This window comes from Gastrolobium bilobum, unplaced genomic scaffold (assembly GCF_033153095.1).
Source record: "Gastrolobium bilobum isolate Gb01-03AN ecotype WA unplaced genomic scaffold, APGP_CSIRO_Gbil_v1 utg8480, whole genome shotgun sequence".
In the NCBI taxonomy this organism is placed as follows: Eukaryota; Viridiplantae; Streptophyta; class Magnoliopsida; order Fabales; family Fabaceae; genus Gastrolobium; species Gastrolobium bilobum.
In genome coordinates, this window is record NW_026899605.1 from 182,459 (window position 1) to 248,303 (window position 65,845).

General features: G+C 32.4%; 5 protein-coding genes across 8 annotated transcripts; 3 read left to right on the top strand and 2 right to left on the bottom strand.

Moving 5' to 3' along the window:
* Nucleotides 1–1,391: 1,391 nt before the first annotated feature.
* LOC133291906 (cryptochrome DASH, chloroplastic/mitochondrial) lies at nucleotides 1,392–7,365 on the top strand. The gene is made up of 13 exons (XM_061490261.1): nucleotides 1,392–1,827; nucleotides 2,613–2,752; nucleotides 2,864–3,085; nucleotides 3,188–3,313; nucleotides 3,451–3,525; nucleotides 3,925–4,041; nucleotides 4,131–4,177; nucleotides 4,406–4,482; nucleotides 4,681–4,756; nucleotides 5,088–5,157; nucleotides 5,316–5,439; nucleotides 6,314–6,363; nucleotides 6,982–7,365. Exons 1-13 carry the CDS (start codon nucleotides 1,392–1,394, stop codon nucleotides 7,195–7,197), a joined length of 1,776 nt encoding a protein of 591 aa, XP_061346245.1. The 3' UTR covers nucleotides 7,198–7,365.
* A 1,450-nt stretch (nucleotides 7,366–8,815) lies between these two features.
* On the top strand, nucleotides 8,816–13,794 carry LOC133291885 (uncharacterized protein At2g24330-like). Its single transcript, XM_061490232.1, has 6 exons — nucleotides 8,816–9,049; nucleotides 9,481–9,754; nucleotides 10,252–10,396; nucleotides 11,993–12,102; nucleotides 12,532–12,958; nucleotides 13,126–13,794. The coding sequence occupies exons 2-6, from the start codon at nucleotides 9,494–9,496 to the stop codon at nucleotides 13,551–13,553; spliced, it is 1,371 nt and encodes a 456-aa protein (XP_061346216.1). The 5' UTR covers nucleotides 8,816–9,049; nucleotides 9,481–9,493; the 3' UTR covers nucleotides 13,554–13,794.
* A 4,496-nt stretch (nucleotides 13,795–18,290) lies between these two features.
* LOC133291876 (ubiquitin carboxyl-terminal hydrolase 26-like) lies at nucleotides 18,291–28,388 on the top strand. Of its 4 annotated transcripts, none has more exons than XM_061490217.1 (15): nucleotides 18,291–18,338; nucleotides 18,443–18,506; nucleotides 19,091–19,180; nucleotides 19,289–19,885; nucleotides 20,686–20,941; nucleotides 22,447–23,183; nucleotides 23,384–23,492; nucleotides 24,327–24,505; nucleotides 24,746–25,030; nucleotides 25,109–25,301; nucleotides 25,597–25,672; nucleotides 25,971–26,197; nucleotides 26,763–27,026; nucleotides 27,782–27,929; nucleotides 28,077–28,388. In XM_061490217.1, the coding sequence occupies exons 3-15, from the start codon at nucleotides 19,101–19,103 to the stop codon at nucleotides 28,169–28,171; spliced, it is 3,246 nt and encodes a 1,081-aa protein (XP_061346201.1). In that variant the 5' UTR covers nucleotides 18,291–18,338; nucleotides 18,443–18,506; nucleotides 19,091–19,100; the 3' UTR covers nucleotides 28,172–28,388. The 4 variants fall into 4 exon arrangements, with proteins under 4 accessions (XP_061346201.1, XP_061346199.1, XP_061346200.1 ...); XM_061490215.1 differs by having other exon boundaries at nucleotides 25,597–25,668; nucleotides 25,967–26,197; XM_061490216.1 differs by lacking the exons at nucleotides 18,291–18,338; nucleotides 18,443–18,506 and adding an exon at nucleotides 18,646–18,738 and having other exon boundaries at nucleotides 25,597–25,668; nucleotides 25,967–26,197.
* Nucleotides 28,389–37,618: 9,230 nt separating this feature from the next.
* LOC133291877 (protein arginine N-methyltransferase 1.5-like) lies at nucleotides 37,619–52,976 on the bottom strand. The gene is made up of 23 exons (XM_061490219.1): nucleotides 52,639–52,976; nucleotides 51,710–51,827; nucleotides 51,194–51,303; nucleotides 47,872–47,961; nucleotides 47,696–47,764; nucleotides 46,612–46,691; nucleotides 46,169–46,244; nucleotides 45,963–46,049; nucleotides 45,636–45,711; nucleotides 45,206–45,297; nucleotides 45,085–45,120; nucleotides 44,902–44,970; nucleotides 44,231–44,299; nucleotides 44,045–44,098; nucleotides 43,853–43,927; nucleotides 43,189–43,281; nucleotides 43,001–43,104; nucleotides 42,358–42,406; nucleotides 42,190–42,276; nucleotides 41,909–42,014; nucleotides 40,239–40,326; nucleotides 38,049–38,142; nucleotides 37,619–37,935 (listed from the first exon to the last, which is right to left on the bottom strand). Exons 1-23 carry the CDS (start codon nucleotides 52,774–52,776, stop codon nucleotides 37,852–37,854), a joined length of 1,944 nt encoding a protein of 647 aa, XP_061346203.1. The 5' UTR covers nucleotides 52,777–52,976; the 3' UTR covers nucleotides 37,619–37,851.
* A 4,145-nt stretch (nucleotides 52,977–57,121) lies between these two features.
* Nucleotides 57,122–59,177, bottom strand: LOC133291938 (uncharacterized). The gene is made up of 3 exons (XM_061490294.1): nucleotides 59,086–59,177; nucleotides 58,130–58,344; nucleotides 57,122–57,419 (listed from the first exon to the last, which is right to left on the bottom strand). Exons 1-3 carry the CDS (start codon nucleotides 59,173–59,175, stop codon nucleotides 57,122–57,124), a joined length of 603 nt encoding a protein of 200 aa, XP_061346278.1. The 5' UTR covers nucleotides 59,176–59,177.
* Nucleotides 59,178–65,845: the final 6,668 nt, after the last annotated feature.

The window sequence follows — 65,845 nt, forward strand, 5'->3', positions numbered from 1 at the left end:
CTTTATGCCTCCGATGTGAAACTGATGTGAAAATGATTATATCCGTTCTTCCCAAAGTGGTGTCTGGCAGGGTTCCCCGGGATACTAGTAGCAACTTTGGGAAGAGGTGTGCACACTAGGAAGATGTGAATTGATTATGGCCAAAGTGATTTGTTTGTGACTGGCAGGGTTTCCCGGGTCACAAGGTAGACTGGCAGGGTTCCCCGGGTCTACCATGGTTCTCTTCTCACTAAATAGACTAAATGGATTAAATAAATATTAATATAATTAATAACAAGTTGACATTTGATTCGAATTTTTGAGTTATATTATTTTATTGGATTATCATGAGTTACATTCTTTTTGTTTATTTATTTATTTATTTATTTTTGTACATCGGATTTGGATTACCAGCTTTGCTGACTTTTGTGTTTGTTTAACTGCAATGATCCTTCACGGGGGAGCAGATTTTCAGTGAAGCATGTTGCAAAGGATGGGGCTAGCTGTGGGCAGCGAGGATCACGACTCGGATATTATATTTCTAGCTAGTTTCTAAGTTTAGAAATTTTATGAGATTTAAATAAATGCATAAGACATATTTCCTTTATTTAAACTTTAGTCTTTGGTTTTATTTTTAATGTAATAAATTTAGCCTTGCACCTGTCCATAGTACAAGTGCGGCGGTAACACTTTCCAAATTTGATTATTTTGAACTTCCGTTGTTATTTACAAAAATTATTGAAATTATTTATGCTATTATAAATTGTTAGAATTTGGGGTGTTACACAATCCATTTTTTCAATCATATTTTATCACCAACCAAAAATAGACTCATGAAACTTAAACCATTTTTTCTGATAATATTTTGGCCTATCAAATATAAATATATATATATATATATATATATATATATATATATATATATATATATTTTAATTTTTTCAGAAAATCTACTTTCCCATAATATTTTCAATAATTATGATTCCCTCGTAAAATATATTTTTTCCTTTACCAAATCACCTGATAAGAGTAGGTACTCAAGACATGCACTCCATCAAACGATATTATTCTAGCTGTTATTCTTATATTTAACTGTTTTATATTACTATTTTTTGCTTTTCTGTTATGAAAGATTTTTTTTCCATCTTTTTTTTTTTTTTCCTTTTTCATCAACAGAATTACACGTATATTGAAAATAAAGTATACAAAGTTGAAAAATGAAATTACCACTTTCCTGACCAAAACAAAATAAGCTACCAATTTGATGTAGGAATAAGTACATCAATAGGATAGGATAGCAATTTGCCACGTCGAACCTAGTTTTGTTGTCCACGTGTCATACTTCTAACTGCATGATGTGTCTTTATCTGTCTTTTCCTTTCACCCTATGCAAAATCTATCTAACATTGTACATGGCCGTTTTCCTTAACACGACACTTCCATTCCTTTCTCCAAAAGCCACCATTAATTCATCCAAGTTCACATTAACGTTAATCTTATCAAACTCAACAACAAGAATTCTGCTCCCAAATCGCTTCCGAGCCATGAACTTGTGCGCCAAATCCCAACCCGTATCTGTCTCGTCCTCTTCATCAATATACCGGGTGCCAGAACAAGATGCTAACGACATGAACCTTGTGGCTGACCAGACATTTCGAAGGTACATGTCCAACAACAAGAGGAGTGGCAAAGGAACAGCCATTGTCTGGTTTAGGAACGATCTCAGAGTATTGGATAATGAGGCTCTCTATAAGGCATGGCTTTCCTCCGAAACTGTATTGCCTGTCTACTGTGTTGATCCTCGACTCTTTGCGACCACTTATCATTTTGGATTTCCAAAAACCGGTGGTATTGTTTGAATTCATATTCACCTTTCTCTTTTATGTCCTTTTTGAGCTTCCTGATATTGTTGGTGTTATGCATCCCCCACATAACTTCAGTGCATTTTTTGGGGAGTTTAAATAAAGTGGTAGCTCTTAGAATATAAGAAGGGAGTTGTTAGAGAGATATAATATAAGATTATGAGCCTTCACTTAATGGCTTAAACTTTTGGTGAATTGGCTCTTTACTTGTCGAGTGAGTTTGATCCTCACAGCTTCATTTTCTAGTGAAATTAAATCAGCAAAATGTAAAACTAAAAGAAATGGCCGCCTGCTCTTGCATGAGTAGTTTGTTAGAGAAATATAATATAAAATCATTGATAATTTGTAAAGAACCAATTCAACCCAAAAGCTTAAGCTGTTGGGTAAGGCTATATTAATGATTTTATATATATTACACGAGAGCCCACTGGGCTTGAAGGGTGGACGATGCACAGACCCACTTACCTGTGCGAAGAAAGAAATTCCATTAGAAAGAAAGTGGGGGACGATGAGGATCGAACCCGGTACACCGAGGCTCTGATACCATGTAAAGAACCAATTCAATCCAAAAGCTTAAGCTGTTGGGTGAGGCTACATTAATGGCTTTATATATCTCAACATTGTTCTTCACTTAATCGCTTGAGCTTTTGGATGAATTAGTTATTTAGTGAATGTTTAATTAGCATTTGGATTTTAAAAAGTCTTTTTGGTTTTATATTGTATAACTTCACTACCTCTTCTGTCTTCATTGTGGTATGGTTTATTTGGCAGCATTGAGAGCACAATTTCTGCTTGAATGCTTGGCTGATTTGAGGAAGAATTTGATGAAACGGGGACTTAATTTGCTTATTCAACATGGGAAACCTGAAGATGTTCTTCCTTCTCTGGCAAAAGCTTTTGAAGCTCATACAGTAAGTCTTTGAATTGAAAACCTGTTTGATAAACGAGTTCTAATTGATGGAATTTCAAGCTTTTCTGACAATTGAAGCTATAAGGTTTATTAATGAATATGACTTCGTCAGGTGTACGCGCAGAAAGAAACTTGCAGCGAGGAGCTGAATGTTGAAAGGTCAGTTATGAGAGGTCTTCAACAAGTGGTAATACCACCTAAGGAATCCAATGGTGTGACAATTTCAAACAATGTCCCCAAGTTACAATTTATTTGGGGTACCACCATGTACCACCTTGATGACCTCTCTTTTGATGCTACTTGTTTGCCAGATGTGTATACTCAATTTCGTAAGGTATGATATTTTCAATTGACATTTGTATGTAGATATATCTGATTAGAAGTGGTTTTCAATGCTACTTATACATGCAATTGCAAATGGGATCTAAACTTGCAGATTGTTGAAGCCAAATGTACCATACGCCCGTGCATCAAACTTCCAGCATCTCTTGGACCTCCTCCCCAAATTGAGGATTGGGGTTGCCTTCCTTCGTTGGAGCAGCTGGGACTTTGTTCACAGAATGTAGGTTTTATCATAACTATTTGTAGACATTCTTCAAGATTTCTACATGCTTTTACAAGAAACTTGACTCTTTTGAACTCAACTATGAAAAGATAATATATGTTGTTCTTTCCTTTATTTTCTTCCTCTTGATGTAGGTTAGCAAGGGGATGAAATTTGTGGGGGGTGAAACTGCAGCATTGAGCAGAGTATATGAATACTTTTGGAAAAAGGTCAGACTCAGAGGTTATCTCAAATTGACAATGTAGATCCAATTTATGTCAGGTCAATGTTGCTGCATTTGGCTATTCTGTAAATAATTGGTTAGTTGGAGATTGATCTTTTATTTGTTGGGGGAACTGAAGGTTCAGAAGTGATCTTTGATAATGAAAAATCTTCTATTTATGAATTGAGTGTATATCACATGCATCATGAAATGAAAGTGTTACCAACTTACCATATATATAACTTGATGTGATGGGTTTGCAATAGAAGAGGTTCAAATTAAGAATAAATTCATTACATTCAGGACTCTAGTAAGATTTTTAAGACCTAAAATATAGCATTTTCGAAAAAATAATGGCAGCCTTTGTTTGGTTATCTAATGCACTCTTTAGATTGAACATATGTAGGATTTGCTAAAGGTATACAAAGAGACCAGAAATGGGATGTTAGGGCCTGATTATTCTACTAAATTCTCACCATGGCTTGCCTCGGGAAGCTTGTCTCCTCGTTTCATACATGAAGAGGTTAAAGTTGGCAATGGTTTCTGTTTTGTGCATTACATGATATCTTAAAAATGAGACTGCTTTGACAAAGCTCAGATTGATCTTTATAGGTGAAGAGATATGAGAATGAAAGACTAGCAAATAATTCTACCTACTGGTAATACTTCATCTTTCTTATTTATATGTATCTATATCATATTTTTTGATGGCATAGCTTAAGGAAGAAAAAGAAATACAAGGAGAAAAGCTTAGTCCTGTGATCTATGACAACTTTTATATCTTCATGAAATTTCAGTAATATTAGACAGAGTTAAAAGAGAACAGGTTTGACGTCTTACTTACTCTCTTTTTGGTTTTTCTCTTGAACCCATCTTAATTTTTTCAGGGTTTTGTTCGAGTTGATATGGAGGGATTACTTTAGGTTTTTATCAATGAAATATGGGAATTCAATTTTCCATTTAGGTATGGATTGGTTGAAGTCTTTGATGCCTCTGGTATTTTATAGAGTTATGGTTTATAACTTCTGCTGTTTTTATTATGGTGTGTTATCCATAGATAGCAGTTGTGAAGTGCAAGTCAGAAAATGCATCTCTACAGAACTTTTTTTTGTTAAAATCAATTTGTTCAGATTACATTCTTATAATCAGTTTTTCTTTTCAGGTGGCCCAAGGAAAGTTCAGCACAATTGGAGCCAAGACAAGAATTTGTTTGAATCCTGGAGGGATGGTCGTACAGGGTACAGATTCTATCAGTGTGTTACAGAATTTTCTCGTTTAATTTGTTTTAATACAACTTTCAAGTACTTCTTCATAAATTATGATTATGAGTATTTTTAAATTCAAGTAAAATATAAAAAGAAGTTATAAAAGAAAATATTTAAGAAAAAAAGTTTAATATGATAAAAGAGCTATACATAATTTTAAACCTTTTTTCATCCCTCCACTTCTCTGTCGAGACATAGGCTATTCATTCATGTACTGAAAAGTCAGACCATCTACATGTGTATTTCCAAAGTAAATTGACATTTTCTTCAACTCTTTTTTTTTTTTTTTGGCACAAATCTTTAGGTATCCTTTGATAGATGCCAACATGATAGAACTATCAACTACAGGGTTTATGTCGAACCGGGGACGACAGGTGAACCAGAGTTCATGATTGTATTTCTACAGTATAATAATTTTTAGAAAGTGATACAATATGATTCATGAATCAAATTAGATAGTATTATATTTTTCTGAGATTTAGAACACACCTTTTGTAACTGAAGCAGGATCCTTGATTACCTTTTTTGACAGATTGTGTGTTCTTTTCTCGTTCGTGATATGGGCATAGATTGGCGTATGGGAGCAGAATGGTTTGAGACATGTCTTTTGGATTATGATCCATGTTCTAATTATGGAAACTGGACTTATGGATCAGGTAAATATATTTGGATAACTATGCTAATCAACTAATGCATGACTGTGCAAGAGTGCATGGAGAAGTAAGCCTGCATTTTCCAAATTATTTATCTTTATTTTTTAATTTAAAATTTTTTATTTTGATATCCAGTGTAATCCTGTAAGCCAGTGTGTGCCCTGGAAACTACCAGGCTGTAGTAGTACTGCAATGTGAAATAACTAATTCAGGCATTGCATAATTTGTTAACATGGCCAAGTTCATCAATAGTATTATTTGGGGGAACACCGACCAAAATGTCACTGTTCACCAAGTTTTTTACCTAAATGCCACGCAAACAGTGTTATTTTTCAATCTGCCACGGGGGTAAGTTCGCTACCAGGTACAGCGAACTCAGTTTGCTGACGTGTCACATTTCTAGTGGATAACAAGTACCAAGTTAAAAAAAAAAAAAAAAAGTCGGGAGTTCGCTACCCCGTGTAGCGAACTTTGTGTCCACTAGAAACGTGATACGTCAGCAAACCGAGTTCGCTACACCGGGTAGCGAACTTGCCTCCGTGTCAGATTGGGAAATAACACTGTTCGTGTGGTATTTAGGTAAAAAACTTGGTGAACTGTGGCATTTTGGTCACTGTTCCTTGTTTGGGCCACTCAGATTCTGTTGCTAGTTGGAGATTTGTTGTTTGTATTTGTGTATATTATTAATTAAGGAGTTATGATTGCCACAGAGAAAATAGAAGAAACGGATACATTAGACTGCTGTCAAATGTAGGTAGCTACCTGATGATTACTGAAAAGAAAACACACATTTCATAATATGCCATGCCCACATTACTGTTCAGTTCATAAATTTCTAAACAAATGAAGACTATAATCCTTGCTGTTTTTCTGTTAGGTGTTGGGAATGATCCCAGAGAAGACCGTTATTTCAGCATCCCAAAACAAGTAAGTGGCTATAACGAATTTCAATGTTTCAGAACGCAAGATTTAACCAAAGTGATCCTCACCTTCACTAGCAAATGATATAACTCTAAAAGTAGTGTGTACTGGGTGTTGTTGATTCCTGAAAGGCGTCTGATCTGGGTGCTTTGTCGGGTTTAAGGAGTTATAGTGTCATTATAATCTTACGTAGACTAACTTCTCTTAAATTTTATCTTGTTAATGTTGTTAGATGGTGGCTTATGAATGATTTAATATCTAATACACCTCTTCAAACTAGAGCTCTTTAGGTGATATTTAACTTAAATATAGAAATTGTGATCACTTGGTCATAAAGACTTTAATACCATGTCATATACTAATTCTCCTAAAATCTTAGTGAATGTTTATGAATGGTTTTACTTATATAACACAATCATAACAAACACTTGTAGCTTTAAGGTTGCTTCTTTCAGGTTGAGTGTACGATCTTCAAATTTGAAAGGCCCGCAATGGAGGGATACTTGATATGGTGTCACATAGTACATATTAAAAAAAGAAAAGAAAAAATCCAAGTGAAACATGGCTTTAGTAGTGTGAATTTAAAATTTGATATTGATGGGACGGTATCTTTCTTTTTTTTAGGCACAAACATATGACCCAGAAGGTGAATATGTTGCATACTGGTTGCCACAGTTACGAACACTCCCAAAAGATAAAAGGAACTTTCCTGGAAATTTATACATTCGTCAAATTGTGCCTCTCAAATTTGGAACAGCTACTAGACACAATAAGGAGGACAAGTCCCTTGGTGCAAGAAAAGCCAATTATAGAGGAAGTGAAAGATGGAACAGGAGATAAATTTGGAAAAGAGAAATGTCCTTGAATGATAGCATAGGGTTGTTGTCACTCCCTCGTTCTGTTCCCTTGGTCTTAGAGGCTTTGCCCCTTCAGTGTGTCATAAAGATGAAGTTTGATCCTGTTGAAATTTAGCCTTTCATATTTAAATTCATTCTCATTGATACTTGTTTCTGGTTACATTGTTTTCTTTTTTATATTCAGTATAGTTTAGATTGGTTTTAAAATTGATTCAATTCAATAAAAAATTTTAAACTTTACTTTTTTAAAATTTATTTGAATTTTTCAGTTTTCATTAAATTGGAAAGATTTATGAATATTCCTAATAACGACAATAATTAAATAATGGAAATGACATTACAATTATTGTACATATAAAAAATAAAAAACTTTTGTGTTAGAATGAATAAAAAACTTGTTTGTGTTAGTTGTTGTTAGTTGTCCTAAAAACTTCAAGATCATTTTATACATATATAAGTTATACTTTTAATTTTAATAATTATAATTCTATATAATTGAGTTTAGATGTAAATAAATTAATGACTGAGATTTCTTATAAGATTTCTTATTTTTACTAATCTGTTGAAAATATTTTGACCTGCAAATTTTAAGGAGGCTTAACTGAAATAAAATTTTATTTAGGGACGTAGTTAAAATCTGTAAGAAAAAACACATGTAAATGTGAAAATTTTAAAATGAGTAAATACCTTTTTTGGTCCTCAGTAAATTTTATTATGCCCGTTTCAGTCCCTAGCAAATAAAAATGTCCATCGTGGTTCCTAAAAAATTCAAAATAGATCTATTTAGTTGAAATCGTGGTTCTTCACAAATTCAAAAAAGACTCGTATTAGTCCCTAAAAGGACTAAAATGGATCCATTTTAAATTTTTTAGGGACCACGATCGGCCTTTTTATTTGCTAGGGACTAAAGCGGCATCGTAAAATTTGCTGAGGACCAAAAGATGTATTTACTCTTTTAAAATTGAAGCGACAATGTGATTATAAAATGGGAAATGTGATACATACTTATAATCATTTAGGCTTCTCGCTCTTAATATTTATTTGGTTACCATCAAATCAATAGCAGCAAAAAAAAAAAATTAAATTGATCGAACATGTAAGGAAAATTTGTAGAAAAAGAAAACCTGTATTATTTTTTTATGAGAAAATATATTCTTATCTTATAGGAGAGTATTTTTCTCTTCACATACATTGATTTTGGTATTACTTTTTTATTTTATTTTTCTATAGTAAATAAGTCTCACACGTAATTGTGTCTATTATCTCCAACATGAGATTAATAAAGTTTTTTTTTATGGGTTTTATAAGAGTTATGTTGTAGGAAAAGTGATTGTGTTATTTTATAGAGATTCGTTTTGCGTGCCGAAGTTTTTTTTTTTTTTACTGTGGGCCCCACAAAATGTTGTGTGTGTAGGAAAATTTTTGTGGTCATATAGATGATAAACCCTTTTTTTATATGTAACATTATACCATGCTATGTTATCAAAAAAAAAAAAAACATTATACCATGCTACAACAATGATTAAGGTATCGTGGGATTTCTCGGTTTCATTGGTTATAAACTTATAATTTATAAACCTCGCCTGTCATATATGGTTTTCTGATACCATTTCTTTGGGCGGTGAAAAATTGGTACGGGGATTGAGTGGCATTGAAGTATTTGTTCTAAGATTGCAATTTACAACCCTCGTGCTGCGTGTTTACATCGATCGTGTGTGAAAACTCTACAATTCCCTAATTTTGAATCCCGTTGCTTCCTTCTCCTCCAATCCAATCCAATCGTCTCTGATACTTGTGAGATCTTAAGTAACACATAAGATCAAGCAGAGGAGGAGGTATATTTCTCGGATTCACGTTCTTCCTTCGTTGATCTCATACTTTCATTTTCTTTTATTCAGCCTCATAACCTTTTTTTCGCAATATTCTTGACTTTTTTCTGATTATTCAATTTACGGAAGAAATTTCTTAATTGACATTATATACCATGAATTCTCCGAATATTATTGCTCTTGTTCAATCTTCATGCCCTCAATTGCACGTGTTACCTGTTAGTTGAGTGGATTAGTTACTGAATTGTTCTAGCCAAATGTGAAATTTGTGCACTTACAGCAATCTGTGTATACTGTGGTTAATAGTTATTGAATGCCCTAATTGTAACATATGTGTGTATGTATGTATGTATGTATGTATGCATACCACATGGAGATTTTGTTTTCTTGCGAGTGTGATTGATCTGCTATTTCATGACTTACACTTGCTTTGCCAGGAAACAAAGGGGGATGGCTGATGAAAAGGCAGTTGTGGAAGGTGAAAAGAAAGAGACAAGTCCTACTGCTGCTGCTGGTAATGGGAAGAAGAAGCGCAAGGGATTTATTTCCCGAATTTGGAATGGAATATTTAGGTTACACGGTGATGATTTTGAGAAGAGACTCCAATACATTTCTAAAGAGGAAGCTGCAGTTATTGCTAGAATGAGCAGGAGATCCCGATCCTGTAGGCGGATATCCCGGAATGTTATTGTACTTGCTGTTATGTTTGAGGTGAGGTATATTTTTAATATAATGGTCAATTATACTCCCACTGAACATTTTGTTGTTAATAATTCATTCCGTTCTACATTTCATTGTTAGATTGACATGTATTTCAGTTTATCATATTTTGTCCTTTAGACTTGATATTTTAGTGGTTTCTGGAGAAGCTTTCAGTTTTTCCTTTGCCAATGTGAATATTTAAAGGAATTAACATTTTAAACTCCACTACCGGCAAATTAATATTATCTTACTGTGAGTTTTTTTGGGTTACTGTTTAGGACCATAAGAGCTACTTATTTACACTTTCACGGGTGTAGGGACCCAATAATCAATCACAGTGGTTATTCAATTCAATTTATTAGTTCATTTTGGTTATTCGCTTTGACTGAATAACCAATTAAGCGGTTATTTGGTCTCTATCCATAAATAAGTTACTAAACTGTAACTCCCTTTTTTTAATTTTAATAAATTTTTCCATTTTTTCTTAAAATGGTTTCAACTTTCAGGTCATTGCTGTAGTTTATGCTATTCTGACGACAAGATCAATGGATATGAATTGGAAAATGAGGGCAATCCGGGTTTTGCCAATGTTTCTTTTGCCTGCATTAGCATCCGCTGGTTATTCAACATTTATCAGCTTCACAAGAATGTGTAAGTGTCATGAGCTTAACCCTTTACATACATATTTTGCAGAAGCAAGAGTACATTTTATTTCTTTCTTTAACAATCAAGGCTTCAGATGTATAGTTTTTTCTACTGTCATTGAGTTTACTTAGTTTACTTAAGTGTTGTAAAGAACCTTGGGATACACCACTCCAAAAGCTAGCTCAAAGGGTGGGAGTGCCCAAGGTCTTATAAACTTCGCATTAGTTGCCTATACAACCAATGTGGGACTATATATCTCAACACGCCCCCTCACACGAGAGCCCATTGGACTTGAAGAGTGGACAATGCACAGGCCCACCTACCTGTGCAAAGAAAGAAATTCCACTAGAAAGAAAGTGGGGGGCGGCGAGATTTGAACCCAAGACACGAGGCTCTGATACCATGTAAAGAACCTTGGGATACACCACCCCAAAAGTTAGCTCAAAGGGTGGGAGTGCCCAAGGCCTTATAAACTTCACATTAGTTGCCCATACAACCAATGTGGGACTATATATCTCAACAAGTGTTACTTAACCGACAATTGTCATCTATAACAATGTAATCCTAACTTTTATTTTGTAATTCTCTCGACCGATGCCGCCTTGTGGTCTGATACGAACCTTGGGAGAGCTTCTCCCCAAAAGTAGCTTGTGAAGTAGGAAAGCCCAAAATCTATATAAACCCCACACCAGAACCCTTTATTTTCGATGTGGGATTCCAAGTCCCATATCTTGCAACTGGATCGTAACATCCCAACACATTCCACAGCCCCGGTGCCCACTCGGGCTAGCATGGCGCTAGTTTTTTACTAGGGTGAACATTGCAATGTCAGCGTCACCAGTTGCGCCGCTCGATTGCAATTGGGAGACATAATGGAAACTATGATACCAGTTGATATGAACCTTGGGAGAGCCTCACTCCAAAAGCTAGCTTGTAAGGTAGGAGACATAGTGGAAGGCTCGTATACCAATTTATACGAACCTTGTGAGAGATATATAAACCCCACACCAGAACCCTTTATTTCTGATTTGGGACTCCATGTCCCATACCTTGCAATTGGATTATAACATAGTCCTATTTATGATACAAGTCCTATTTATGATACAGTTTACAATTGGAAAGAGTTCTGAGTTCATCGGTCTCATTAGAATTGCTGCCATTTTCTTTATGTTTTTTTTCCCAACAAGTTAGGATGGAAAAGCTTCAAAAGTGAGTTTTTCTGCCAATAACTGCATATCAACTTCTCTGAGCTAATGCCTTCAATAATTGTTAGAGCCAGCGGAAAAGTCTATGGTTTAGTACTCTCCTGGATGAATGATTTTTATGAAATAATTTCTCCATGCTGTCAAATTGATAGCTCCGGTGTATTCTGCACATGCTGAATTGTAGGTTGTAAAATTCATTTAAAGTTCCTAATTTCATGCATTCATGTTCAAACACCTGAATTGAAACTTGTATGTAGAGAAAAATGCTTGAAGGAGCAATATTGGATTCCAAATGCAGTTTTTGAACAGGCAACTAGAGTTTAGAATTTGATATACCAAATGAAAATAAAACTCCCATATTTGTTGGAATTTTAATTTATAATGTGTGATTTTATAGGCGATCGCAGGGACCAGAAAATTCTTGAAAATCTTCGAGCTGAAAGGCAAGCAAAAATTGATGAACTCAAAGAAAAGACAAATTATTACACTACTCAACAGCTCATTCAGGTGATTGTTTGAAGCCAGGCTTTTTACATGGTTTTCAATACACCTTTATTTGATGCTGCTTGGAGCAGACAAAATCATTTTGGGGACGCTGACTGCTAATTTTCAGTAATATCAAAATCTTGAGTTGAAAGACACAGTGCATTATTTAATTTTTCGGAATCCTATCAGAGTTTGATGACATAGCTCCTAATTCTCAATTATGTTGAAATTTTTTATACATGACATTCATATTCCAGTTCTTTGTTTTTTTGGAAGAGCAAAAAATGTGAACATATGAATTAAATCACATACTACTGGAATCAAAGTTCCTTTATTTCATTATGATATAAGCCCAGGTCTGTGCTTTATACTGCATTACTGAGAGCGGCATTTGATGGTATTTGTTGCCCGACTTTAATGTTATTGTGTATTATGTTATGATCTACTCAGAGATATGACCCAGACCCAGCTGCAAAGGCAGCTGCTGCAACTGTTTTGGCATCTAAGTTGGGTGCGGATTCTGGTTTGAAAGTGTACGTTGGAGATGAATCCAATCCCAGTGCTCCAATGGGGAAGAGCAATGATGTTGAACTTGTGCAGTCCACTGGACTCCGAAACCGGAAACAAGTTAACTCTAGATCCACTAGTCCAGGGACAAACGCACCAAATTTTGCTGATCAACAATTAGTTGGTTCAGCAGGAAATGATCAAACTCAGACTTCTGAGTATAATCAGCTTCTTGTTGTTGAACATCACCAACCTCAAAGTTCAACCACACAAGATGGAGGATGGATTGCACGAATTGCAGCGTTGCTTGTGGGTGAGGATCCAACGCAGTCTTACGCTCTCATATGTGGCAACTGCCATATGCATAATGGTAAGGGGGCTGGATTTGATGTTTTCTGCTTTTGTCCTTCTGCGTTTATTGGAAAAAAAAGGAGACGATTATACTTATACTAGTGCTAGTTTTCTGTATTCATCAATGTTAATAGACGAGTACAATGGCAAGAAAAAATATATTTTTATCTGCTTATTTACGTTCAGGTCTAGCTCGGAAGGAGGATTTCCCATTTGTCACTTACTACTGCCCGCACTGTCATGCCCTGAACAAACCGAAGCAATTGGATGAGCATATCTCTGGTCTTACTCCCCTAAACATGGAACCTCCAAAAACAGACGATGATGAGGCAGATAAAAATGCTAGCACTTCTGCAGCTGAGAGCATAATCACAAGTGATAGTCCCGTAAATGCTACCGCAGCTGAGAGCATAATCACAAGTAATAGTCCCATAAATGCCACCGCAGCTGAGAGCATAATCACAAGTAATAGTCCCGTAAATGCTACCCCTGAGATTGAGGAAGTATCAGAAATGGCTAGTTTGGAGGAGAAAGATGATGAGATTGAGGAAGTATCAGAAATGGCTAGTTTGGAGGAGAAAGATGATCAAAAGGGCAGCCTTTCTTTGGGATGATATGTCTTGCCCCTTGTTTAGGGCACGGACTGACATAAAGGGGAGGAACTTTGCAATTGTATTCCTTGGTTGGCTTTGCATCAGGAAGAGTGCTGAAATGCTTGGGATACATCTTGTGATTTGTGATACATATAGATTACATGTATTGTTTGAGTTACGGCAATTTCGGCATTTTTATTTTTATTTTTTTTATATATAAATGTTATATTGTGATAGTGTTGTAATTTGAAACTTGGATTGTACCTGAAAGAAATTTTGAAAACTGGTTTCATCTCCATTTTGTTTAATGGGTTTAATTATTGTGCATTCAGCATTCCCAACCTTGAGCCCATGGGCTATAACTTTAATTTAATATTAAGGACTGAAGTATTTGAAAACTCCGAGAATGCTTGGTTTTATTATTATTTTCATTAAAGTTTAATAGTTATTTTAAAGTTAAAGTTAAAAAATTAAAAAATAAGATTACCAAAAAAAAAAATTAAAAATAATGTTAAAATTGTTTGGTGATTATATGATTTAATTCTCAAAATTTACTTTCCTTCTCTATTTCCTTTTCTGAGTTCACAACACGGACTCCTTTTTTCTAATTGTGGTAGTGACCAATGGCAAAGTGGCTAATTAGGTATAGATTCTTCAATGAAATAAGATGACTGGGGAGGGGAAACTACAATCTCTCATCAAGGTATTTTCTATTTGTGGTTGTGACCAATGCCATATTTTCCAATTTGTTGAATTTTCTCTCGCACGCTGCCATGTCATTGATCACCAGCGGTCATTCTCCGTCGCTTTCCCAAGGCCTTAATGGATTCCGTGGCACAGGATCAAAACATCAACAACAATATTGGAGATGATGGTGATGGGTTTGAGGGACCCTTAGACATCCGAGTTGATAAGAAGCAATTCATTATCTATTTTTTCTTCATTGAATAAAATTATTTTAAAAAGAGTTTTACTCGACTTTTCCTTCTTCTTCTTTTTAAAAAAGCAGCTGAAAATAAAAATCATATTTAATAATGGAATTCAATTTTCTCATGTTACTAGACATAACATAAATATCTCGTACTATAGACATTTGATGTAGTGAAATTTACCACCCATTAAAAAAAATGGTGGCACTATTTTCAATATGAAAATGATATAAGATAACTCTTTTGGATAAAATTGAGATACTGATTTCTCTTTAATAATTTGTGTATGTGCTGGTACTTAATAAAGTTTAAAGCATATAGAAAGAGAGTTAATACAAAATAACTTTATTTATGTATTTAAAAAAAGGCGAATTGTTATATATACTTTTTATACATTTCAGCTTCAACGAAAATCAATATATGCTTTGTGCGGCACTCCCCCGTTATTTGATCTGATTCATCTGAATACTTTTCTACTCGATTTTTATATTATTTTTTTTGGTAGAGTAGCATGCTAGCAATATATTATGAGAAATATTTTCTTATATTGTGACTTAATAAGAGGTGGGTCCTATATTTATTATAAAAAAAAATTTACAAGTAAATTAAATAGTCACAATATAAGAAGACATTCCTTACATAATATAAGAAATATTTTTCTGAGTTTGTAATTATATTTTCATCATCAAATTTTTTTGATCATTTTTAATTAAGAAATGTTATTAATTATTAGTTTAAATATTAAAACAAATTGGATCAATAAAAAATGAGAAAAATTTATATTTATAAATTTTGGGTTTGGTGTTTGTCATTTTAAATGACATAAGTTATGTCATTTCAAGAGAGAGATAGACACAATAAATGAAAATCATGGGAAAGAAAGTGGGTGGTTTTTTTTCAAAATTTAAATTTTAAATAAAAAAATTATTTTGTGTCTATCTCTCTCTTAAAATGACATGACTTTATATCATTTAAAATGACAAACACTTTTCCCATAAATTTTTTGTTTATAAACTACATTATATACTTTAGGTAGTACATATTACTTGAATATATAGACAAAATGATTTCTGCAGCTGCTGCACCTACTGCAAGCCAAGATCCGCGTCCGGATCCTATTTTATTTTTTTAGAGTTGTGGGATCCACTTTTCTGTGTCAGCTGCAGATAACACTGTCTACGGCAGCTGCAGAAATGTTAAGCCCAAATATATATTACCCCATGTTGCTTGAGTATATATTACCCGTAATACATAATATAATTTATAAGAATTTATAGATAAAGGATATTGTAACAATCAACTAATGTTACTATCAATGTTACTACCTGTAATACCCCATATTTTTATTAATAAAATAATAATAATAATAATATAATAATAATAATAAACTATAAATTAGTAGTAATAATATATATATATATATATTTATTGGAAAAATAATTTTGATACTTTGTAATACTCTAGGTTATTAATAATAAAATAATATTAATATATATGTATATATATATATTAGATGATAAATTATGATTAATTGATTTATTAATTGATTGGTGATTTATGTATTTATGTTTGATTAGTAATGATTAATTAGTAATTTGTTTAGATATAATGAGTCAACAAACATAAATTGTTTAGATATGATGAGTCAGCATTGAGTCAGTAATGTGTAAGCCCTAAACTTCAACTATAAATAGAGGTCTAGCCTAACGAAACCAATTCACTCTTCAACATTTCTCCTCTACTATTCTCTCTTCTTAGTTCAAAAACTTAGTTTAATTTATTTTATATTCTTCTGATTACCAACCGGTTCTCTGCCTCAGATTACTCTTTTCTTCTAGAAGTTAGCGAAAACAGAGACCAGGTAATCCTAATCTCTAGGTGGTTGAGGATTTGTTGTGTATGAATTTTTATTGGGTGTGTCCTATTCTTTAGGTAGTTATATGTTTGATATATGTAATCCTAATCCTTAGAAAATTTTAGGATGTTTTCATATATTATATGTAACCCTTAGGGTATTTAAATTAAATTATTTTAACCTCTAGAAATTAATTGGATTAATTATTAGATTTTGGCTTTACTCTAATAGATGTGAATATTTGAATTATGATTTGGAAAAATTATGATATGACGATTGGATTTGGGTTTTACCCTTTGAATTTTGATTTGAAAAATTATGATATGATGATTGGATTTGTGTTTTACTCTAGTAGATGTTAAATGTGAAAATTATGATATTGTTGGATAACAGATTTGGAAATTATGATATCATTGAAAGATTGAATTTGGAAATATACTCTTGATTAAATTGATGTGGAAATCATGAAAACTATTTGACAATTATGAGAATCGTGACAAGATTGAATTGATTGTGTGTGATTGTAATAAATAATAGTGGGAGGATAGCTTTGGGATGATACCTCCCAAAGTGATGAACACAACTTTTTGGGCTTTATGCCTTTGATATTTATTTGATGTGACAATGATGTTTCCGTTCTTCCCAAAGTGGTATATGGCAACAGTGGTTATTTCCCGGGGTACTAGTAGCAACTTTGGGAAGAGGTGTGCACACTAGGATTTGATATTTTGATGATGACTAATTTTGATGATACGTGACTGGCAACAGTGGTTATTTCCCGGGTCACGGGGTAGACTGGCAACCGTGGTTATTTCTCGGGTCTACCATGGTTCTCTTCCCACTAAATACAATGAACTTAAACATGATTAATAATGAAATATTATTTGATTTGATTATGATGAATGTCATTGAGTTGTGAATATTACCATTTATGTAATATTATGATTAATGTTGTGCTGAATATGTTAGTTGATAAATTACCCTTACTAAATACAATAAATGGACTAAATAAAGATTAATATAATTAATAACGAGTTGATACTTGATTTGAATTTTTGAGTTATATTACTTGATTTAATTATTATGAGTTCTATTTATTTATTTTTGTATTTTGATTGGAATTACTAGCTTTGCTGACTTTTGTGTTTGTTGACTGCAATGATCCTGCGGCTGCGGGGGAGCAGATTTTTAGTAAATCAGGTTGCAAGGATGGGGCTAGCAGTGGGCAGTGAGGATACGACTCAGGATTTATAGCTGTAATAAATATTATGTATAAAAAAAAAACTGTAGTCTTAGATTTTGATTTGAATGTATAAAGTTAGCCTTGCACTTGTCCCTATACAAGTGCGGCGGTAACATTCCCCAAATTCGATTATTTTGAACTTCCGCTGTTATTTATAAAATTACTGAATTTATTTATGCTATTATAAATTGTTAGAATTTGGGGTGTTACACTACCAGTAATTCACCGATAGATCGATTATCTTGATCCAACGGTTATATTTATTTCCATCTTTGTATGGTTATGATTCGTCATATTTAATACTTTATATTTATTTTCACCTTTGTATGGTTATGATTCCCCGTATTTAATGTGAAAGCATTAAATATGGAGAATCATAACAGTACAAAGATAAAAATAAATATAACCGTTAGATCAACATAATTGATCTAACAGTAAAATTGATTGGTAGTAACATTATCAGTAACACTAGTTAATTATTACAATATCTTATCCCAAATTTATAAACAAAAAATTTATAAATATAACTTATTTTTAAAAATATTATATAGATACCGCAATAATTTTATTTTATTTAAAAAAAGTGATGTGTTGGTGTAGGTTCTGGCACAGGAGCTGTGTATCTGACTCAAACTTGACCCATCCATTGTGGCCGTTCTGACATGACATTCCCCATCCAAAACAAACAAAGCTTTGTACCATCTCTCTCTCTCTACAGTATTTGTGTCTGACTTTTACCTTTCCTTGCTCTTCAACCCTTTCTTCTCTCTCCATATAAGGTAATTCTGTAAAATTCATTACATTCACTAATTCTGATTAAAATAAAAAAAATTAAAAACTTATAAAATTACAATTTATTATATCTTTTTGTTTTTTTTTCCAGAATCCGAAGTGATTTTTGATCTTGCAGTTGAAAGCAGCTTCGTTTTTCCCCATCTGTCTCGTAGGTAACAGCACAACAGCAATTTCTCTGCCTTAGTATAATTTATTTTACAATATTTGGATATTATTTTTCGATTTTGATTAATCCTTGAAACATTCGCGCGTTCACATTTATACGTGGCTTCCTTTTCTCTTTGATTTGCTTGGAATTTTGTCTGGTGGAAAATTCTAGGGTTCCCTTCAGCTCAACCCTTGATTTATCTAAATTGGTTACTGCTTCTTCTTTTGTGCAATACGGTAATGCATCTGCTTAAACAGAACGGAAGCATAGAAAATTTTGTAGGAAAGATTTTGCTTTGTTAATTTTTTAATGCATTTTCTGCGATCATAGTCCTTTGCTATTTAGTCTTTGTTTTCGAGTTACATTGCAACCATACATGCTTACGAGTTTCCCACAGTAGGACTTCAATTAAACAAAACCATGATTAATAGTTAATTATCGTTTGTCCTAGTGACCATTGTCATTGATACTATGATATTCATGTCATATTCTTCTTTTTTATTTCAAATTTTAAAATGGATGTGAAATTGTTGAATGATATTTTTCAGTTTTGCTCTCCATAAAGTGAAGTTGTTTTGCCATTGTCAGGGCTTATAGAATGAGTAGACCCACAACACGAAGTAAAAATAAAAGACAGAAACCAGGGGATGATGGCGCCTGCACTTCTGAAATATGGAGGTACTAACAGTAACAGGTGTTCAGTTCTTTTTTAGTTTGTGAAATGAAATTAAATTTATCACTCCTCGGTTTTTAACATGTTAATTGTTTTATATGTCCTTCATATAGGAAGATTCACAAAACAGGTGTGGTTACTGAAGATGATATGAATCAACTGTATATGATTTGGAAGCCGGTTTGTTCAGGCTGTCGTGTCAATACCAAAGATAACCCAAATTGCTTCTGTGGATTGGTTCCGCCTCCAAATGGAGCCCGGAAGTCTGGCTTATGGCAGAAGATGTCAGATTTTGTTGAAAGTCTTGGCCCTGATCCAACCAAGGATCTCCGAGCTTCTGCTGATTCTCCTGCAGGTCTGACTAATCTTGGTGCAACATGCTATGCCAACAGTATACTGCAGTGCTTGTACATGAATAAGTCTTTCCGAGAAGGCATATTTTCTGTAGAACCAGATGTTTTACAACAACAGCCAGTGTTGGATCAACTGGCTCGACTTTTTGTGCAGTTGCATGTTAGTAAAATGGCTTTCATAGATTCTTCTCCATTTGTAAAAACACTGGAGTTAGATAATGGGGTTCAGCAGGATAGCCACGAGTTCCTGACATTGCTTCTGTCATTGCTTGAGCGTTGTCTGAGCCATTCCAAAATTCCCAAGGCAAGAACAATAGTTCAAGATCTTTTCCGGGGAAGTGTGTCTCATGTGACAACGTAAGAATCAATGAATCTGAGCAACTTATTTACAATTAAAAGAATCATTTTTTCCCTATAATATTTTCTTCTTCTTCTTTTTGTATCTTATAGTTTTCTTTTTAGGCAAACCCTGGAGCAGCAATAAGGTTGTTCCTTGTGACCGGAAGGTCACAGGTTCAAATTTGAGAAAAGCCTCTTTGCAAAAATGCAAAGGTAAGGATGCGTATAATTGAACCCACTCCAACCCTCATAAGTCGGTGAGCCTTGTGCAAGTTTACCCTTTTATAGTTTTCTCTTTTAATTTTGACCACTCCAACTCCCACCCACAAAAAAACAATACAACTCCCTATGAAACCCCACTTGTGAGGGTAGGGTACTCCCACCCACCAATTTTATTTTATTTTATTTAAAAAAAAAAAGAAGCCTAAAAAACAATCATAAATGATGCAAATGTTGCTAACATATAATGTGGTTGTTTATTGAGTGTTGTCAAATCTTCCCTCAAAATGTGTATGTGTTTGTTTTCTGTGAAAGAATTTTTCATATTGCCAAATGATGATTTTGATTATCTTTTTGCATTTACATGGTTGTTACATACTTGAATTATTTGCCGAGTACTGTTGTTGTTTGTAATATAATTCATGGCACTGGATTTGATTCGTAACTGGTCAGAACTCAGAACTCTGGTAATTTATATTTAAATGATCTCAAATACTGTCCTTATATTATCTACTTTCATATTAGATGTATGTGTGACGAGTAATAGCTATGTTCATGACTACTACATATTTCTTATAGCTTTATCACTTATTATGCAGGTGCTCGCAATGTAGAAGAGACTCTGAAGCTTCTTCCAAAATGGAAGATTTCTATGAGCTGGAGTTGAATGTCAAGGGACTGAAAAGTTTAGATGAGAGCCTAGATGATTACCTCTCCGTTGAAGAGCTTCATGGGGATAATCAATATTTTTGTGAATCATGTAAAACAAGAGTTGATGCTACACGCAGCATCAAGCTGTGTACATTACCGAAAGTACTTAATTTTCAACTTAAACGTTGTGTTTTCCTTCCAAAGGTATTGTGATAGACTTTATAAATAATTTCTGTCTTTTTTATTATTATTGTTCAGATAAGTGGCATGCATTTTTTATTCTTTACTTCTTTCTTTGTTATATTATAATTTTTTTATGGATACAAGATATATTTAATAAAAAATGAAAGGAATAAGTATCAGACAAAAGATGACAGGGGATTTACCAAAACAATAAACACCATCAAAGAGAAGGGCAAATCCCACTGCACAAAGCTCCCCAACCTGTGAGGGTAGGGGTAAGTAAGTGTCAATTGTATACAGCCTTATCCTTACATTTTTGTAAAGAGGTTATTTCTCGAACTCGAACCCATGACCTAGTTACATGGAACAACCTTACCAAGGCTTGCCCTCAAAACAATAAATACCATAAAAACCATTCTGCATTAAACCCCGACTTGCAAGGGTAATGGTGAGTGCAATCTTTGTACGCAGTCTTACCCTTGTGCATTTGCGAAGAAGTTGTGTTCCGAATTCAAATTCATGATTTTTCAGTCACAAAAATTGCTCCAGGGTTCCCCTCAAAACAATAAATACCATATGAAGAAAAAATTAGCTATAATGAAAAATCATTTTTCTCTTTAAGTATCTTTATGAAAGGTCACAGGTCTGAATCTAGAAAACAAACTCTTTGCATATATGCGAGGTTGAGTTGCGTACAAGGATTGCCTTCACCCCTATCCTTACTAGTCGGGGTTTAATGGGTAGTGATTTTTTGTTTTAAGTATTTTCATGAGTGTGTTATGAAAATTTTTGTAATAGGGTCATTCAGGAAAATGTTGATGATTTTATCCCTGGGTAGTTACAAATACAAATTCTGACCTTTCAGAAAACTAGAGTTCCTCTCTAGGGAAGTGCACCGGTGTCAAGGAAATATTCTCAATTTTCTGACGTATTTTGCTATCCTAGCCTAAAAAACACCAATCGAATTTAAAAAAAAAAATTAAAAAATCCCTTTAGTGTGTGTCTCACCATTTAAACCAAACATCTTATTTAAAATGCTTTAAGAGAAGGAGCAATCCAGGAATCTCGATCTGTTTTGTTTTTGTTGTTCCTGTTTTCAGGTCTTTATTATGCTTTTCTGTATTTCTTGGTTTCTTTCTGTAGGGTATCTTATCCATTGCTCTTGTAGTTCTCTCTTTCTCTTCTCTAATTAAGTTTATTCTTTACTAAAAAATAATTGAAGAAAAGAGAGTGAAAAATCCTTGAATGGTCATAATTTATAATGTATGGTGCTTTATAACTTATAAGTTTAATGGTTTGTTATTGTTAATTTTTTGAAAAAATTTGAAATCCTTTCTTAGAGTAGTGATCATGTAGGGTGATTTTCTGAAGAGAGAAACTATCTTAATAGTTGCATGCTCTTTTCTTTCTTAGAACAGTGGTTGTGTAGGGGTTGTTTTCCATATATGGTGTAAAGTTTGATTTTCTTACCACTGAATTGCATTCTGATAAGTGTATTTTTTTTATTTATCTATTTCTGTTGGCAGACTACAACAAAGAAGAAAATTACTTCTGCATTTTCATTTCCCACTGAACTTGATATGCGGCATAGATTGTGTGAGTTGTCTCAGTTTGATTTGGTGTATGACTTGTCAGCTGTACTGATTCACAAGGGAACTGGTGTTAACAGTGGCCATTACATTGCTCACATCAAGGATGAAAACACCGGGCAGTGGTGGGAATTTGACGATGAGAATGTCACTAATATGGGTCGACATCCGTTTGGTGAAGGATCTTCAAATTCTACTTCTAAATCCATTAAGACTGATGCAATTCATTCTGATTGCTCTGAAGCAAGGATAGCTGATAGTAATGGAAATGGTTTAAACGCCACTCAATTACAATCTTCGCTTGTGGAGACATTTTCATCTAGTGATGCATACATGTTGATGTACCATCTTAAACATACAAAAAATGTAGGTGAAAATGGGGTTATAAATTGTGGTGCTAACCATAAAGAAAGAGAGGGTGCTGTAGTTGCTGTGCAAGATGGTGCTTCTCTTCCTTCTCATCTTTGTGTTGAGATTCAAAATTTCAATGCCTCATACCTTGATGCTTGTGAGCAGTACAAGCTTCGCAAAGAATTAGAATTGAATCGTATTAGTGAGAGGAGACAGGAAGTTCGATCTGTTTTAGCTGAAGCTCCTGTTCAACCATTGGAAAAACCATTTTATTGGATATATAGTGATTGGCTTCGCCAGTGGGCTGACAATGTTATTCCAATGTTGGTGCATATTTTTTGTGGTTTATATTGGTCATGAACACTTCAACGGCTTTTTCTTTTTTCTTTTTCATTTTAAAAGTGCATAGCTAAATTCTTTCCTTCTTGCCATAGCTTGAGGGTTCCTCTCTAATTCTGTCAATTATTAGGGTAGGGTTAATTGATGTATTTTATAGGGTGCTTACTTCTTGATACATATGCAGTTCTCTCGACAACACATCTATCCAATGTTCACATGGTAAAGTTCCAGTTTCAAAGGTTACCTCAATGAAGCGATTGTCTGCTAAAGCATGGGATACGTTGTTTTCTAAGGTAACGTTTGTTGGTCAGCTGTTACATGTTTGGATTATTAATTGTCTACTTGAGATATGATGCCATTCATTGATTGTAGAAGTTCTTCACTTTATAGCAATGTATTTATGCTTAATGGTTTTAGTGCGTGTTTAGATTAGCTTATTTTGGGAAAATGATTTTGCTCTTTTTTTTTTTGGTATGCTTTCTGAGAGAGCTGTTTGAAAAAAAGAAGATAGAAAGATAGTTTCCTGCTTTTTATTTTTTCTCAAACGTGTTTATTTTGTTGCTATTCCATCATAAATAATGTTGAGAAGGTTAAATAAAATTGCTTATGAATGCTAACCTGTCTTGGGAAAGGATAAAAATTTGATAAGGAACTTTCTTCTTTCAGTCTATATTTACATAGTTTGTTGGATAATACTGGTAGGAAAGATGAAAATAAAATTTATCAGATGTAGTGGAGACAAATCTAGTGTTCTATAGGTGGTGAAGTTACTTTAGAAGTTTAGGGAGTGGGCTGTTTTGATCACGAAGTTCTACCATGTTTTTTCTGGTGATGTCAGTAGGGAAACTAGAATCATATGGGGGCTTGATGGAATAGAAACATTTTGGCTAATGCTTGTCTTTGTGAAGCAACTGGTTTGAGGTGTTTTGTTTATGTGAGGAGGAGAATGCAGTGTCTGATAAAAATGACTGGAAGTGCATGCTCTACTGAGACATTTAACGCTGATGATTTATTGTGGTTTATTTGTATATCTTAATCAAATTACTGTTTCTCTATTGCTACTTCAGCTCTACACTGTACTGATATAATATTCATGACATGTTCCTTTATTGGCTTGTGAAATTCAGTATGGTGGGAAGGTAGCACTGTCTCATGATGACCACTGTTGGGATTGTCTGATTCATGGAGCTCGCACAGCGGTGTCAGCTGACACCTATCGAGATAGAAGAGAATCAATGAAGTCACTTGCCCGGGATATTCTGGATGGAAACTGTCTAGATGGAAAGTATTACATATCCAGACCATGGTATGACATTGATAACAAATCTTTTCTCATGTCATTCATGTTGTTACGGAAAGTGGATCGGGAGGGATGACAATTGTTGTATTTTGGAAATAGTAAATATCTTGACCTACTGTGTTATAGAGAAATCCATAGCCTGTTCTCATTAACTGTAATCTATTTTTTTTTTCTTCACTATACTATTAAAATGGTTTAAAAGCAATGGTTTTAGAACCTTTTATGCGTAGGAGCTTGCTTTTGTAGGTTGCAGCAGTGGTTGAAAAGGAAAGTCCTTGATGCTCCATCTGAAGCTGATACTGGACCAACAGCAGCCATTAGTTGTCCACATGGGCAACTCATGCCTGAGCAAGCTGCTGGTGCTAAGCGGGTGCTTGTTCCTGAGAGTTTTTGGCTCTTCTTATATGAAGATGCTGTTTCTGTAAAATCCGATGGTCCTTTGGGTGGCCCAACTTTTCCTTCAGATTCCGGAGAGTGTTCCCAATGCAGTAATGAATTATCTGAAGTAGCATGCTTCGAGGACTCCTTGAGGTTATTTCATTTGTATATTACTATTAATATAGAGCTAATATGACAAATTTTCAGGTGACTTTTGTATTTATGCTGCAGATTAGATAAACAAAAGCAACGTCAGAATCATGAGAAATTATTTGTGGCTAAAAGTATGCCACTCTCTCTGCATTGCAAGTATTTCTTGTTGCCTTCTTCCTGGATTTCGAAATGGAGAAATTACATATACTTCAAGAATTCAGACAAACCTGGAACATTAGATGGTGTAATTAATTCACTGATGTGTGAGAAGGTACATTGATACTTACCTTGCTATTTTGTCATGTTTTGCATCTTATTACATGCATTTAGTTGCTTTAGTTACTACTTAATATAATCTTGACTGCTGTTTGGTTAAATTTGAGCGTAATTTGTGTTATGAGAAGATTTATTGCTATAAGGTATCCTATCCAATCTGTAGACTTTAGTGGCAGAGATTACTTTTCAACTGATTATATGATTGGATTTGTACATTTGTAACCTTTGCATTCTTTTAATCTAATCCTTAGCCAATTTTCACGATGAATTCTGTCTTTGTTTTGTGTCAGCACTCACAACTTGTTGAAAGACCTCCTGAACTGGTTTACAGACGCGGTGCTATCATCCAGAGAGAGTCTTCTGTAAGTTGGTTGAAGAAAATAAAATAAAATAAAATTATTTTCTTTATATGTCATATATATATCAATGCATGTGAGTTAATGTCATTTTCTTATTTACAGAAAACTAAATTCACCACTTTTCATATGCTTTGAATCCTTTTAAAAGAATTAAACAAGTAAATTATGAGTTCTTGATATCCATTGGCTAATTTGCTTTGTTTCTTCCTCCTTCATTTTCACATATCAATGGGGGTCGTTTTAGTTACTTTTAAGTGTATTCTGTCTCTCAACTTACTTCCATCCATTTTGTGGTTTCTAGGCAGGTGGCTTAACCATCATATCTGAGAATGATTGGAAATCCTTCTGTGAAGAATGGAGTGGTATTGAGAGCAAAGGAATATCTGCAACAATTGATCATATTAATGATTCAGAGAATGTTTTGACTGGATCCAGTGAAGAGATGCAGATATGTGAGGATCAGTTGGGCACGGGGGATAAAATGAATAATGAAAATGGTACTGGACAAATTTTGATTAAGACTTCTCCTGAGGTAATCCAAGACTCCGCCTTATTCTGTTGGCTATGCTATGTTGCTGGCTCCGTTCCTCCTTTTATTGCACTTAAGTCTTTTAGAAGTTAAATCTTACAGTTATCGCATTACTTACATAGATTGCATTTAAGCTTTGAAAGCCATGTCCTTGGTTTTCTTATGTTTCCTCTGTTAGCTCTTTTCAGCACATGCATAGTACAATAACTTGTCTGAGAAATTTTTGGTGCTGAAATTAATATTGCTGATTATGCATCACATGTTGAAAAATATGATTCTTGATTTGTGCATCTAACTTGACTAACAAAATATTGTTCTTGAGTTAATAATGTAACTGAAGTTTGAAAGTTATCTGTATTTTATTAGCTAATTAAATATTGTTATCCCCTCTGCTACAGTCTCTCCCACACATTCTATAATCAACTCATCATTACATTTTTGTATTATGTTTTTTTAGTTCATTCTGATATTCTTGTGATAAATTTACTGGAAGCTGTTTTTTTCTTTTATTGGATAATATATTTTAACTTTTATTTGACCTATAATTTTTTTACCTCTCAATCTGCAGGTTTGTGAAAGTTGCATTGGAGAAAGAGAAAGTTGTGAGTTAATGCAGAAACTTAACTATTGCAATGAGGACATATGTGTAATTCTTGTTCGTGGTAAGGAGGTACCTAGATCAATCTTAGAGGCTTCAAAGGGATCCGTTGAAACAGATCGGCGGGTTTCCAAACGCTCCCGGAAGACTAAAAATGGGAGTTCAATAAGTCTAAAAGTTTCTGCTTCAACATCTTTATACCAGCTGAAAATGATGATATGGGAATCCTTTGGGGTAAGCCAAGTCTATGTTGTATGAATTATGAAATGCTTTAGTTCAGTTTACATGTTGTCTGTCTAAGCGTATGTTGAAAATGGCTGAGGAGTTTCCCAAACACTTAGGCTTATATGCAGAATATTATGTACATTGAAAGATTTGTTACAAAAGCATTGTAAAAGCCATTCTTGGGCCCTTATAGAAAATGGAAGGTGGAAAATTGGGATGCGAATGAAAAGTATAAAGGGATAGAAAATTTATGATTTCCACTCATAGTTGTTTGGTAAAGGGTGGAAAATCATTTTCAACTCACTTTCATGCTAAATTAAAGGGCAAAATTTGTGGGATCGAGTATAAATTAGTTGTACTTTAACCATCATAATTTTTTTATTGTGCTAAGCAAGTGTGAAGTAACTCATGTTCTAAATCTTCCATTCAAATAAGCTCCCTAAATGTATAGTATAAGATGACCCAAAAAAATATGTTCAGTAAAACCTTTTACATGAAATGGGTGAACATGTTGGTCGCTTTTCACTTTTGTCATAAGAGAACATCAGTGAGCTAGGCGTTATCTTCATAGGTTATAATTATACAACATCAAATGACAGAATTTAGGTGGTTGCTTTCACTTTTATCATACAGAATTGTTTTAAGTTAGCAAGACGCTATATTCGGCATTAATAATAATCAGAGAATTGCTATAATAGATTGCACAGCTTCATAATGTTTAAATTTTTTTTCTCGAATCTTATCAATGATGACTGTCCTCCCAGGTTGTGAAAGAAAACCAGATTCTACAGAAAGGTGATCGGACAATTGATATTGATGATGAATGTACTACCCTTGCAGATGTAAACATATTTGCAGGAGATCAGATTATAGTGAGGGACTCTGAGATCCATGAAAATCGAGATATTGCTGGTAAGTTATTTGATAGTGCCAAAGTGGTAGTGTGGTTCATCACTTGATAATGTTGTTTGCATTAGGCGATATAGGAACATACATGTTATATTTTATATCCTCCCCAAGGATAATGAAAGTCAAACGGATTATATTCATCTTTTGCAGATGAGCTATGCGATGAAAGAATGGATCTGCAGCATACTGAGGAAGGATTCCGTGGAACACTTCTGACAGCAAACGTTTCATCCCAGGTTGTTTAAGAACTGCACTTTCAGTAGCCGATATATATATCTCTGTAGCATCTTTTTGTTGTTGTATATATATTTAAAGAAAAATCGGTTGAATGAAGAAAGAAATAGTTCGGTACAATGCAACCATGTATATCGATGATCCTGGTGCTTTCCTATTGTTGAACGCTATTTGTCCTCCTAAGCCAAGATTAAGGCAAATTTTGGAATGTATCTCTTTACTAATTACTAGTGGAACAGGCATTCACGTGCGCATATATGGGTAATTGAAAGATAAATTTGAAGTCAAGAATGAGGTGGTAAACATCCGTAAAACAAATTGAGAAAAAAAAGATATCATATTTCTGTATTAAGGGAACATTGTGAGAACAAAACATCATACATGATTATGTTGTTTTAGTTACTTATTTGTTAAGAGCATTTCTCATTTATCATATATAAGCCATATATATCAGGGAAAACTATAATTTAAGTTGTCAAAAGATTTTTCATTCAGAAAAAGTTCGTTAGTCCAAATTTTGTGGTTAATCTAATTATTTTTGGACGATACCTTGAAAGTAGTTTTCAACGTGAATTATTTATAATTTTCTACCTTTGAAGCATAGTTATCTTCCTATTTCTCAAATAATCAACACCAACTATAAGAGATTATAAACACCAACTATATGAGGTAGTTTAATACAGAAAATTACCCAGTCTTCTTTCTCTTTCATAGAATATACACTTCTCCAACATGCTCCTTTGTTGTACATAATATAATATACAATGGTACGCTATTTCTTTGGTACATATTTGGTTTTATAAACAGCACAGCAGTTTAATCGTGCTTTTTTTCTCTCTCTCTCTTTTCTTAAGTCCTGAGGAGTTATTGTTGCGTAAAAAGAAATAATTGTATTAATGATGAGGTTTCATTAAAATTTCACTATTTTTTTTCACATTGCGTTTCGTATGAAGGAAAATTTGAAAATACAAATAACTGAGTATAATATTTAATAAATCCCACAAATTAAAAATTATGTGATAGAAAGGCAATCCTACGACTTACAGATTTAAATAAATCCTATTTGCTTACCAAAAAAATAATAATAAATAAATCCTATTTACCGAAATACAATATATTTTTTCTTCTAAAACCAATGCTACAAACATACTTTTTCCCTAAACATTCACTAGTCAAGATAGAATGCCAGCTTGTTAAAATTATAAAAATGAAAGACAAAAGCAGGTTACAGGTATGCCAGGAAATAAGTGATCGATAGATATTAAAACGGGATTGATGAAATGACGGTATCTCCGACGCATAACCGTCATTCTGTCTTAACGTTGCCTAGATTAAGTAATCAAAGGCAGTTTAAGTAAACCAGTGAACATGAGATCTTCCAAACTGGGATTGGCAGCAATGGCTAGAAACGTGCTATAGTTTAAAAATAAAATAAAATAAAAAAATCAATAATAATAAAAAAGAAAGAAGGCAGCGAACTTGGGCTAAGAACCCTATCACCTCAAGTACTTAGGTCTTTGACGTCTTGTCATTAAGTATCAACAGAAATATTACTTGATAGAAGGTCCTCGATATAGCTATAGATTTAAAGAAAACCCAGGGATGTTTGTATCATGGATTGAATTGGTTTCGAAGAAAAAATCATTTTTTCTTGATTATTTAATTATCCATTCGGTTTAGATTTTTTTAAAAATTCAATCTAATTTTATTCGGTTTGGAATAGAATAGTTTTCGATTGTTTGAAAAGCTTAAAATTTCAGTCATACAGACCATTGAGAGAATCAAATCTTCAAAGTAAAACAAGTCTTAAAACTAAGAGTTAAAATAGATTAATAGACAGTAAAAAACTAAAACAAAATAGTTTGCTATTGATAACATCCTAGATTCCAAGTCACTATCTCTCGAAAATAAATAATTAATTATATTGATCCAATGATTATATTTATTTTCATCTTTATATGGTTATGATTCTTCATATTTAATATTTTATATATTTAACATTTAATCGATCTACCGGTGAAATTAATTGGTAGTAATATTGATAGTAACCCTAATTGGTTGTAACAATATCATACTCCTTTAATTTATAATTAATATCCTAATTTTTAAGGGATGGGAATCCATACCATGGGTCTCCGTTTCTGAAAACGTTCAATGCGATATAAAATGGAAAATAGGCACACGAGGTGTTGGATATTTGTTATACCCCAATTGTTTAATTGATTTAAAATATGTTTTGATGATTACAATCAATTTAATGTTAATTTAATTGATAATATTTTATTATCTTGAAATTACTAATGAGCTGATTGGTTGAGATTTCAGAATAATATTTATTCTGATTTAAAATAGTATTCAAGATAATTGAAGATTGCATGAAGATTGAAGAAGATATGAAAGATATCATGAAGATAGAGAAAAGCATGGGATCAATATTCAAGATAATTGAAGATTGCATGAAGATTAGAGAAAATATGAAAGATATCATAAAGATTTGAGAAGATATGAAAGATATCATGGAGATTGGAGAAGATCATGGAATCAAGTAAAGATTAAGATAGATTTTATCTTTTTAGATTTCATGTAAGAGAAATAAAATATTCTTTGCCAAGGATTTGATTAGGATTGCATTGCATAATAGATTAAGATGTTATTATTATAAATAGGGCTCATAGCATATTATTTCAGAGTGGAGAAAATACAATATTCATGAGAGGAGAAAACACAAGAGAGAGAAGAGAGAAGAATATACAAGAAAGAAAAGAGAGAAATAGATTTTCAAGATTAGGATTCTTTCTTGTGCATCAATTGAAGAGTTTTCTCAAGAATATTCATTCATACATTCATCCTTTGGCAAAGTGAATATTTCTCCATAGGAATTCAAATTAACTATATGCTTGTTCAAGAAGCACATGGTATTTCTATTATTAAATCTTTTTGTTAGCTTAGAGTTAAGCTATTGTGCATGAGTGATTGATTCTGCCTGAGTTGACAGAAGGTGAGTTATTGGTGCAGTGTCATTTGGGTGGCTAAGTAGTCATTCAGATTTGGATGTGAATTTTATAAGGGTAGTGTAGGGCTAACCTTGTACTATTGTTTTTGGCTCTTTTAGTGAAGTGGTTTTGACCAATTGAAGAGTTTATCTAGATTGGTGCCATGGGTTTTTACTCCTCTTGAGCCAAGGAGGTTTTTCCACGTAAATTGCTGTGAGATTCTGGCATGCTTTATTTTCTATTGATTATCTTTGGAAATCTGTTTTTCTTTTAAAAAGAGGCAGAAATTTTATAAACTCAATTCACCCTCTCTTAAGTTCATCTGGGCCAACAAGTACTCTCTCTCACCACGCACAATCAGTTGTGTCTGGTTTGGAATCAAATATATTTATATTTTTCTCTTTAATAATTAAATTAATTTAATTGCAAAATATATTAAGACCCGTTTCGAAATCTACCTTAAAAAATATATATTTATGACTTTGAATCAAGAGCTATTTAACGTTTGAATTAATATTAAAAAATATTTTTAAAATAATTAAAAACAATTTTTTTCATTTTCTTTTCAAATAGTAATAATTTTGACTTTCAAATGATTATATTTTTAATTGTTTCTGATTTAATTTTTTTTGGAGAAAAAAAATTCATTCAAACATTTTTTTTAAACCTCCTGCATATATTTTCCTGGAGATAGATACAAAAACTATACTATTATCATTTTTCATTCTCTAAAAAAATCTTAATACAATCTGTTTAAAAAAAAAATCATTTTCTAAAAAACCTCCTACACTTTAATATCAATACAATCATTCTATATATAAAATAGAGCAAGCTTTAATTGTAAGTATAAATTTGTGTCCTCTACCTTAAGGTTCATCATACAATAACACAATCAGGATCTTAGAAATTTATGATTTTCCTGGTACATGTAAGTCAAAATACCAATAAATCTAATGTCTTAAGATTTTAGGTTAAGACAAGATATCGGACTCACTAGATGCCACTGGTATAATCATACTTGTGAATAGTCCGCTTTAGCGCGCTATAGTGGAGTTGCTTTGCAATGTAGCGGTCAGTCGCCACAAACCGCGCTGTGACGGTAAGGTGAAGTGTAGCGGATGTAGCGGCCGCAATTGCCGTTGAATCTCAGTGTTATTGCACCACTACAATAGTTTCTACAAAAGTGCTTTCGGCGTAGAAGGAAGAGATCAACAACTTAGATACAAGTAAAAGTGAACATGAAGATTTAGATGTTTATGATTTCAATTATGATTAGTTCCTTAAGTTCTTTGATTTTGACATTTCACTTAAGAGGCCGTTTGAATTTTCACTAATTTTGTCACTTTATTTTGTTGTGTTACATTATTTGAGACTTTAATTGTAATATCCCAGAAAAATAATAGTAATTTATAACAATAAAATAATTATAATATGAATTATAAATTAATAGTAATAATAACAATGCGTATATATATATACACATATATATATGTAATTAGGATTAGATAATAAATTGTGATTAACTGAACTATTAATTGATTAGTCATTTATGCATTAATGTTTGATTGGATTAGAATGATAATTTGATTAGATATCATGAGTCAATCTTGAGTTAGCAAACAAGTCAGCGATATTCTAAGCTATAAGAAATTAAGAAGAAAAAGGAAATAACTGTACGAAACTCATATCTGAGCCCAGAACTCCAACTATAACTAGAGGTCTTGCCTAACCAAATCAAATCACTTTCAATCCTCAGCAATTCTCCTCTTCTCCTCTGCTACTCTCTTCTTACCTTAATATTTTATTTTATTTTAATTTTTAATTTTTTTAATTTGGTTACAATCACTTCTCTTTAATTGTTTCTCCTCTTACAAATCATCAAACACGAAGACCAGGTAATCCTCCTAATCCTCTGGAAGTAATAGATTAATTATATATAAATTTTGTTTGATATAATATTGATCTTTAGGGAGTAATACATTTATGTGAATTCTTATTAGATATATTCTCAATCTTCAGGTAGCTTTATTTAAAATTTATTATATGTATTTACGAGAGAAAAAAATTATTATATGTAATCTTCATCCTTGAGTATTCGTAGGTTCTCTCTTTTATATGAAATTTGGGTGTTTTATGTAATTCTAATCACTAGAGAGTCAAGGGTTAACTTTATTTGAATTTTTGTTTGATATAATCTCGATACTTAGGGCACTATAATTTAGTTTTATATTAAATTTATTAAATGTTATTCTAATCTTCGTGGAATAATCAATTAATTTGAAATTGATGCAATCCTAATGCCTAGGTGATTGTAGGTTAGTTTTGTATGAAAATTATTATATAGAATTTATTGGGTGTGTCCTAATCCTTTAGGAATAATAGATTAATTTTGTTTGATGTAATCTTGACCTTTAGGAAATAATAGTTTTATATGAATTTTGTTTGACCTAATCCAAATCTTTAGCTAACCATAATTTAGTCTCACAGAAAACTTGATATAATCCTGATCTGTATGGAGTAATAAATTTTATTAATTTGAACTCTATTATATGCAATCTTAGTCCCTAAAGATAGGTTAATTTTATATGAATTTTGATAGTATGATTCTGATCTTTAGGGTGTCACAAGTTAATTATATTTAAAGATTTTTAAATGTAATTCTTGATCTTTAGAGCATCATAGGATAAATTATATTTGTCAAAAAAATTATTGAGCTTAATTTTAAAATCATTTAATAATATAACAAATATAACATACGATAGAATATTATAATATTAATGAAATATTTATTTTATCATGATTTTTATGATTTCGGAAATGATCATGATTATAATATAATTATATCAATAATAATATGTAGATGATTATTATATAATAAATGAATTCTGTCATAATGATACATCTTGTAATTATTCGGTAATTAGTATCATGATTTATATTATATTAAACATGTCATAATGAATTAATTTTACAATGATAGTGTATAATATGTCATCCTAATGCTTGGTTTGTATTTTTAAAATTTAAATTCTAAATTTGACTGTTCACCAAAAAAATAAATTCTAAATTTGACTCAAACAAAAACTAAAAAATTTAAACTTAAAATTTTAATATCTGTTTAAGAAGGATTTCGAGCGTCTAATTTAAAAACAAAAAATTTACTGTTTCTTTGAACGCTTGGTTTTTATTTTTAAAATTTAAATTCTAAATTTGACTAAAACAAAAACTAAAAAATTTAAACTTTAAATTTTAATATCTATTTTAAAAAGGATTTCGAGCATCTAATTTAAAAATAAAAAATTTATTTATTTTTGAACGCTTGGTTTGTATTTTTAAAATTTAAATTTTAAATTTGACTCAAATAAAAATTAATTAATTTTAATTTTAATTTTAATATCGGTTTAAAAAAGATAAAAAGAATTTCGAGCGTCTAATTTCAAAACTCAATAAAGTTTCCAATAATATTCACTCTTCCCAATAAAATCCAATATCACATATAGCAAATTAAATATGAAACTACCTAAAATTTCTTAAGTATCATGGTTCCATAAATTATATATAATTCATTGCAATGATCTAATTATTTATAAATCATACCATATAATTAGATTATAATTATTAATATTTTGAAACAAATTATTAAATATTAATTTATTACATAATTCAATTAAAAATACTCTATAATATTATAATGATTAATTACATATAACTACAGTAATAATAATTAATTAGGATGACATATTATACATGTAAAATTAATTTATTATGACATGTTTAATTTAATATAAATCTTGATATTAATTACTGAATAATTACACGATATATTATTATGATAGGATTCATTTATTATATAATAATCATGTATATATTACTACTGATATAATCATATTATAATCAAGATCTTTTCCGTAATCATAAAAATCATGATAAAATAAATACTTCATTAATATTAAAATATACCATCATATTTTATATTAGTTATATTATTAAATGATTTTAAAATTAAGCACAATAAAATTTCCAACAAATATATTTTATCCTACGATGTTCTACGGATCAAGAATTACATATAAAAATCTTCAAATAAAACTAACTTGTGACACCCTAAAGATCATAATCATACTATCAAAATTCATATAAAATACACCTATCTCTAAGGATTAGGATTGCATATAATAGAGTTCAAATTAATAAAATCTATTACTCCATACAGATCAGGATTATAACAAGTTTCTGTAAGACTAAATTATGGTTAGCTAAAGATTTGGATTAGGTCAAACAAAATTCATATAAAACTAATATATTATTCCCTAAAGGTCAAGATTACATTAAACAAAATTAATCTATTATTCCTAATGGATTAGGACACACCCAATAAATTCTATATAATAATTTTCATACAAAACTAAACTACAATCACCTAGGCATTATTAGGATTGCATAAATTTTAAATTAATTGATTATTCCATGAAGATTAGAATCATATTTAATAAATTTAATATAAAATAAAACTATAGTGCCCTAAGTATCGAGATTAATTCATATAAAGCTAACCTACGAATACCTAGGAATTAGGATTACATATAATAAATATTAATTTTTTTTTTGGTAATCTAAGGGGGTTAACAAAAACACCCCAAAGAGATCAATTCAATAAAATCGTTCTGAAATATTAAAGCTACCTACAGATTACCTAAAGATTGGATTTATATCAAATAAGAATTCACATAAAATTAATATATTACTCCCTAAAGATCAATACTATATCAAACAAAATTCATATATAATTAATCTATTACTTCTAAAGAATTAGGATTACCTGGTCTTCGTGTTTAACAACTTCCAGGAGGAAAAGCAACTAGAGAAGAGAAGTGGTTGTAACCAAAATTAAAAAAAAAAAAAAAAAATTGAGGTAAGAAGAGAGTAGCAGAGAAGAAAAGGAGAATTGCTGACGATTGGAAGTGATTTGATTTGGTTAGTCTAGGCTTCTAGTTATAGTTGGAGTTCTGGGCTCAGATATGAGCTTCGTACAATTATTTCCTTTTTCTTCTTAATTTCTTATGGCTCATAATATTGTTGACTCATTTGCTAACTCAAGACTGACTCATGATATCTAAAAAATTAAGTTTGTTGATTCATTCTAATCAAATCAAACATTAATGCATAAATAACCAATCAATTAATAATTCAATTAATCACATTTATTATCTAATCCTAATATATATATATATACACACACATGCACACACACATTATTATTATTACTAATTTATATTTTGTTATTATAATTATTTTATTGTTATAACTTACTATAATTTTCTGGGATATTACATTAATTACTTCAATTTACTTATGATTTGAATTTTAATGTTTGAAATCATTTGTTTGAGTTTGAGATTCTTCAAATTTATTTTTTATGTCACATTTTCATATTTTAAGTTTTATATTTATGGAGTACAATGTAGTGTATCACTTAGGTACAGCGTTGTAGTGCTACCCGCCCGCTATAATGCTATAGCAGTTTAGAGGGTCAGCCACTACACACTGCTATATGAGATTAACAAGTATGGATATAAACTTAACTCATTAATAGTGATCTCCCGCCCTGCACTCCCTGACCAACCCAACAGTGCTATCAGAACCAATTATTGATTGATTTAGGTGTACAAATTATTTGAAAATGATGGTTGATATTTGAATTTGTAGGCTGTGTAAACCTATATTATGAACCAAAAGACTAACCCACTCTTTGATAACCTAGTCAATACTCGAAAAAGCTTACGATTGAAGGGGAATTGATAAGCATAAGACTCACACATAAGCGATAGATTGTTGGAAAATTAAATGTATGTAAGTGATAAAAAATCTCACATCAAAAAGAATAGGCTAAATATGGTATATATAAATAAAAATACTCATAAATTCAATATCTTAAGATTTTGTATTAAAATATAATATCGGACTCACTTAATATGACAGATAGAACTTAAATCATTGGTGACGATCCCGACAATAGGCTCTCCCCATTAAATTATTAAAATCTAATTGTTATTCCACATAATTTAATCAAAATCAATCAAACTAACAATTCTAAGATTCGTTCTTCACGTCCTCTCGGATGTTTATAAAGGCAAAAACGTGTGTAAAAGCCCCGCCCCCTCCCCTTTTCTCTCTTTTTTTTTTTGTAAATGTACAAAGTTGCCTAGGTACTTTTGCTATTATTGTACAATAAAAAACATGCATTAGTTTTTTATCACCTCATCATGCCATATAAAGTTCTTGATGTTATCAAAAAAAAAAAAAAAAAAAAGTTCTTACTTGAGGTGATTGGACCCAAACATCCTATTCACACAAATAACTTCATCCATGTTTTATCCCTAAACTTAAATAAACCACTAACGCTGAAACAGACAAAAAAACAAATCTCTCACCAAAATCTTCGATATATATGAATGCTACAAATTAATTACATCAAATGGATGCATTTCAGAGAATAATGGCAATTATCTTATTGTACAACATGATTTCCTATAATGAATTGAAATGAAAAGATCCACCAAGAGGATAGCACCAAAAAAGTTTGTATTAAGCTGTCCTTAAAACTCACTCTGGGTTCAAGTACATTTGCTTTACACTCACTCTGGGTTGCAGCATTATAAACTCAGTACTCTGACAAATATTCCAGAAAATACATGGCACTAAAGCCCAACCCAGTACGAGCGCCCATTACTGTTGTGAATAGGAGACGAAGAGGGAGATGCAACGCACCACTCATACCAAACCTTTTTCAGATTTCATAAAGAAATAGAAATCAATAACATTAAATGGAAACATAGATGACGGCATGAATACAAAAATGAACAAATGCCAAAGTAGCAAGTGATATAAAATCAACCTTTGAAGGACCACAACAGCGCCAGAAATGCACTTCAAGTTTAGAACCAGGATCCACACAAATAGGCGTCCTTAGTGGGAAAAATATTGCAAACCTGCAGATACAGGCGAACAGAATGGAGGGTTTGAGAAATTGACTTTTATTCCTTAATCTTTACCATTTCAAAAGGGTCACGAAAAAAAGATACAAGACTATTACTTCACCTTTTTCATTTTGAAAAGAATTTTATTGGCAGTGAAAAAACAACAGCACAAAACATGGTGTTAGGCATCATATAGCAATATAGGGTAGGGCACGTAAAAATTATATATAACTAATCCCTGAAATCTCAAGGAACACACGAAACATCTATATCCATCTAAGAGAGTAGTCTCTTTAATAATAATCTTGCAAAATAATATATAGAAGTTTTGCATTTTATGATTTTCTTAAAAAAAAATTGCAAACTAATAGATTACCACCTTCAAAAAGATCACCTGCAAAAATTATATATAATTAATCCCTGAAATCTCATAGAACACATGAAACATATATATCCATCTAAGAGAGTCTTTTTAATAATAATCTTGCAAAATAATATATAGAAGCTATAAATGCTAGAAGGTTTTGCATTTTATGATTTTCTTTATAAAAAATGCAAACTAATAGATTACCACCTTCAAAAAGATCACCTTTCAAAAAAAATACCAAATTATGCAAACAGCAATTACAAACACCACACATGACACTGAATAAATAGAGACATAAATTAAAGTGACATGCAATAGATCATATGTAACGAATCAAAAAAGACCCAAACTTAACATTTTCTTGGTTCATTCATTTTTCCAAAATTTATCCTCCAATTGGCAAACATATACAATATATGCTGTGATTTGGTGAGTATGGTACTAGAGGAATGACAGATTTTAAGGATAAACTTTTGTCGTTCCCTTTTTTATGGTATGAAATGGTCTTCCTCATGTTTTTGGTGCTCCACAACCAAGTACAGAGGGGTCCTTTTGGCATCTTATCTTATATAATAGATGATTGACAAGCTTTGCTTGCTTGGTGCCTGTTTCACATGTCTTATTTTTAACTTCTCTTCTCTTTAAAAGAAGAAGCTTAACTAAACATAATTTTGTAAAAGCTCTTATTTAAAAAGAGCTTTTTTTTATAATGAAGAAAAAAAGTTAAAAGCTAAAAGCTCCTCGGGAAGAGCTAATTTTTAAGATGTATGCCAGTTTTTTGAAATCCTCATTTATTTTACAATTTTACCTTTATTCTAAACTTGTATTTATAAATTTTATCATTTACCTTAATAATTTATCCTAGTAACAATTTATTTCATCTTCCCTCCTTCAAAAACCACTAGAGCAGCTTTATATAATTACAAAACAGCTTTTAATTTTATTTTTTAAGCTCTTTTTATTATTTAGATAAACCATAGGTATCCTCCATGGGAGGCAATCCTGTTTGGGGCAGATCACGGATTAAGTCTTTAAACCCCTCCTAAAAATGGTACTGGGAAGGATCGAACGCATGCTCTCACCCACACCTGCTCAACTCCCATGCGCCAACTGAACTACCATCATTTGATAGCTCTTTTCTAAGTTAAGTAGCGGCGCTAAACCGCTACAATAGTGAGTAGCGGCATAGCGTAGGGGCAATACTGTTATCCGCTACACCACTATACCATTAGTTCAAGTGAAGATGAAAGTAAGGGAGAAGATTTGTTGGAATTTGATGGAGAATCTGAAGATGATGATGATTTTCTTTATTAGTTCACTTCTTGTATTTGACAATTTCATTGTTCATTTGTGTTTTATTTTGGATCCTTCATTTATATTCCTTGTATTTAACATAGATTGTGGAATTATGTGTTTGATTTTGTGTGACTTCGTATGTTTGAGCATTTATATTTGTGTAGTATTAGACTTTAGTATAATATATGTGGAATTAATATTTCACCGTAGCGGCAATACCGCTACCATCTACACTGCTATACCATTTTTGGGGTCGGCAGCTACCGGCCACTAACTGCTACTGCTACAGACAAGTATGCTCTTTTTTAACTTTAGCTTAAAATTAGATTTTAGCTTGTCTACTTTGGTTTTTCGTCTGATACTGTACTCTATCTTTTGCTATTCCAATAAAATTACTTCTCTTATCCCCAAAATGATATAAAATAAACGGGGAAAAACTCAATACCAACTGAACATGTTTGGTGTGGCTGTCGAAGGTTCAATTCCAAGATGCACATCCTTGTAAAGAGTTGCATCAAAGTAGCCAGCAAATCCTATGATCAAGGAGTACAAAAGGTCAGTATCAAACAGATAAATATGGCTTAGGGGCTTAGGGAATTGGGCACTACTGCTAAATCTAACAGATGACTTGCACCAACAACACAACACGGAGAAGCTAATATAAATGATGTAAAATGTTATTATGAAGCAATACCAACATCCTAAAAAACTACATAACAAGACTGCCTGGACCCCTATAAACCAAGCGAGATATCTATCAAACAATTCAGTATACTAAATATAGTACCAGATGTATTCTCATTTCACAACACATTGCACACTGTACCAAGACAGGCAATTAGCAGAGACATTCTCCACAATCATAGACTTAATTAACACACAGTTTATCTTGTGAAACAGAAACATAAGTTTCAAGCATGAAACCTAATAGACATTGTGAACGTTCCAAACCTTTAATCATTGTCACTTATTTCCATTTTGAACTGCCCCACAACTAGAAATGCCTCTATCTGAAAAATATCAAGTGTTTCACTTTTACCTCCCAATTTATCCTCTCGATTGAAAATCAAATATGCTTCTAACAATCTATTGGCAGCAATGAGAGTATACCTCTGGAACCTACCCCTCTCTGGCATTAATTAATCAGTAGTACGGTTTAGATAAAAACGGGTGGGATTCCAGCACTGCAATTAAAGCCTCTCATTTTAGCTCTAAGAAATTTATCTGTCATTTTAGTTCTCTATATGATTCTACACAATATTTTTATTGACCAAGATTATGTTTTTTGACTTTTTCATGGAACTTCCAATTTTCCATAACCTTAAAGACAGGTAACCTTCTGAATTGTAGTCCCTGACTGCTCGACTCTATTTTTTTCCTTATCCAAATTAAAGGATTTGCCACCTTGATCTTTCTGGGTCCCCAAACATTCTTTGAATAGGCCTGGACCAATGTTTGACAATTAGCTTTTGTGGTTTTAGCAGAAGAAGCAAAATTTCTGTGGTCCTCAAACACTAGTACATTTGCTTGAGGTGGAACTCGTATTCTTTTAATGAGGCTGCTTTAGCACAACACTGGATTTGAGATATAACATAAGGCATTGAGCAACTATTTGGTGTTAAACAAGCACATCCACTTTTTATTTGGGTTTCAAAATAACAGAGGGTTGAGGGATTGGGCAGTGCAGCTTTGTTCCATTGAATCTCTGTTTTTCTTCATTGTTTTTTGTTATATTCTTTTGTTCAGCAACATTCCTTATCCTCCCTTCTCTTTGCAATTTTTCTCTTCCTCTTAACGAAATTCATTTTTTATCCAAAAAAAGAAATAAAATTAATTAAATATACAAAGAGCCAAGATTCCTTATCACTCTATTCATGATTGAAAATTAGTACTCCTGTAATGGACAACCACCAGCGATTTCAAAGGCTTTTTCAAAGATATCTACATTTCACAACCATGTCAATACATAATCATTTCCTGATACATTGCCATGACTTCATCCTATTACTGACAAAACAGACCACCACACAGTAACAATTTGCAAGATACAAGTAAAATCAAATATCTAATGGATAAATCATATTTTCTCAATAAGAACAGATACACACCACATACCATGTACCATTGCTGACCCAGTGTCATTAGGTATTGCAAAATGCAACTTTTTATACCGCTGATTCCTTTCTTCATCAGAGTTTTTTGGATGAGAAAACGTAAAAACCTATGCAGATCAAATCAACAAAAATGAGCAGAAAGTTAATTGATCTAAAATTAATGAGGCAGAAACAATAATCAAAATTGGAAACAAGCCATGAAATTCAAACAGCATGGAGATCAAGATCAGTGGTTAGATCAAAATAAAAGAGAAAAACTAAACTACATGAGAAGTGACTCACTGGTTGACATGGTGCAAGGCGGGCTGCATTGTGTATTTTCACAACATAAGCAGTTTCGAAGTGTGCAAGGTCTTTATGTGCCTTAACCTGAAATAGAAACACAACCAAGTAATATGACGTATTAAATTTATAAATGTAAATCTGACATGGGAAGTACAAGAGATTTACATCATTATATAACTTTGAAGCTGTCATTGGTTGTAGGAAACTTGTGTACCTGAAAGTCAGTGATCCACAATGGTTAATAGAATAATTAGATGAATAAAACAAGAAATCAAATTTAAAATACATAAATTATTCATCTATAGAAGTGAGACTCCATGGCTATAATCACCATGTCAAAATTTTATGCTCTTGATGCTGTCTATCAGACGTTGAAGGTAATAGTTAAATTTCTTTCTGATTTATAAAAATCAACAAATTCATGACAGTGCAATATCATTCCAAAAAGAAAATAGAAACAAGGAAACTCGAACACTAACCTAACTGGTTTGTCCGGTAACCGTAATATCAGGGGTTATATATACAAATAGTGTACACCAAGAAGAAAGCATGTGTGAGAGAAACCAGAGTTGAAAAAATTAGTACAATGTTTAGCAAAAATAAATTTCAAAATTTACGTTGAGTAAAAGACCCAGGAATTCCTACGTAACTCTACAAAGCAAGTAACTTGTACTCAATAACCCAATTTTCATAAATTAGTGGCACTTAACATGGGGTACATTAAAATTACACAACCCTAAAAAAAATAAAAGAAAACCCCCTAATAAAGATATATCTGCAACATATGGAGTGAAAGGAAATTACATACGAAGATGGTATTGAAATTCCATCTTGTTTTAGAAACCTCTGGGCTCCATCAAGGCACTCAGGAGACAGTTCATTGTCACCAAAAGAACCTAGCAACTCACTAACCTAAATTCAAGACAACAGCAATCAGACACTCATAGTATAAACCATAAAAGTTAAATAATTTACTAAGTGAGCTCGGGAATATACCAATATGTCAGCTTTTTCAGGGGCAACCCAGTAACGCATATCACATGAAACTACGGTAACAGTATCCTCCCATCCCTCTAACTTAATTAATGCCTGCTCCAACAAGTAAGTGTCATGTCTAAATGGAAGGACAATAGTAACATTAAAAGAAACAAACCATGGTCCAAAAATTACATAATATTTTCATACAGGAAATTCTCTAAACTAATGGGCAGAAAAAGAGAATCAATTTATATATGGACTGAAACAAAATAAAAAACAATTAGAAGACCTTCATAAAAAAAAATCAAGAACAGGAATCCCCACTCTCAAGAACTAAAGCTAAAAACAATGTTACACAGATAAAAGAATTAACACAAAAATAAATGCTTTTTTCTGACTGAAGGCACTGGAGTAACAGCTCATTGTACTAATTCAGTGTTATTCCCAACTTACTAACATCAATATATGCATATGGACATAGATGTTAAAACTAAATTTATCAAACAAAATAAAGTGCAAAACAAAGAGTTTTGGCACACATTCAAGCATGTAAAAAATGGTTCAATAAATACACTACTTAATAAAGTTTAGGCAATATATTGGGATTCAGCTAATACTGTACTACAAAAATAACAATAAATTATCACATAAATTCATGAAATCAGCATAATCCAAAACTAACATGAAGAGTAACAACTGCATTTGGATTCTTTTCGACAGCATAAACTTTTAGCTTCCGACCAGTTTCTTCAGCAGCCTACACATGAAATGACAAAAGTCATTCTTAAGAAAACAATATACCCAAATCTGCAATTTTAAAGATATTGATTTTAAGACATACAAAAATTTATCAATACAAGGTACAAAATCAAACCTCTAATGATGCCCGCACAAGAGGCCCACGACCTGCTCCAACAACCATCAGTACCTAGTCACAGGAGGAAAAGTAAATAACCTCCGCTGTGCTGCACAGCATCCACAGTGATGCTGTTTATCACACTTAAAAATAGCAATTAAAAAAAAGATGCACTTAAAATAAAACTTGAGACAAAATTCTCACAGTGGTTGTAACAGATGCCTCTTCGTCAGGAACCCTGTCCAGCAATGCTTTACTAACTGCTCTCTGGTACTGTCAAAAGAGAAGTCAATAATTAAATTACAAGTACATATCTAAGTAACCAAAGCTACAAGTGCCACAAGGCACATTATCGAGCTTCAAAAAAAAAAAAGATGGCAAGTACTAAGGCCATTTTCTCTAATATTTTTTGAGCAAGCAAGCATTCCAGAGCACTAACATGTTTCTAATCTTATGCCCCACCAAATACAACAATGTTGCATATCAAACCATGCATAGTTTGAGGCTTTAATTATATATACCTTTATTTCCAGGAACCCCGATAATCTAATCATTATTAAAAAATGACAATATACAGTACATCCAGATCAACCCGACATATTAAAATAAAAATCAGACAACATTGATTGAAGAATGGGGGTGGCTAAATCATAAAGCTGATAAAGTCTGCAGAAATCTTATAACTACTGGACTTCAATCTTTAATACGGGCACCAGGAAATTCAATTGCTAAAGAGACCCACGCACTAGACATACTGATTCACAAATTTCAACTTCAACAGTTTCATAAATAAGATATATGGTGAACCTGCCGAGAGAAAACGTATATATAAATGGATGGGTGAAATTGAGAATAATGTGCATGCATTGCAATACCTGAATGTATTTCACTGCATCTTTCTCAAAAGTCTCATAAGTCTGAGCCTCTAGATTATCCATCAGAGGCTGCACAAAATACTTGTAAGAACTTCAAAATTATATATCTGAAAGTGCAGAGTAATCAGGCAGTAACATAGAAGGCAACAACTGAGTAAAAGAAGCAGGACAAAGAATTCTTACTTGCAAGGGAGACTGTAAAAAATCCCTGTAACCAAGCTGGAATAAGACGCCGAGAGGGTCAACAGGAAGATAATAGCAGATAATGCTATCCTATATATTCAACACATGTAAAGATAGATACCTCAAAACGTTCTTGCTCGGGAAGAGGATCCATTCTTTGGTATAGATATCCAACATAGTCCAGATATGACCGCAAGGGATGTCTGTGTGAATCTAATGTGCAAAAAAATCACTATAAACAGAAGACCTTGGCCAAGGGCAAAATAGTTGAAGAAACAGCAGAACACCGAATCACAACTTTCACATTACATACATGAAGGCACAAGCTCTTTCACATGGGTACACACACAAAGACAGGAAGAAGATATATGCCTAAGTTATATTAGTAAACTATAGTTCTTGTTACCTAAATGCAGGCTAAACAAAAATTAGCTCATAATTAGTTAAACTTCTAAAAACTACTTTAAAATGAAGAAAACATATTTTTACTACTTAAAGAATAATCTCCAAAATCAAGATAACAAATCTATGAACCAATAATAAGAACTTACCCGAAATAGAATGATTATTAAAAGCATCTGCATCCACACATGCTTTTGGATGAACTGATTTTCCAGATATAATGATCTACACAGATGTTTCAAACAAATTCAGCAGTTAGTACCTTTTGAAGGAAAACAAAGCTACCTGAACCTGAATTCCATTTCCTCTGATCAACCAAGCAGTAAAGCAGTATCCAGATAAAAGATAAATGAGATACTAGAATCATAAGAAAGCAAGGTTGTTTACAGTAGAATTAACTGTCCAACCAGTTTTCCATCCACAATGAATATTTACAACTTAAAGAATACAAGATTCAAAGAATTTGAATAGTTTACCTGCATAGAATGGTTAAAAAAACTAGTAATTAGCTTCTGGTGGCGCTTGGAGAGGCACGGATAACCACGAGCATTAGTTAAAAAGGACTGGCAAATATAAAATCAAAAGCACAAGATGTCCTTACATCAGTATGACTTTAGAGAAGAATAAGCATTACCACACTTGATACTTGAAAAATGCATTATAAACCACAAGATGTCCTTACATCAGTATTTATTATAGCTGCTCTAACAGGCTCCCCAAACCAACGTCTAAGGGAATTTGCTGAAGGCAGAGTACTCCTAATGAACAAGATTCCAAGAACAATCATCATGATTCAGGATATCCATACTGAATAGGTGCAAATATAGGATGGGTTTAGGAATAAAAATCATGGCACAAAAAAGCAAGATAAGAGTATAAAATATAGGGAAAAATATTTCTGCAGTTACTGCAGATAAGTTATCTGCAATTATTCCCAAAATAACGTCGTTTTGGTATTGAAATCTTAAAAAATTATAAATATAAAGACTATTATAACCCTGAAATAAATTAAAATTACAAAAACACCATGATTTTCGCCCCAAAACGATATCGTATTGGGCTTACTGCAGAAAAAGCGAACCCTAAAATATAATGGGTCAAAGGACTGAGGAGTCACATACTTACAGAATATCAAGTGCAATTGACAGCTGACTATGATGCTCACATAGCAGACGAAATGAATTCCATGTTTCCCAGGAGTCAACCTAAAAATCAAGATTAGAAAGTTCTGAAAATAAATTTGGCGTCCTAGATATTCATGTCTACAAGAAACTTTAATTTTCATGACCAGTAGTCGACCCCTCAATAATTTGATCCTCAACAAAGATATGTCATTAAAGAATAAAAAGAATATAGAGAACACCATATAAATATCCAATGTCATGTCTTAATGAACAGCAGCTTTTACTTAAGTCACTTAACAATAGCAACTGTCATTTTATTAAGAATAAAAAATAATTAGGATAAACTCTAATTTTCATGACCAATAGTCTACCCCTCAATAATTTGATCCTTAGCAAAGATATGTCCATACAAGAATAAAAAAAAAAAATTAGAGAACACCATATAAATCTCCAATGTCATGTCTGAATGAACATAAGTTCAAATGCTCACTATTCAGCAGCTTTGACTTGACAATAGCAACTGTTATTTCATTAAGAATAAAAAATAAATAGGATAAAGTTGTCAAACTCAAGTTTAGATAAATGTGAAGAACCCTATTAAACTCAAATCATAAACTCTTCAGAGTTCGCATACTTCAAATATAATATTTAAAAAATCTATCACAGTACCCCAAACATGAAGCAAGCAAAATTAACCATGTAAAAAAAAGTTACATAACTCAATACATTACCCACCAGTTATATTTATACTAAACCATCAATTACATTATTTTGTAGTTTAACAAAGCAGAACAAAAATAGTAATAATCACATAAAGTGAGCTTTATAACATAGTACATATTACAAAATATAGGCTATTCAACCCAAGTATTCAACAACATCAAGCAAAATTTTGCATTTTGAGGCCATTTCTGTTAGAGCTTACTTGAACTCGTACAAGTTTGACAAAGAGAGAGCTTAAATGTGATTTAACTCATTCTTGTGTCCTAGGATCCTAAACTTCTAGGAGATTAAGAGCAAACTCAAAGGTCAAACAACTAAGAAGTCCATATTTGAGAAAAAGGACAGGTGGCATATTTACTCACCAAAGTAACAGAGTTTGTATCTGTAGAGTCATCATCATCAGGCTTCACCAGTGGAATCCTAAGCCACAACTTTATTACAAAATTAAAGAAACAAAAGAAACATAAGAAAGGAGCAAATAACAATTGTGAAGGAAAGACAAATGAATCAGTCAGAAAACTTGAACTTAGAATGGCACCTGCATATTACTTAGGCTCTGTAAGATTTGATTCACACACCTAGCATAATTAGCACAAGAAGTTCCCTTGGGAGCAGGAAGCAGGCAAGCCTACACCATATCAGAAGGAATTAGAAAAACCCGGTGTAACTCACGGCCAACAAAGGATTTCTTTTTGATGGTGACTACAAAATGTCAAAGTATGACATCGTATCTCGTTATGCAAATAACTTTTAAATAAAACCAATTAGCATGCTCTGACTCATTCAACACAAAAGGTAACTCCAGAGATTTTAGCGGGAGAAGTGGCAAAGTCAACAACAGTTATATAGCTAACTTAAATATAATGTTAAAGTAATGCACTTGATTGTTCGCTTTTAAAGTAATCACCATGTCAAGTGTCCAGGACGGATTTGCAGGGCAAAACTAAGGCACTATCAAGTTAAGGAATATATATTCACATCACTTCACATTTTTCAACAGATTTCCCCCATAAAATACACAGAAAAATAATTTTCCTAACAACACTAAGAATCAGAAGTATGGTGCTTAATTATGGGAAGGAATTATGAAGCATGGAACAGTAACCAGCAAACCACACACATCCAGGCTACATATATCGTACGGGATGCATATGGCATGCTGGCTACGTATATGGTATGCCCACATACGTATCCGGTAAAAATGGGTTCTTTCTTTCCCCTCAAATTTTGGATACAGCATGTATACAAGCCAATATTATTCATCTCCAAGCCGATACATCTTAGGCCTGAAAAATCTCCAAAAGCAGCGTTTGGTCATAATTCCAGAAACTTCAGAAAATCCATGTATCAGCTCCCAAATCTTATTTAATTGAAGTAGAAAAGTCTCCCCAGGACCACAATACAAAGTTGCAGACCACAATGCCATTTACTCATTCCTATGTTTCAGTCTCAGGCCATAATGGTTTTTTATTGTATTGGTTCAGGATTCATTAATAAATTAAATTTATTATATTTCTGTAAAGAACCATTTCACCCAAAAGCTTAAGCTTGTGGGTTAAGCTTTTGGGTGACGGCTTTTTAATAGTTTATAATATTCTTTAACACGCCCCTTCACAGAAGAGTGGACAATGCACAGACTCACTTACCTATGCTAAGAAATTCCACAAGAGAAAGTGGGAGGCGGTGAGGATCAAACCTGTGACGCCGAGGCTCTAATACCATGTAAAGAACCATTTCACCCAAAAGCTTAAGCTTGAAGGTGAGGGCATTTTAATGGTTTATACTATTCTCTAACAATATAGAAGCACACAAAATAGAAATGATGGGAAATATGTGTTTCAAAATGCATGCAACAAAGCAATCAACAATGAAATTGATGAATAGATAACAATGCAAAATTAATTATAAAATGAAAGAATAAAATCTAAACCCAGTCTTAGACACTGTGTCTTTAAGACAATTTGCCCTCTCTATGGTGCCAAAGAGTGAATGACAATTGTCTCCCAGTATAGAACGGATTATCTCTGTTTGTTGATGGCACTCTTGAACAAACAACACCGATGGACACAACCTTCGTTTGAACTACCGCATAAAATGGATGCAAAGTGAATGTCAAGATTTTGAAAAGTGTTTTGGCAAAGTTTTAGTAAAGGAGAGAAATTAGAAGAGTGACCGTTTATTTTGATTTCCTTCCATATTTATAAACCATGACCAGCCATGATGAATGGTGCCTCTACGGCGGTAAAGAGTCTTGTCTATTCGATGATGAATAGTTGATCATGTTTGATGGTGAAAAGACACCACTCTTCACATTCAACTCATTAATAACACTTAAATTTTATAAAAATTCTAACATACACTCCCTATATATATAGAGAGAGAGGGGGGGTTTCCCGCTCTTCACGGGGTCCACAGAAGGGACATTAGATATGATGCACCGACATTTCAAAAAATCTGATGTGTCTTGTCCGACACTCTAACACGCATTGCAGAGACTCAAAAAAGGATTCAAAGATTGCGTTACGTTTTTAGTTCCAACTATTAGATTCGTTGGATTAAGATTATTATTTTATTAAGTTTAATATAAATATTTGAAATATCTTATGTTTCTTTGCAAAATTGATGGATATTATAAGTTTATGTGTCTTGTCCGATACTCTAACACGTATTGCAGAGACTCAAAAAAGAATTCAAAGATTGCGTTGCGTTTTTAGTTCCAACTATTAGATTCGTTGGATTAAGATTACTATTTTATTAAGTTTAATATAAATATTTGGAATATCTTATGTTTCTTTGCAAAATTGATGGATATTACAAGTTTAGATTCATTTATGTTAAATTATTGAATATAAAATATAATATGCACTATATAAATAAAAAATATTATTTAATATCAAAACGTGTCCTAACGTGTCGAAATCTAATATTTTTTATAATTAACGTGTCGGAGTGTCGTGTCTCGTATCAGTGTCGATGCAACATAGGACAATAGTAAGCCCTTATGCATTTGCAAAAGGTTGACCGCAAAAATCAAATCTATGATTGCGTAACATAGCAACAATGCCAACCGGTGTGTGCCAAGTTTCCTCTTGTGTGTGTGTGTGTGTATCAAATAAGAATATATATATATAAGTTTTATTAGCTAATGATTTTCCAACTCAAATTTTTGCAAAATTAAAAAATAATAAACAATAAAAACTTGTTATGTAATCAGTAATATAATTTCATTAGCCTTTTTGCGAAAATTGTAAAGAACCAATTCAACCAAAAAGCTTAAGCTGTTAAGTGAAGATCTTTTAATGGTTTTATATATTTCTAACACGACCCCTCACACGAGAGCCCACTGGGCTTAAAGGGTGGACAATGCACAGACCCAGCCTACCTGTGCTAAGAAATTTCACAAAGAAAATGGGGGGCGGCGATGATCGAAACCAGGACACCGAGGCTATGATACCATGTAAAGAACCAATTCAACCTAAAAGTTTAAGCTGTTAAGTGAAGACCTCTTTAATGGTTTTATATATCTCTAATATATACTAACAGCGTACACACACAGTCTCTCTCCTGTACACTTATCCCAAACTATAAAAAAATTGTCGTACTCCATATCAATATCCATACTAATACAGGTACCAGATCCATGCAACCTGGCGGAAAAATAAAAAAATTTACATATACTCAATTAAAGTTGTAAAAGAAAGAAAAGAATATTGCTTTTCGACAAGGAAATAAAGATAAAGCAGAAGTTTCAAATTGAACCAATTAATATGCGTAATACAATTAATTACACTAAGGAATAAAGATCAATCAGCACAATACAAATTTGAAATTTCCTTCAACTTGGTTATACCAAAGCACACCTGTAAAGATAGATGAGAGGCCCAGGCTATTTCTTGTTTAAGAGTGGTTTCAGAATCTATCCTAATGGTTTCATCTTCCGAATCCAAATCTATCCATGAGCTAATTTTTCCTGAATAAAATGCAATGAATTACATAAGAAGTTTTACACAGCTGTGAATCCAAAAGGTCTATCAATAAAGAATGGAAAAATCACTACCGACAGATTTTAGAATTGAAAAAATTTAAAGAAAATCAGGCTCATCAAATGCTACACAAATTTATCACCTATGAGACACATGATTAAAAAAAATGCATTCATAAATGGACCCGAAAAAAATTTAATTTTGAAGCAGGAAGCAATTTCAAACTACAGAACCTAACAAAATTCACAAATAAAGAAACATGTTTTCAATCCAATGGATGAAGGTACAAGGAGAATTGATTTTAGAATGAAATATGCAAAATTCATAATATAAATTAAAAAAATATGAATACTAGTACTACTGATAATAATAATGATAATAAGCAATTCATACCTACTACGTGACTACTCCATTGGGATGGACTCAAGACCAAGTCTGACCCAGCAAATGGCAGAGGACCAGATCCCAAACTATCCTTTTTCACTAAGCTTGGCCGATAAGCAGGATCCATCTGAATTGCACCATAAAATCAAATAAGCTAAACAGGGAGAAGGAAACTGCACAATTATCATTTCTCAGCAAAATAAAGTCATATCTCAATAATTTATATCTTGCTCATACCAATAAAATTACCAGTAGCGAAAGACTGGATACGTGCTCAAGGAATCACAAGAGAGAAAATTAACTATCCATTTAGTAGATGGCACGGGATTTTTACCAGGGAGCTACACTACGTATCCGTGCAATGTCTCAATAATGTAGTCTAAGAAGCTCATAGAGTGAAACCACATTGAAACAGCTTCACAAGTTCAGCATTAGACATTATTACTTTGGGTAAGCTTACTGACCAGTCATATAAGAAATGGCATCAACATGCGCCGATATGATTGGCTAATTAGCTACCGTAGGAGCAAATAAAACACATCTAACACAATGCACAAGAACAACCCCAATGTGTCTTCAATAGTGTACACTTAAAATAAAAATGTTTTTTCTTATAGCAAAGCACGGTAGAGTTTTTAGCATCGCAAGGTAAAACATGGCACAGGAAAATGGTAACATGTTACACGTGTTGTGAAATGTAGTTCAATAGAGCCATCCAATGAAATCTGATAGGCTCGAAGTGGAGCAGCTTCATTGGAAATGGCGCATCGAACAGTTTCGTTCTAGGTGAGCTTACTGACCATTCACACACAAAAGAAGCAACTCTACAGTTGCAGTGTGAGTGGCTAATTAGCCACCATCAAAATACCTACATCCAAAGCAGTAGAACACACAACACGAACACCAAAACGCACACAATTTATGTAATCGACACGAACCAGAGGAGCAATAACGAAATCGAAGCCGCCAGAGGAGAGATTAAAAGCGAGGACGTGTGGCATGTCATCGTTGAACTCTGCCTCTACACCACAGTACCGAGATTCGCTCTTATCCCCAAGCCTTTCTCCCAGAGGCATTTTTCACAACCTTCTTTTTCCTAATTCGAATTTCACACCAGGAAGCGTGGTCGAGTTTATGGTGCTAACTATACTAAGCTAAAGCGATTTCAAGAATCACGTTTCACACAAGCCAGGAAGAGAGGGTTTTGGGAGGGTTTTGTAGAAGAAGCTTGTACCGCAACCGCACATTAGGGTTCTTGCTAGGGTCTACGGGGGTTCTTGCTAGGGTTTATGGGTGACTGGGCTTTTTGCAACTATATCTTGATGCTTGAAACTCTAAAACTAAGGCCCAAAACTGAAGAATTGACAGTGATTACTTCGGACATGACTGAAAGAAATTTGGAAATAATCTACCGCGTCATGCTTTTCTTTATGAACCAGAGTGTTTTAGAAGTAGTTTATTTTGGGAATCAGATTTTATTTTATTTTGTAAATTTTGAGAGATTTTAAAAAATAATAATAATTTATTTTGTACTATATATTTTTTTAACTAACTAAACCAAATATGTACTAATTTATTTTGTGTTTATAATAATTTATATACAAAACTTATAAAAAAATTGAAAAATAAAAAAATATTTTGCAATTTAGTCTAATTCTAACATGCTATATTGAAAAATAAAATAAAAAATCAATTTAATCTAATTCTAGCATGAAATTACTAGTGTTTTGTTATTTATTTAGCTGCCCATTTTCTTACTTGATAGTCAACTTTTATTTCATCAGTAAAAATTGGAAGAAGTTTACAGCATAAAAAGCTAATAGTAACAATCAATAATAATGATAAGCCACCCATTTCTTTTATGGATTTAAAATTTAATAAAAATTTATCAAATAGCACATTAAATTTAGTGTGAAGTTGAATATTCTTATCAAATGGCACATTAAGTTATCATATTATTATCTTTATCTCATTTTTCACCTTTCGGTAAAGAGTACATATATCGTATCAACTATTTAATAATGAAAAGAAATTTTTCCATAACCAAAAATCTTTTTTTATGAACACTAAAGAAGAATCCATGAACACCTCAGTGCTCTCTTTGTTATGCACAAATTCTCGAGTTGTGTATAATTTATTCAAGTCCCATTGATCTTACGTGGACAATTAATCTCTTATAGAGATAATGAATCCCTTCGACTTGTCCATTTATAACCGTAGCCTTAAGTTATATCCAAAAATATATTATTATCACTATGTTTCAGGAAGCTAGAGAGTTGTACAATCAAAATATGATCCTTAGACATAATATTCGATAATAACCTGAAGTCATGGATGATCCACACTACCAAATAATGAGAAATTATATTAGTGATAAATGTTATAAGAATCTAAGAATTCATTGTAGAGTCTCTCGACAGGTCAATTTAGTGTGATTTATTCCATTAACAAATTTACTCACAATAACGGCTAAGACATCTATGCACCTGCATTACATCACCATGTAAGTAGTGAGATGGCGTGCTAGTCTAATTAAGCCAAGCAATGTCCTATCCTGGTGAATCTAGACTAGAAACAAGTTTAGCGATTAATCAAGATTTGAGTTATCGCAATCAATATATGATCATTGATCCTTGAATGTACATAATTGATTATTCCAAGAATCTTTATCCATTCAAACATACAAACAAGGAAAAACAATGATATTAAATACATAAAAGTAATGCTATAATAGAACACCTATACTGACATTAAAGTCGTCTTTACAAAATATTGAAAATTAAAAGGGATCCACCATAGATGGCACCGTAGAAGAATCATGTTACATTACTACTAAAATTGTGTGTATAAAAGGAATAGCTACAACATTTTTTTATGGGAAAAGTGTCTATACATTTAAATTACACAACTTACATCCTTTCACTCTCACAAAGAGGTGGGACCCACAACTTTATTTTTTTTGTCAACTCTCTCTCCTCCTTTATCTATCTCTTTCTCTCTCTTAAAATGACACAACTTTACATCCTTCAAAATTATACACACTTTTCCCTTTTTTTATAGAGGAATATAAGATCCAGAATTTCAATCTCAAAGGGGTATTACTAGATTTCCCTCCTAAGGGTATTTGGTTGGAGGATTATTTTGAGATACATAGAAAAGTGGTGGTGGATTTATAAAAAGATCATGTTTGGTAACACATTTTAGAAAATCCCCCCGAGAAAGTGATTTTTTCGATATTCCGTTTTATGTGTAAATGAAAAATCAAAATACCACCTAGAGAGTGGTATTCTTTGAATCCTGGGTGGTGGAAAAATGTCACACAAATTTTCAAACAAAATTAACCCTCCAGAGACATTTTATTTTTAATGGCCAGGGTCATCTTGCTCATGAAAATCTCAGCAAGAAATGGAGATCCACAAACCATGTCTCAAATAATTTACATGTCCAAGACATGAATTAATTTTTTATTTTATTTTTAATGCAAAATCACTAAGCATAATAAAATTCATTATGTATGTCCTAACTCACTAATCATAACTTAGGTCATTAACCATGTTCCAAGCCACTAAACATGTTATAAGTCACTAACCATATCACTAAAGTATTTCCTAGGTCCTATTCATAAAATAAGTCACTAACAATTTCTTAAGTCAGTAACAATTTTCCAAGTCACTATTATAGCATTTTTATTGCTGTAATTTAAGAATATAAAAAATAGATATTAAGACTTACTTGATTGACAGAGTTTCGCTGCACAAAAAATTCAAACAAACTCAAAGAGAATTCTAAAGAGAAGTCAGAGCAAAATCTTAAAGATAAAACAGAGAGATTGAGTGAAGTGAAAAAGTGATGAGGGATATTTACAAGAGTGTTCGGCACGACCAAGCAGTTGATGCGCCTAATTAGGTCACAACTAGTCACTTTAATTCTGGGCGTAATTGATTGCTATATACTCATAAATTGACTCCAAAATATTAAATTTTCATAATTTATTATTTAAATAATAATATTTAATTTTTTTTTTACAAGAGTTAATTTAGTATCTCCGACAGTTGGCCTTGCAAAACCAGCTAATGGTGCCCCTTCGAGGCTCAAGTTCGTGTGGGTCTAGTACGAGCCCCTAGCCATTAAGTTTTGCCTGTGCAATATCTTGCTGTTTGTCAAGTTCAACAACTTCCTCCACCGATCGTCATATCACAGCACGCTGGAAGCCATCCTACAGTGCTCGAGCAGCTTAGTTACCAGATCACCAACCCGACCTCATATCAAGCACCACCACAAATCATATGAAAATAACGACATAACATTGGGATTGGATAATATACGAAGAAGACTAGAAGAGAGAGAAAGAGAGGGAGAAATCAGATGAACATTTTCTATCTTTCATTCGCGTCCCGGGCAAGCTAAATGCTAACAGGAATTTGAATTACAAAAATTAGATAACAAGGAGATTAAACTAAAATTGCGTAACAGAAGAAGAATCACGCTAAGGTTTATTAATAAACAGATTAAGCTTTATGAAGGACTGAATTTGAACATTTCATACTGAGGCCCAATTGCTAATTAGGACACTACGTAGTCACGCAAATATATATAAAATAATGAGAGTAATTATACTTATTACCATTTTAACCTTATTACTCTTACCGGTTATTATGCCGTTTGATGTATTTAAAATCAATAGTTAAAAAATAGAATAAATAAATTACCGTTAATTGCAAATTGATCAAACGGTAATTAATCAAGTAGTAAGAATAATAAGACTAAAATGATAATAAGTATAACCATATATATATATATATATATATATATATAGGAATAGGATATTCTTACAACGGTGTAAGAGTTAGAAGTCTTACACTCAATCTTGACCATTGATCCACTTATATCTAATGGCTCACATTACTAAAAAAATTTAGCCCTTAGATATAAGTGGAATCAGTGGACAAAATTGAGAGTGTAACTTACACTGGTGTAAAATGACGTGACGCATATATAATTGTTATCTTTTAGATTCAGGTTAACTTCAATTCAACAATCGTAGTAAGCTTTAAAAAAAATGCCTTATAACTGGCCTATAGAACTTAGATTCATTTGATGGTCGTAAATAACCTCTGGTCTCCTTCTGCAAGTAAAGTATAAACTATAAACAATCAAAAGAAGTGACCATTCCCCTGAAATCATGATGCCTTGAAATAAATTTATTTTTATTCAAGAAAAAAAGAAAAAGCAAAAATAAAGCCCGAATGATCAGAGGTAATTTCATTATATGTTCATGCTTGAATGCAATGAAAATCATATAGGAGAACATTTAGGTAGAGTATTTACATTATTACATCCATATTCCATCAACACATATGAAAACAATGACAAAGTAAGTGTGCAGCATGATGTTTCTATTTTTACTTTTAGCAAGACACCTTAGGCACTTCCATTCACTCCTATATGGCCAATATTTGCATCATAAGCATTTGAGGAAACTATACCAAATTCACTTTTATCTTCATCAAAAAAATCCTCCCGAGCATTGTCAGCCAACAGAAGGGCAACCAACCAAAAGAGGGATGAATTAAAGGATAAAAAAGCACCACCTCCAAAGAGACCAGTTTTAGCTGTAGGGCAAGTATAGTTGACATCATGATGAACATTACGAGTAAGGTGAATCTGTTCAGTGATTGTTGGCCATAACAACATAGTTGCAGCTAGTCCAGTTGAAAACCTAAGTAAAATACACCATCACACGAGGAAAAATTCATTCAGCGGAAAGGAGAAGATAGAAATAAGGAAATCAAAGCACATACTAGATTATGAATACAATGATGCCATTATGGTCCAAAGTACAGTCAATCGAATACAAGCCCCATAGTCATTTAAAACTAACAGTGTAGCAGTAGTAACAAACAAGAGTTTTACATTTGCATTGACCAATACCCACCCATTTTTAAAACACAATTAATTTGGATGGTAAATTCAACAAATCTTGAAAAATCAAAGTGGGAAGAATAACAAGAGATCCATTATACATTTGACACCATAAAAGAATCATGTTATATTACTACTAAAAGCGCTTGTGTATAAATGTAGGAAAATAATTATATCACGTTGCATAAGATAATTATCTCATACAATAAAAACAAAGTAGTGGGGTTCACACTTTTTTTTTAAATAATGAACCCCACTATTTTGTTCCTATTGTATGAGATAAATAGATCTCATAAATGTAATAGCTACTACATTTCCAAAGAGGAAAATGGGATCCAAAATTATAATCTTAAAGGATACTGCAAGAATTCACTCCTAACTCCTAAGGTAATCAGGATTTATCTTTTATTTCAATGAACAAGGAAGAAAGAATGCGAAAAATATAAAATTGTTCGAAAAATTAATCATAATAATTGGAAAAAAATAAAATAAGGAAACACTACTTACAATGCAATATTGAAGAATACCATGAAACTAGTGCTTTTGAACAGAACCCCTTGTGGAACAGACCTTCCGTCATAAGGATAAAATAGAGAGAAAAATCCAGCCACGGTGGATGCAATGAGAAATGCTGCAGAAAGATACCCCAACGCAACTGTTGGATCAGCTGGGAACTTGCAGGTGACACCATTATTGTCGGTTACTGGCGTTCCATAAGCAGGCTGTAATTATATATATAAAGAGTATAACACACAGTTAGAATATTGTTTTGGGTATTGAATCAGGGCTTAGCACAGTTAAAAAAAATTATCCCTTCACAAAATTTAATTTGATGAAAATTGAACTCAAGTTTTTTCTTTAGTCTCTTGTGTTGCCAACTGAAATACAATCATTCACTATAGTTAGAATTTTATGGGACGTTTAGCAGAGCAGAAATTTTTTTTTACCCGAAAATTATAATTTTCAAAAATACGAGAAAAACATTTAATTTACGGTAATATTTGAAAATAAAAAAATTAGAAATATTAAGGAGAAGATCTATAATATATTGTTGCAAAAGAAAGATCCTCCGACTTTCAGTAATTGAATCTCCAATAACATATTGCCATCTAATAAGAAACACACCCAATAAGGACCAATCAAATTCAACTTGTTTGAGTAAGTGGAAGTAGTGGAACAGAGAAAGTCAAAAGTTACTTGCACATAATAAAGGTATATAAAGCTGATACTGTAAGAAAATTAGATCTAGTATCCAAATAAGTTATTATTTTCCTAGACCCTTATTTTTCCCTTCGCTAGCATGAGAAAAAAGTTCATATTTCATAGTTCAAGCAACAATCTTGAAACATATATATTCATATATATCATCATTTATAGCATGGACTAATTGTCATAGGGTGCATATTTCATCAAACACTAATAATCCATTTTATTAAAGAAAAAGGGTTTGTTTGGATGATTACCTTCTTGTTTTCAGCGACAACACCCAAAATGAAAGACAAGATACCAAAACAAGAAACAATCAGAGCCATTTGTTTCACAGTGAGAGCCATAGTGCCCTGCAAGAGAAGAAAGGAACCAAAACAATTAAGTGGAAAACCAAACTGAATACAAAGAGCAAAAGAAAAATAAAATTACGTGCCTGATGTGATGAGATGAGTGTAGAGAAAGAAGAGAAAAAGATTACTGAATTTGATTCAAGAAAATGGATTGTGATATAGGAGGAGCGAGAAACCCCATTAAGTTATACCTTGTTTGGCCGGCAGCGACAACTGAAAATTAGTCAACATCCCAAAAGTCTAATCAATAACAAAAGTGTACTACAATCTCCGTTGGCAACGCCGGAATCTAATCAATGTCTAAATTGAGTAAATTCTACTCAATATCAAAAGTCTACATATGTTGAAATTTGAAGGATAAACCACTCAAATTTAAAATTCCATCTAAAATTTTCATTTCATCTTTTAAATTCTTAAGTCCATAATAAATTGTCACTGAAATGAATTTAAATATAAAAAAAAGTGTGTAATTTTTTCAACCTCCTCCGGTCAGACCGACATGAGGCAAGGTTTGAACACTGACACTAACAAACTCTTAAGAGCTCAGTTGTCAACTGAGCTAGACTTGGAATTGAAATGTAACTTAACCATATCGTAAAATGCAATGTAACTTAATCATATCTTAACACATTAATTTATTATTTAGTTTCATATATATTAACTCTACTAAAAAAATGAGTTCAAGTGATTTATTGAAGATAATATGAGATTTCACTCAATGATAGAAAATATATTTAAAAAGTGCCCAAATATCTTAAGAAAGTTTTTAAAAATAATATGTGTGACAATGTGGGCAGAGTGACAATATGTTTTTCCTAAAATTTACCCTGCGTGGAATTAGTTTTATAGTCGACTCAAAAAGTTAAAGTTTGTGAGTAGGGATAAAAGTGGATTAGGCTGGGCCGAGTTTTATCCAAAAAAACCGAAGCCTATGCCAAAAAAATTCAATTTGGCCTGACCCGATAATATATTACGAGTCTAATTGTTAGCCTGATTTGTCTCATTTATAAAAAATAAATAAATGGTTTGGTCTGACTCATTAACTTGTTAAGATTAAAAATAAAAACTTTTTTATATCTTTTTTTTTTTCTTCAAGCCATACTTGTTAGGTAGCTAATCTCAACCGTATATTGAAGCTTGGATGTATCTTCATCCAAGCTAGAACGATAGACATCAATGACTCTTCATCCAGCATTAAATGTTGATTATGATGGTACTGTAGAGATTAGTACAAATCTTATATCACTCCCAAATATAGTATTGGTTAGGGATCGAACCTAGGTCATTCTGTTACCTACTTAGTTCACATGCACCAAGTGAACTATCACCATTTGGTATTATTATGAATAATATTATTTTATTTTATTTAAAATAAATAATATGATATGGGTCGGTATGTAGGCTTATAGGTCCGGTATGTAAAAAAAGAAGCTTATCACCTATTTTCTAAATAGACTTCTTTAAGAGTCCGGGCCTGTTCTATTTGACTATGTGTAATAAGCTAAGTTTGGTCTGATATAGATTAAGCCGTAGACCCCTGTAGGCCGGCTCAGTCCACTTTCACCCCTACTTGTGAGATACTCGAGGACAAACTTGCCTAAAAAAGATGATTAAGTTCGGTATAAAAAAAAATATGCCCAACGTGCATGTCGTTACAATGTGGATTCAAATTTGTTTTCTATAAATGTTTTTTTATATTGTAGGAATAATTTTTTTTAAGTAATTAAATAAAATATATATATATTTCATTTAATTTAAGTGTATCATTATATTAATCTAATAAGATTTAAACATAATTGTACATTTTATTCCTTACATTAAAAATAATTTCACTTTTAAGAAATAATTAATGATTGATAATTTTATAATTAATGAGATGTAAATAAACAATTAGTTCATTTTAATGATTGATTAACATTGTATATAACCTCAGGAATAAAGTAGTTTGGTCATTGAGTAATAAGTCGGGTCACAATCCCACTGCAATGGCTTAGACTAAACAAATAATTTAAATTACAATTACGTGCTTTTTTTTTTTTTTTTTTTGATAGACACAATTACGTGCTTTAACATTAACAGATCGTGCCTTCAAAATTTTAAGGACAAAGAGTTATATTATTTTAAGGATAGAAAGACATAAGCAATAAAAGTTATAGAGGGAGAAAATGAATATTTTTTGTAGTTAAATTTTAAATGAAAAAATATTAATTTGCATATTTCTCTAAGTTAAAATGATATAATTTTATATCTTTTAAAAGAATAAATATTTTTCCCACATTTTAATGTTAGCAAATTACTATTTAAATTTTAAACATCTAACATTCCATGACTTTTATCAGACTTTCTTTGCGTTGTCAAAGCCAGGCGTTTGAATTTTTCAAAAAAATAAAAAGTACTTTATAGAAGTATAGCCCATAAAACGTACAACAAAATTTTATGGAAATAACATCTGTCATTTTAAAGATATAAGTTTATATTATTTTAGATCATAACCGTTAATTTTTGTCCATCAATGATTTATAATTTATTAGATCTAAATTTGACCCATTAAATTTGACCTAATAGATTATAATTGTTGATGGACGAAAATCAACGGTTTAGATCTAAAATAATATAAGGTTATATCATTTAAAAGGATAGATATTTTTCCCTTTATAATAATGGTTTTTTTTCAAAAAAATACTAATGTTTAAAGTTTAAAGGGATAAATTCTTATAATTAAAATTTATTACAAATTTCAAAGTAAAAGTAGGTAAATTATAATTTTAAAATAGTACAAGCTTTATTACCCGAAACGGTACATCTTACCAACTGGAATTCAGAAAGACCCTCTACAAATTTTTAAATAATTGCAGAAGACCTCATCCTTAAAAAATATTAACTTTGCACAACATAAAAAATATATTTTAAGCGTTTTGTTAATATGTAGCTTGACAAGTGTTAATGAAAAAAAAGATAATGAAAAAAATTATAAATATTTGATGTTTTAAATTTTTTTTAAAACATTAAATATTTTTTAAGTAATTAATGCATATTAATATATTTTTTAACCAATGTCCTTAGCCACACAATTACAAAACCCTTTAAAGTTTAAAGTATATTTCGAAACTTCCATTATTTTTTATTATTTTAATCTCTTAACTCTCTCTCTCTCTCATACACATCCAAATAATGCCCAATTATGTTATTATCGCCAAAAACTTGAAGGATATATTTTAATTTTTAATAACAATTAACTCACTTGAAATATAAATATACACCTGATAAATACAATAAAGAAGAATGGGGCGATCTCATGTTTACCTTGTTTTTAAAAAATTAAATGTAAATTAAGACAAGAAGTTTTGTGAACTTGATAGGGGCAATCGCTTCTCCTAATCCCTCCCTAATTTTAAAAAAGAAAGAGAGATAGAATAGATAACAGTTAAGAACACCGGAAAAAAGAAGGAGGATGGTATCTCAAAAGAGTCAAAACCAATAGAGGAATATTATGTTTAAGGATTTTATAAAAGTTATTGTTGAATATTATAGATACAAGAGGAAATGATAGTAATCCTTGTTTTATTAAACTACACAACATTGGTGCTATTATATAGTGAACCAATTGAAGAATACAAAGAGACACACTCAATGTGGGACTTCTACACTATTAACACTAACACTCTTAACACTCCCCCTCAAGCTGTAGCATATAGATCATATGCTACAAGCTTGATACATAAATAATACTCCCATTAGGAACCAAAAACAACAATGCTACATCAACGAAATGAAATGACTAAGTACAACAAATCAACTGGAATGACCATCAGTGTGAAGAGCTGATAAAGAGACAGTGCTGGAATGGACATCAGAGCATGGATGCTGCCGGAATTATCATCGACAAAGACAACTGAGCTGACCAGGACATCAGCATCAAGATCCTTCTCAGACATTTCATTTAACAGTTTGTGAGCAGCCGTGGTTTCCCCTTGACTATGCTACAAGCTTATTACAAGAAAGACCAAGTAACATAACATCAAAATAAATCTCCTAAATGAGAAACCAAAAATCAACAATGTGCTAAAAATGGCGTCGAAATGAACATCAACATGGAAGATGCCGGAATGATCATCGGCAAAGACAATTGTGCTGGAATGACCATCAGCAACATGGACGGTGCTCCCCCTCAAGAGGAACTTCTAAACAGTGCCGGAATTATCATCGGCAAAGACAGTTGTGCTGGAATGACCATCAGCAACATGGACAACGCTCCCCCTCAAGAGGAACTTATAAACAGTGCCGGAATTATCATCGGCAAAGACAATTTGTGCTGGAATGACCATCAGCAACATGGACAGTGCTCCCCCTCAAGAGAAACTTCTAAACAGTGTCGGAATTATCATCGGCAAAGACAATTGTGTTGGAATGACCATCAGCAACATGGACAGTGCTCCCCCTCAAGAGGAACTTCTAAACAGTGCCGAAATTATCATCGGCAAAGACAATTGTGCTGGAATGACCATCAGCAACATGGACAGTGCTCCCCCTTAAGATGGATGATGAATAATATAAATACTCCATCTTGAGAAGAAAGAAGATTAAAGAAAAACAAAATCTTCGCGGAATCGAAAAAGTCGCCGGAGACGGCGGTGGGTCGTTGAAAAAGTCGTCGGAGATGGTAGTGGATCGCTGAAAAAGTCGCTGGGGACGGCTGTCAACGGCGGACGACGCGGTCAACGACAACGGTGGTCAACCCAACAACTTCCCAAGGATCATTCTTTTCTGATGTGACAAATCAGTCTAAGCTGCAGTCACAGAGCATACTAAGAAAAACCCGAAAAAGAAATAACAACGGGAATCCCCCAAGGAGGGTGATATCTCTCTATAGCCATATTGAAATTATGGAAAATAGAACTAAGTTAAACGGATTAAGATTCCTTTTGTTGGGCTCTGATACTATGTTGAATATCATAGATACAAGAGGAAATGATAGTAATCCTTGTTTTATTAAACTACACAACATTGGTGCTATTATATAGCAAACGAATTGAAGAACACAAAGAGACACACGCAATGTGGGACTTCTACACTATTAACACTAACACTCTTAACAGTTATCTTGTAGGAAAAGTAATTCTGTTATGTTATAGAGATTCGTTTTGCGTGCTGTAGTTTTTTTTTTTTTTCAAAATATTGTGTGTGTAGACAAAATTTTGTGGTCATGTTAAATGATAGAATGCAAACCCTATATTTAATTTGGGAATAAAGATTCCTTTTTAATTATGTATTGATGTATTATGAAGTCTGCATAGCAACAAGTGATACATTTTATTTCATGTTTGTACTGTCTACCGATGTGATGTAGTTTAAAGCATTACGTGTATTTTGATAATTTTATCAAGGTTAGCCAATGACTCGTGGATAATTAATGTTATTAAATCCAGATGTCGGGATACCGGATCAGTGGGTCACTGGTTTAACCGCATGAACTGAATATGTATATAAATTTATATTTTATACTTAATTATATAATAAATATTTTAAATGGTGAAAGTGAACCAAGAACCAAATGTAGCTTAGTCGTAAATACTGAAATTTATATCTTCACAACAAGGGTTCGATTCCCACTAGATGCAATTTTTAAATAATTCTATTAAATGATATGATATGATATGATATATATATATATATATATATATATATATATATATATATTAAATGATGCATATTATCCAACAAACAAACTCAACCTAGTGATTAGGGGTGCTAAACGAGTCAGGGGCCTTATAGGGGCTTTTGGCTCGGCTCGTGAAGGCCTGAGCTTTTATGTCTAAAATTGATTGTTGGAACCAGACTAGGACTTGTATAAAAGCTCGTTTAATAAAACAGCCTTAGGCTCCAATTCAAAAGCTCGGCCTTAGAGCCTATCAGGCTGGCCTAATATATTAATTTTAATTATATATTTTTTATACTACTTGTGATAGCCCTCTCTCTCTCCTCAATCCATTTCATCCCATTTTATTAATTAAACAGACTTTTTGAATAATTTTGTTTTATATTATGTTGTTTGGATATACGTTAAATTTATGAATACTTATGGAATTACTAATGTTTTTTTTTTGTAACAAATTACTAATGTTGTTAACTGTATATTTTTTTTGGATAAATTTTTGTTGCCTTATTTTGTTTTAAACAGGCTAAACCAGACTTTTATTTTTTGTGAATAAGACAAGCCACAGGCTGAAATTATATTCATAACAGGTAACAGGCCTAGTCAGACTGACATATTTAAACACAAGCTTAGCCTTTTAAGACCAAAGTTTGGCTCGTTAACACCCCTACTAGTGATAAATTGTTGTTGGGCATACTGATAAGACTCAAATTTGAATCTCAGCGGCTGCAACTTTGAAATTATTTTGTTCAAAACAGGTTTGAGTAATAAAACCGGTTCGACGGTTAATACCGGTTGAACTGCAGTTCATGACCGATTTCTGGGTCAACTGGTCCGAGTGGCCGGGCTGGGCCGATTTTCTCAAGACTGTGGATGATTGTGTTGTTGTTTGGTTAAATGCATACTGTACAAATGTCTGGATTAATTGTTATATTTTGTTGAAAGCGAATTTGTAATTTTTCTTTTGATCAAATGATATTGTTTGGTATGTGACAATTTGCACACCATGTA

Bases quoted from the DNA above. Each gene is read 5' to 3' on its own strand.
- LOC133291906 (XM_061490261.1), top strand. From the start codon at position 1,392: ATGGCCGTTTTCCTTAACACGACACTTCCATTCCTTTCTCCAAAAGCC. The intron at 3,314-3,450 runs GTAGGTTTTATC...CTCTTGATGTAG, and splicing joins TGGGACTTTGTTCACAGAAT to GTTAGCAAGGGGATGAAATT. The intron at 3,526-3,924 runs GTCAGACTCAGA...GAACATATGTAG, and splicing joins ATGAATACTTTTGGAAAAAG to GATTTGCTAAAGGTATACAA.
- LOC133291885 (XM_061490232.1), top strand. From the start codon at position 9,494: ATGGCTGATGAAAAGGCAGTTGTGGAAGGTGAAAAGAAAGAGACAAGT. The intron at 12,103-12,531 runs GTGATTGTTTGA...TGATCTACTCAG, and splicing joins CTACTCAACAGCTCATTCAG to AGATATGACCCAGACCCAGC. The intron at 12,959-13,125 runs GTAAGGGGGCTG...ATTTACGTTCAG, and splicing joins CAACTGCCATATGCATAATG to GTCTAGCTCGGAAGGAGGAT.
- LOC133291876 (XM_061490217.1), top strand. From the start codon at position 19,101: ATGAGTAGACCCACAACACGAAGTAAAAATAAAAGACAGAAACCAGGG. The intron at 25,031-25,108 runs GTTATTTCATTT...TTTATGCTGCAG, and splicing joins TGCTTCGAGGACTCCTTGAG to ATTAGATAAACAAAAGCAAC. The intron at 27,027-27,781 runs GTAAGCCAAGTC...CTGTCCTCCCAG, and splicing joins TGATATGGGAATCCTTTGGG to GTTGTGAAAGAAAACCAGAT.
- LOC133291877 (XM_061490219.1), bottom strand. From the start codon at position 52,776: ATGCCTCTGGGAGAAAGGCTTGGGGATAAGAGCGAATCTCGGTACTGT. The intron at 46,245-46,611 runs GTAAGTATGTGA...CTTGTTCATTAG, and splicing joins TCAATTGCACTTGATATTCT to GAGTACTCTGCCTTCAGCAA. The intron at 42,407-43,000 runs GTATGTAATTTC...ACTGACTTTCAG, and splicing joins GGAATTTCAATACCATCTTC to GTACACAAGTTTCCTACAAC.
- LOC133291938 (XM_061490294.1), bottom strand. From the start codon at position 59,175: ATGGCTCTCACTGTGAAACAAATGGCTCTGATTGTTTCTTGTTTTGGT. The intron at 58,345-59,085 runs GTAATCATCCAA...ATATAATTACAG, and splicing joins TTGTCGCTGAAAACAAGAAG to CCTGCTTATGGAACGCCAGT. The intron at 57,420-58,129 runs GTAAGTAGTGTT...TATTTTACTTAG, and splicing joins GTATTCTTCAATATTGCATT to GTTTTCAACTGGACTAGCTG.